Source organism: Toxorhynchites rutilus, chromosome 2 (assembly GCF_029784135.1).
Source record: "Toxorhynchites rutilus septentrionalis strain SRP chromosome 2, ASM2978413v1, whole genome shotgun sequence".
NCBI lineage: Eukaryota > Metazoa > Arthropoda > Insecta > Diptera > Culicidae > Toxorhynchites > Toxorhynchites rutilus.
The window spans coordinates 163,331,934-163,395,711 of record NC_073745.1 but is presented as its reverse complement, the minus strand read 5'-3'; the positions used below and the strand labels follow the sequence as shown (position 1 = coordinate 163,395,711).

The 63,778-nt window shown below is 37.9% G+C and overlaps 1 protein-coding gene across 3 annotated transcripts; it reads left to right on the top strand.

Moving 5' to 3' along the window:
* Positions 1 to 8,903: 8,903 nt before the first annotated feature.
* On the top strand, positions 8,904 to 38,304 carry LOC129769455 (uncharacterized). Of its 3 annotated transcripts, none has more exons than XM_055771740.1 (2): positions 8,904 to 9,545; positions 36,700 to 38,304. In XM_055771740.1, the coding sequence occupies exon 2, from the start codon at positions 37,096 to 37,098 to the stop codon at positions 37,816 to 37,818; it is 723 nt and encodes a 240-aa protein (XP_055627715.1). In that variant the 5' UTR covers positions 8,904 to 9,545; positions 36,700 to 37,095; the 3' UTR covers positions 37,819 to 38,304. The 3 variants fall into 3 exon arrangements, with proteins under 3 accessions (XP_055627715.1, XP_055627714.1, XP_055627716.1); XM_055771739.1 differs by having other exon boundaries at positions 8,904 to 9,549; XM_055771741.1 differs by lacking the exon at positions 8,904 to 9,545 and adding an exon at positions 19,411 to 19,617.
* Positions 38,305 to 63,778: the final 25,474 nt, after the last annotated feature.

The following is a 63,778-nucleotide window of genomic DNA, read 5'->3' as shown; positions in this document are numbered from 1 at the left end:
GAATAAAACCAAAAAGTTTTTGAAGAGAAAAAGAGAAGTAGTTTTTCAATACCAAAATTTGTTAATTTCAACATCACTTGAGCTGTGTCGTTTTGATATTGGATGTGCTCATTTTAGTGATGGAATAATATTGTGGGACCTAATCAAAAATTATTCTAGTATTTCTTACACATAGATCACTGCATAAATCAGTACACGGAGGCTTTTCGTTTCAGCTCCCATTCGTTGCAATTTCGTTTGTCCTTATTCAAATGTTAACGGATGGGAGCTAAAACAAACCACGCAAAAACTTCAAACGAAAGGTAAGGTGAGACTCCGTGCATTGATATATTGATTTTTTTCAACGTTTTTCGTGAGTGCGAAAAGCTAGCAACGAAAATGGTCAAAAGAAACACAACAGAAATGTCAAAATGTCGCCTTAGAAGAAAAAGAACAGATGTATGGTTCGATGTAGTGATCTATATCCAGAAACCGTATCCCCATGCACTTCAATCAATCACATTATTGAGCAGTTTTGCGACGATTTTGTTTTATTTATAAGCATTTTTAGTGAGTCTAGATCAGAAGATCTTCAAATATTGTGTTACAGTAATGTTCGAGTTGATGAAAACGTTATTTTGATCTGTTCGAATTTTCCAGTTTTTTAAAAATATTATTGGCGACCCTGCTCGTAACGTTTATCCCGCATATCAGGATAGGAATCGACCATTTGTAGATCGATGAGTTTGTTCTGAGATTGATCCGAAACTTTCGTGGCTGCTAGCCGGAAGGCATTTCAAACCATGTCCATATTTGATCTTTGATATGAGGAAAATATGTTTCAAGTTTAACTTTTTGTATAAGTCTTGACAAATGATGTACAATTTACTTTTTATGATCTATTGTACTGTTTCGTCGTCTGTTTCATCATAATTCACTGACGAAAGTCTTTCAACAATTGAGAAGTTTGAATATTACATTTCAGATTTGGAAATGTTTGCCGAGGATCGCAAATTTTACCGTATCCAATAATGTTTTTGTGGCAATTTTCGCGAATCATTGTCATCTTCAAAGCGAAGTAAATGTGCAATATTTCCTTGCATAATTTCAAATTTGATCAAATTCCCCACTAGGGGGAATTCCCCTCTGATTGAAAATCACCTATTCCGACCAATGGAAATTTTAAAAGAGATAAAAAAAAGATAGATAGATAAAAATATTCTATATCGAATAAGTACTATCTCGAGAATGTGTTTTGGGTCCTTTAAAATATCATTTTTTTTCAATTTTGTTCAAAATAATTAATTTCTTCCATACAACTTCGCCTATAACTTTTCTAATGCCCTTCGATTATTAAAATTATGGCTGGAAGATAGGTAAAAGATTTCTCTATCAAATAACTTCGATAGCTCTATTCGAACAACTTTTTTTGGTTTTCAAAATTTTGTATATTTTCTTATATTGACCCACGCTCACATTTCAGTCTATAACTTTTCTCTGTCACGTTCAAGAAACAAATGAATTATGTGGAGAGATGAATGATTCATTTCTTTATCTAATGCCCATGATTTTGAAAGTTGTTACTTGATAAACAATCAATTTATTTCAACTGAAATAATTCATTAAATCCAGCAAGACATTGAACAGAAACTTACACGCAACAAAAACTTGTATCCGTCAATTTCACACAAGGACGTAAAGAAGGAACGCGAAAACGAGAAATCTCGCGGTCCGCAAAGTGTTAAGCTATACTGGGGTTCTCTATTTATTCAATTGTAAATAAGTTTTTCTCCTATATTCCATATATTGTTATTGAACATATATAAATTTAAGAAATTCTGATCCAATGATTAAAAAAAAAAAAAACAAAAAGGTATCTTCAAAAAACAGCTCGATGAAAGTCTACGTCTGCAGGAAATAAGATTCTTATTGTACCAAGTATTTTTTTTTTGGCATTTTTCGTTACGTGAGTGTTTTATCATCATTTTCCTTTCATTTCATCGAATCTGTGGTAAGTTTTCTAATTTTTACTCTAGAAATGTTGATGTTAACAAAATACCAATCAAGTCGGGTAGGACGGACACTCCACCAAAGAGAAAGACGAACATTTTGAACACAATTTGATTATCTCCTCCTTCTTATTGTTTTCTAACTGGTAGCCATGGACGACCCAGCGGACGGAAGTATATGTAAAATCTGCGAGGAAAGGTTCCCCCGTAAACACAGCATCATTTAATTGCAACATTCCAAGGACAACACCCATACGGCTCCTCTAAAATCCCAATATTTCACCACAGCTAGGACGACTTCCGACAGTTTCCAATCAGTAGCAAGAGCAAAAGCTAATGCGACATTTCCTCGATCTAGAAATGAGATTGTATAGGATTAACATGGTGGAAGTCAGATCATTTGCCTGCGAATTGGCGAAAAACACGACAATTCAACCTAGATGGCTGGAAAAGCCTGGCTTAGCGATTTATAAAACGTAATCCCAATCTATCATTCCGTATGGCGGAAGCTATCTATGCGGCACGTACTTGAGAGTTCAATAAAATCTCTGTCGCAGCCTTTCATGACTTATTGGAAGATGCACAGAAAAATCCTAAAATCATGGCAGATCGGATTTTCAACGTCAATCATATTTAAGGCCTATTTGAAGACCTCCAAAGTTTACTGAGTACATCTACTTTAATTTCAAAATTGTCCATCTTTCCCCCAAGTGTCCGTCATTCCCGACTCTTTTGTATTTTTTTAAGGATACCGAGCACATTAATTTTGCAAAATTTACGCTTCGAATACAATTTTTATTATAAAAAGAGACTTGGACAATCGATCCGTGATGAAATAGCTACATTTTTTGTGAAATTCGTGAAAAAAATCACTTTTACTTAAGATGTCCGTCTTTACCGCCCTTCCCCTACATGTAACACTCCTCCTCGACGAAAACAACTATCGCTCTCTATATTAGCACGGATGCCAATTGCGTTTCTTTGTCTTTCCAGCCTAACTCGCTTTCATCATCAGGTCGGCTTTCGTTTCAGTTATTGGTAGATATTGCTGATCGATTATTCTTTGTTCACGAAGATTTTTGGTAGAAGCATGTCTCTTAGTATGCATGTGTTTAGATCTCCTTTCCAAACGATCGGACTCCACCATGTTGATATGCGATTCGTTGTCCTCCCACACGACGATTGGGTGTGCTGGTCGACATAAGTTCCCGCACCCGCAAAGGTTTCTGACATGTAGGCAGCTGAAGCCATAAACTCGGCCGCCCAATTAGGGATATGAGATATATATTGAACATATATTGAACATGTGTTGGTTTTTTGTCCTTGGGTACGAAAGTGACCCCGTTGGCTTCGTAGCACTCCAGGACATTTTTTAAATAGTGGAACGAAGCTATAGATGACCAGAAGATCGTAGGGCTCTGCCAAATCAAGTATTTCTTGGCAAACTTTGTAAGTTTCTGCTTCCTCCGGAACATCAAACTAGGTGATGCAATTCGACGTGAAAAAGGGTGTTCACGTACTAGAGTACCTCATTAATTTTCTGGTTCTAGACCCGTGTCGATTGTTTCATCCCTTAAATACTACGTTTGTTTCAATCTGTTTTGTATCCAGGGGTGACATACAATGACATTGGCATACAAAAAAGTAAATTTTATGTTCATATGTTGCATTACCATGTTGTCTCGATCAACAATGGTCAGAATGACACAAAGTGTAGATTGAAAATTTCTTCCTGTTTCTTTATTCCCTTCGTAGCTCTTTCGGGTCGTCGCAATTCATCTCGTTTGATGGCTTTCATCCATTTCGATTTAGCCTCTACTGCGTATGCAGCACCGACTCCAGGAACTCCGGTAAATCCTGTAAAAAGATGTAAGTTACTTCCTGTTATATTCTTTCCCTTGATCAGGCTGCACGATTTTTGGTTTACGGTGAAATGGAGTTTTGATTGCTTCGACATTTTCTTCCATCTGTTCCGCTATCTCGTACACGATATCTCAAGTTCTACTGAACCGATTCATGTCGAATTTATAAGGATACAATCTGCAGTCATCTCTCTATCGCATGAACCTCTAAAAAATATATTTTTTGATTTTTACTGTTTTTGAAAAATCGGGGAACGTAAAAAAAAGTGTCAAACTGCATTTTGTTTTTCAAACGATCGCCATGTTTGTTTTGATGTTGTCCGACATCTTTACCGATTCAGAATCTGTTCGATTTTTTTGTTTCAGCTAACTAGAAGGGCTGGATTCGTGTACACCATGACACTAGTTTTTTTAACCCTCTCACTTCATCAGCTCTGAACTATTCTAATTATGAATATTTTTTCTCCGTTCAATTTTTGTTTTATTGTTAATGGATAGATGAACAAATAATGATATAGTTTCGAAAACGAAAGCGTTACGCCGGAGACCGAGATTTTGAGTGTTAATATCTCCTAAACAACTGAACGAAATGGTATGATAAACACTTCATTCGAAAGATAAAATGTCTACGCGTTCTATACTTGTTACTTTCTGATCCAAAAACTTGTTTCAATAGTCTTAAATTTGCTTTCAAAATAGGCTATTGAAATCACCAATCGGTATATAAGCGAGCGCCGCTCGGAAATCCACTCAGTTATAATTGAACAGCGATTGGAGCATGTTGTCGCTGTTGTGGTGAAGCTCTTCATTTATCATGAAAGCGCGGATGAACGGTGTCACCAAGAGCCTGTTTGTGCACCTTAGGCCAGAAGGGAATCCATCAGGAGGAGAGTGATGCTACAAACGGTTCCCCGGGAAGATCTCGAAGCAGCCGCTACACACACACACATACACCCACGGAATTCTTTCCGTTTGGATCGAGAAAGATCCGGAAAATAATCTGCCAGTTCCTCTAGAAATTTAAAAATACATTCATGTGAAAGAGTTTATTTGAATGTTTTCTATCCATGTAACACTGTGACCAAATATGTTTCAATCAAGTGCTATTAACAGATGGTTATCGAGTTAGCATTAACTACTGGTGGGCTTCCAGTATCGAGGAAAATGTGGAAATATCTAATCGTTACTGAAAATAATCTGCCAGTTCCTCTGGGAATTTAAAATTACATTCATATGAAAGAGTTTATTTTAATGTTTTCTATCCATGTAACACTGTGACCAAATACATTAGGTTTTGTGATTTTTCAATCAATCGCAATCAACAGGATAGCTTCTGAAGATTATTCTTCCCCATCAGTAGGATATTTCCGTATCCAATATTGGATGCATAAAACCTTGTGCCTCCAACGTAACGCTCTCGTTTTCGAAGTTCTCCAAATATTCATTCATTCAGAATGAATTCAGATTCAACTTCATACAAATGATCTCTAAATCAACGATAGTCCTACGTTACCCTTGCGGTTGTACCATAGATATAACCCACTTCCTGTTTTTTTAATTTTTTTTAATCCAAAATATATATTTTATTAAGGCTCATATGGCGTCAGCCTAACGGGGCCGGGAGTTCAATATTTTGACAATGTTTGCTTAGACTATGTTAGTAATATGTAACCGATTACTCGCGGTTGACTCGAGGTTAGTATTACAAGTGTTCTCATAATTGGTATGTCGCAGTCTTCGATGCTCTGTACGTGTGCCCGACACGGGATACTTCCTATTGGGATGCAGCTGACCATTAATCAGCAACGCCCCCTAGTCTGTACCCCATATCTAGCGTGGTGCGTCTTTCTCGACTCGAGGAATCCAGGATAGAATGGTCAATAGCCGGCGCAATCATCAGTTCGTGTAGAGTTGTCATGAGCGGTACAACCTTTGGCTCTTGTTGAATAATCAGTGGACTGCACAACCTTCGGCCCGTGCATCTGTAAAGAGTGTGTGTATGTATTGTCGCGACTAAGTAAAAGTTTATCGATCGGATAGGAGGGATATGAAACGGGGACACAACGAAGGAAACATCATTAAACGTTGACATCGGCGTTTCTGAGGAACAGGTATAGATGAAGCAGAAGATCAGGATCCCGGCTACCTAAGATATCCCGGACGGGGATATCCGATTGTCTGCCTTGTGCTCTCAGCAAATAATGATATAATGGATAGTAAAAATATTGTTTACTTTATTTTTTCGGAGCTCGATAAAACGTTCGAAATCCGTGTCTCTACAATAGAATACCCCCTTAATGTCTATTCTAGAAAAAAAGTAGTCAAACGGCTATTCGACAAAACACAATTAATCAGATGTCACTGTACCATTCAACCTCTCTTTTTTTTTTTTTTATCCCATTTATTTATTTATTAGGCTCATTAGCATTTTAGCTGTAACAGAGCCGGGTTTTAATTGTGTACATGTACATATGTTTATGTTTCTATAAACTGTAAATTACACAGTAGTTAGTAGTAGCCATTTAGGCGTTAAGTTTTCTGTTCCATTACATTATGGTAAATTACACAGTAGTAGCCATTTCGGCGTAAGGGTATTCTTTCTGTTCCTCCATTGTTCAGCAGACCGGACAGCGGAGACAGTTGATATTGATCATTGTTGGGTTATTTATAGAACAGCAGCCCGATGTTTCTTGCAGAGCAGAGCAGTTGTATGGATGAATCGATCTAATTTCGACCGTGGATCGATCTCCATCGCTGATGATGTTTGCGTGGACGTAGTTATTCTATAACAACACAAAGATGGTCAATTGAGGGTCCTGAGTTTGAACTCACGACCGATCGCTTAGTAAGCGAACGCGTAACCAAGTGGGTACGAAGACCTCCTACCTCTATTTGGTTGGCTTAAAAAGTCCCGATTTTTCGGTTGCTGCCTGGGCCGAAACTTCAAATCTTTTCAAATTTAGCCTTTTTGTTTTCCTCTTTCTTAGAAGGACACGAACAGAGCGCAACCTTCGGCTGAGTCACCTTCACAATACATTCGTTGTGAGAAAATGAAAAAAATGGTCGCAAGAGAAAATGATGTACCGTCATCCGGGGGCAAATTGATCACCGGGGTGAAATTGATCAAACGTATTACTGAAAACAAATATAAATTTTCAGAGATATTATGCAATTTAATTTTAAACCTTTTTAAACTGAAATGTTCAATAACCATCTGAAGGTTCTTTTTGGTTATGGTTCTCAACGAATCATTTATTAAATTGCATGAAAATAATATTTTTCTGAATACCATTTTCGTTTCCATTTTAACTATGGTAAAGAAACATATTTTCAACACTTAAAAGCAATAAAGCAAAAGCAATTGATTCACTTCTAGCGGATACTTGATGAGTTGAATAAGTAATCGAGTACTTGTAATTACTATTCAAACAATTGAGAAAAAACTATTTTACAAAAAAGCACCATCGAATCCCATCATGCGACATATCGAACGTCTTGGTTTGTCAAAACTAGCTCATTGGTGAGCATTTCATGGGTTGTAGGCCACACTAGGATAACCCGAATGGTCTCCGTATGACCTGCTGATCATTGTTCAAAACGAGTTATAGAAAGGCATGACCACACCTTTAGATGGATTCAATCAAGTTTTTGTATCCTGAAACCATTGAATTATCATTTAAATGAAGAAATGATAGGTGAAGAAATAATTGATTTTTTATACATTTTTGTGCATATGAGACTAGAAAAACCTGTAAAACATTGATTGATCAATTTCACCCCAAAGCTACATTTTGAAATTTTCCGCTAAAAATTTTCCAAATTAACGCTTAAGATTTTTTTTGAACAAAAATTTTCATAACGTTTTGGGGCCTTAGCACCAGTACTGATTTTAAAAATAATTGGGCATAAATCTAACAAAAACAATCGGAAATATTCACATTTTTCTGAAAATAGTGATCAATTTGCCCCCGGTTTACGGTACGGAAAAAATCATAGAGCCCAGGTTATGGGTGAACATTGAAGTACGGCAGATGTGAACATCAAATCATCCAGATAAATCAGAAACAAATCACACACCCCTTATTCATGATGGTAAAAAATATTGGTCTTGATTTGTAGATAATTAAAAAAAGGAAAAAGATAAAGTAACTATAATACTAATGCTCGTATTATAGTCTTTCTTTAGCTATTTATCATTTCTTTATCTATTTATCTATTTGTTTCATTTATTTTAACTCCAACTCAAGGGAGAAGAAGGAGAAACAATCTTAAACAATAATTAGAAAAAGGTTGGGTTATAATTGCGCTAAAGATGTCCAAAGATGGGTTGGATTTGGAACATCAGTATTTATCAACAAATGTTTACCATGGTTTTACATTTATTTCTCACTATGTTTTTCTCCACTTTTTTTAAGTAAAAAATTTAGAAATTATGCTAGCATTCGAAATAGATAAATATGACCGATTGAAAATTTCAGATTTCAGTGAACTGCATAATTTCAGATGGACATGTGAAAAGGTTTGCGCTGGGTACATCTAGTTTAAATATAGAACAATGTTTATGTTTTTTTCTATACTCTTCACTTGGAACTAATATGTGTATAACATAAAACATGTTTCATTGACACATACAGTCTTTAATGGTGGAACCATCAGTTCCGATTTTGTTGAGTGTGAACCAATAAAAATAATTGATACTTCCTTTGTCAGCTGCACGCTTGCTCCCATCCCTGTCCGAGAGTATCATGCTTTACGCCCAGAGTTTGGTTCTGTAACATTAGATGAATTAATAGATTCACAGCTAGGGAACGTATATTTTCACATCCCTCGCTGGCGAGAACACAGATTATTTGTATACACACACAAGATGGGATTGCAATCGCAACACGATGATGCACCCTCTGATTTCAACGCTCAATTAAGTTAATTCTCGACGCAATGGGATATGTGGAGTGAACCTGTAATGCTCGTTTATATTGTCAAAATGACGGGTCTTTACCTATACGCGTTGAGAATTGACTGAGCTTAGGTTATAAAACGACCGCGCTTACACACAGAACAATCAGTTTGTGTTTGGTTGTTCTCGAGATCGTTAGCCACGGTTTTATCAGTTTTATCCCTTTGTTCAGATTTTTGAATTTTTTGAGCGCGAAGTTTCGCGCCGTGTTTCATCTGTTAGAAATCAGGTATGATTCCAATGCAAAACGATTTCGTTCTTTTGTGTTTCGTTTCAGATTGGCTGCGAGTGTGAAATTTGAGGATTACATCAATACCCATTCTCTCTCCCGTCATTTATCCTAATTCCTATCCCGGATTTTATATGCAAATATAGAATCCTTAAATGATTGTGTAAAGAGTTTATCGTGAAGTTTTCTAAGAAACCAAACGAAGATTCGAACAATCCGAAAAAGTTGTTGGTCTACGATTGGAGCGCGAATAATTAAAAAAAACGGATGACAATGTGCGGATAAAAGATTATATCGGACAAAAGCGCTTAAATCACGGTCACCACTTGAAAGATGATGAATGTATCGTGCATACAGTGATCATCGTTATATGACTGCTAAAAGGTTGGCTGGCATTCAATATCAGTGATCGATTGAGTTATCTCAACGTGGAAGAAGTTAGCTGTGGATGGATTAAACTGGATGGAACTCTTGGATAGTGGCAATCGTTCAGCAACATTCGTGCGCAGGTGGGTAAGTTTCACTGTTTTTAATTTTTCTCTGGTTGGCGTAAATGTTGGTCTCACATATGATTTCAAATTTGAACAAAATATCAACATATGTTATTGAGTAACTGTAGCTGTAGATAGCAAGAATATACAATGTTGTTTTCGTTGAGCTAGGTGTAACAAATTCTTTTTGAATAAATTTGTTGTTTAATTGATCTTGAATACATCTACAGAAAAATATTTAATGAAAATGCAGCATATAGAAGGCATATCTTCATTACTTCTTTTCTGTGTTTATAGCTAGTAGGGTATGATTTTGACAGCCTAACTCCAATATTGAAACCCCACTTTTGGAGAACAATGTGATCGGTGAGTGTCGTGTTTTAGCGAGGACAACTATATTAAATTTATGACTAGAAAATTACCCATCAACTTTAAATTTCAATTTTAGCATTCATTCAGTTTTGAAACCCATTCTCTCTGACTTGTGTTTATGTCCCTCATAAAAGTGTCCACTCTATTGCTGCTGGTTCAAGCAAATCAAACAGTAACGGGAAACGCAGATGAACACATTTGAGACGAGAGACGAAAGGTTATTTCATTGAAGAAGACATTTGTGCATTAAACCAGTTTGTTTTTATGTCAATACAATTAGTTTACTGTACTTGATTGATTCATCCGGTGCTTTAAATCTAACGCAAGGAGCACGGTCTATACAGATCGAGATGAAGAATATAATTGTATATCGTGGTACTGTATTCTTGAGCAATAAATAAAGGAGGTGTTTATAATGGTAGACTTTTTTTTGTTTGAATGGAAAGTAGCAAAGTTAAATTTTCTAGATGGAAATTGGAAGATTTTTGTTCGCCATCTTTTCACACATTTTGCTTCAAAAAATGTATCTCTGCATCTCTGGGTCTAGGCCAGGTCCAACGAAAGGCCACATCCTCCTTGGTGTGATACTTCTTGATGTAGGCTGCAACTTCCGGCAGACACTTCGTACTGCATATCTCCCCGTTCACCGCAAGCCTTCCCTACAGCTTATGCTTCACTTTCTCTTCAGCTTTTTATGCTGCAAAGAAAGTTTGGTCCATTGATCTTTTGTAGTTTCTTCTATCGCTATCCGGAATCAGTGCATTTCTAATGCATACGTTATTATGAGTGCAACAATGCATCCTGATTTGCTCGACCAGACAGAGATATGTAGTTATTGTCGTATGAGCTTGAAACAGTGCATTGAGCACTAACATTTCCTCCATATCACGTAAGAAGCACTTCCCAATACGAATTTCTAAAACGTACGTGAGATTTTCACTGAGATAAGTGAGATATGAACTAACTAAAAAACGATCCAACATACAACACGATTGTAACAGCTTGGAAAATATGCACATATGAAACAAACCAAATATAAAAAAATCAATTGTCCACAGATATCTCGCACGTTCGACCATCTGTGAAAGATGATACTTCAATGAGGGAAACAAGAAAAAAGCATAACATAACCTGAGCTACCGGCGAAAAAAGGTCCATTCGTTGTCATCAGGCTATCGTACGCATTCAGTCGAGAACGAACGATGAGAACAAATTTTCACAATAGGCAGTATTTTTTGCCACGGCTATCGTTGGATTCAATTGGGAATCAAAGTATAGCGCACTGGTGAGAGAAAAGTCAGTGAATACATTTTATTTCGATGGTTCAGTATAGAGTTTCCTGATTGATGCAGCGTTTGGTTTAAATACTCCCTCGCGTGCAAGCTGTTCATTTTCGCACATTATTGCAATTTGTTCGTGTTTTTGCATCTGTAATGTGGTGGGACATATGTTGGTTGTACCGGAAAAATGAAAAAAAAAGTTCAGTACTGGAATGGAAAGGATGGTTATCGATAAGGCACAATGGATTGAGATGCATTTGTAGCATGATTTGGATAATAAATCCACGTGTTTTTATTTATGTAATAACAGTCTATGGCATCATTTTTTTCACAATGCCACGACATCGACCGTTAATCTCATTAACCGGACACTCAGCACAATTTAAGATCAACTATAGGATTCCTCCGATCTAGCTGATCGACATGTTCTACCAGTTAAGCAGAACATGCTGTTTTTTATCCCATTTATTTATTTATCAAGCTCATTAGCATTTTATCTGTAACAGAGGTTTTTATCGTGTACATGTACATATGTTTATGTTTCTATAAATTGTAAATTACACAGTAGTAGTAGTAGCCATTTAGGCTTTAGGTTTTCTGTTGCCTAACCGACCATAGCAGATATTTAGAAACCCTTTGAATTGTTTTTCAAATTTTATCATTTTGTTCCACCATACTTCTTGTATTCCATCTTTGAACGCTATCGATAGGAGGTTTTGTTGGAGGAGTTCAGGTTTTGTTGAGAGAGCAAAACGAAAAAGCCGTATCCATAGGGTTTGTAGATAACTCTTCGGGCTTATGAAGACAACATGATTTTGCTAAGAATCTACAGTGTGTGACATTTTTAGAACTGTTTAACCTGTTTACTAGTTTTTCGCAGTTTCAAATACTGGATCAAGTGCACGATCCCTTCTACCAGTTGTACTAAATGAAGTAGATCTAGCGCAGTATAATGAGTAGACTCAATATACTGGTAGTTTTTCTCGCTGTTGAAAGGAACAGTCTAGTCGAAATGTCGGATGTCTGTTTTCTACACTTGAAGGTTGAATCCTTGGTTTGCCAAGAATCTAACAAGGCCTACCGATGACTTGCCTTCGTCTCATCCACATCGAAGGAAACGATCTCATTCGTGGAATCCGAACAAAGGAAGCGTTCAAGTTTGCCCCTAAACGTGCGGTCCTTAATATGTTAAGGTTTTATAAAAATCCAACGATTAAAAATTTGCTGCTGGAGAATTCCTCATAAGATGAGCAAACCAGGCGAAATACCTACCGGACACGGTCCAACGATGGAAGAGGGAGTGTTGGAGTACATTGGTCATGTTCATCGGGAATTACAAGAACGGTCAACATCGTCTATAGAAGCAGCCGAATTTTTTGTAACAATTCAAGCTCGACACACGTTGTGAGTACCTGACATTGAACTGAAAAAGTCGATTTGACAAACTGGCAACTGAAAAATTTCGGAAAGCCAGCTTTTGTTAGAGACACCAAGACTCCGTAGACATTTGAAGGCCGCTGAAATTAATTCTAATGATGTCATTAAGGAGATTGCATTGAATGTGTTACAGTTCATCATGAAGTGGGACTTCCAAGAATCGGTTCCAACTTTTACTGTGAATGTGAAGCTGTTTCAAACCGTGTAAATTTCTGTGGCATCTTATGGAGAGGCTTATCAGCTTTGAAATTAATTAAAAATTTGCGGTCAACAACATGTTCAATAAGTTGAGCACCGTACTGTTATTGCTGCGCATTCCATTGAGCCTGCAACCAGACAGCGAAAGCGCACTTATCGGGAAGCACTTGCTCAGTCTCAGCTCTCAAAGATATTGATAAGATTTATTGGAGTCACATTTCGACATCCAAAAATAAGCCATATTTTATTTATTTTTTAATTGTGATTCTTGTTTGTCCTATCTAATATTATTATTATTATTATTATTTATTTCTTTGTTCATCTGACAAATGTCTTAATGAATATAAACATAAAAAACAAATTTTAAAATACAAACATTAAAAACAAAACAAAACATTTAAAAACACGAATGCGTCCAATCCTTTGACGAAATCTGGTAGATGACTCTCCAAACTCGAACAGATCTTCTACTATCGGGACAGCACGAATCATTCCCGTTACGGGTTCATTATGACCAAAACTAGAACGGTGTGTCGCGGGCTGTAAAAGGCTTGTTGAGCGAAGAACTCTAGATGGCGCACGCATAATGATGCGGGAAAGCAGCACGGGTGAGTCAATTTCATCGTTGAGTATCTTGGCGACGAGCGTACATTGTTGATGTTTCCGTCTTCGCTCAAGAGTATCCAACCCTAGCAAGAGACATCTGTCAGGATAAGGCGGAAGATTCTGAGGACAGCGCCATGGCAGGGAGCTGAGAGCACGACGAATAAACATTTTCTGTACTCGTTCAATACGTAGGATCCACGATAGTTGATAGGGCATCCACACTACAGAAGCATTTTCCAAAATAGGGCGCACTAATGAACAATATAGCGCCTTCAAACAATAAGGATCCGTGAATTCTCGGGAGATCCTCAAGATGAATTCAAGTTGACAGTAGGCCTTGGAAGCTAACGTCGAGCGATGTATGCTGAAACTAAGCTTCGGATCCAGTATCACACCGAGGTCGTTCACCTGATTGACACGGGCCAGCACATGGTTTTCCAGAGAGTAGTCAAAGGATATTGGTTCCTTCTTGCGATGAAATGTCATGATAACACATTTGGCAATGCATACTGTAATTTTGTTCAATTGATACCACACCCAGAAACTGTTGAGCAAGCTTTGTAACTGACGGCAATCCTCAATGCATTTAACGGTGAGAAAAAATTTCAAGTCATCTGCGTAGATGAGAACACAACCTGGTTTCAAAAATGTGGTGACGTCATTGTAAAAAATGGCAAACAATAGAGGTCCCAAGTTACTGCCTTGAGGAACTCCGGAAGCGGCGGTGAACGGTATTGAAAGATGGCTTCCAAGCTTCACTCGAAGTGATCTCCCGGAAAGATACGACGACAACCACGAAACAAAACGGTCGGAAGCACCCAGGCGACGCATTTTTCCAAGTAGAATCTGATGGTCGATGCAATCAAACGCGGCTTTTATGTCAATATACACTGCATCAACCTGAACCTTGTTCTCCAACTGATTGATGCACGTAGAGGTAAATTCCAACAAGTTTGTTGTCACAGAGCGCCCGGGCATAAAACCGTGCTGTGCTGGCGATATATAATGTTTAACGTGGAAGAATACCGCTTCCTTTACGATCATCTCAAAAATTTTCGAAGCTGCAGATAGGCTAGTTATTCCACGATAGTTAGTTACATTGCGGTTGTCTCCTTTCTTGTATACGGGAAACATGAATAAATGTTTCCAGATCACTGGAAAGGCACCGTTTCCAGCGAAGCGGTAAATATTCGCGATAGCGGTACTGTAAAACTAGCCGCACAACGGCGAAACACTAGCGCCGGAATTCCATCAGGGCCAGGAGAAGTGGAACATTTTAAATTGTTAATTGCTTTTTCGACCATCAGCGGACTGACAACAAAGGTGTGCAGATCAATCAAATCCTGAGGAACGTGTGCTGCAGCAGCGTCAACTTCAGAAGCAGTAGCCACATTGGAGGCGAAAACAGATGCAAAGTGTTTAGAAAACAATTCACATGCGTCAGGTACGGTAGTCGATTCACTCTCACCAAGAAAAACCGTTGAAGGGATGCTGGTCGATTTTCTTTTGGAGTTGACGAAATTCCAAAAACATTTGGGGTTACGCTTTAGGTTAGTTTGGACACGCAGCACGTATGACCGATAGAGACCAGCATTCAACTGACGATATGCGTTGCTGGCACGATGGAAGTTTTGCTTCGATTCATTAGTGCAGTGTTGACGCAGCTTACGTTGGCATGCATTCTTAGCACGTCTTAATATTTTTAGAAGTGGCGAACTCCAGGCTGGCGTTACAGATGGTATTCGTCTAGGCGTGTTCTCAACAATCCAATCCCGTACAATACTGCAGAATCTAGACGCCATTTCGTCAACATCATCTAACGCCAAAGTGCTGTTCCAATCAATGTTGCTCAAGAAGTCAATGAGGGCGATACAGTCAATTTTCACATAATTGATAGAAAGTTCGGCGACACTTAAGCTTCCAGCTGGATCAACTACAGTCGGTAAGACTGGTAACTCAATCACCAAAGGAGGATGATGTGCGTCAACCGTCAGCATTGGCGATGCCGAGGCACGAATAATCGCGTCAACATTCGGACTGCAGAGAACAAGATCCAAAATACGACCCCGGTTATTTGAAATGAAGTTCGACTGCTTAAGATTGAGGAGGTTTAAACCATCGACCAGAGCCGAGCTAGCGATGGAGGTCATCAAGCTGAATAATCTCGTCATTTTGCGTTTTTCACGGGATGTGTGGCTGGTTGTAGTCACCACAAACTAACACTACATCATCATCTGATGCCATGTCGCATAATTCTCGCAAAGAATCTAGATGGGAATCATAAACGCTAATGTCCCTACTACGGTCAGGTGGGATATACACTGCACATGAAAACATCCGCTTGCCATGAATTGATGCAGACACGCAAACCTGCTCAATATTCCCTCCATGGTTTGAACTACCACAGAGCTATTATAATAAATAACGTTTCTTGTTTAGAAAATTTTGATTCTTCATTCGGTGGGGTGACACCCTAGTAACCTGCCCCGAGTGTCACTCGGTCAAGCTACGCCACTGAGTACATCAATTAGTTTTAAACCACTTTCAAGCCTCTTGATGGTTGAACGATAAAAATTTGGTCAACTAAAAATGATAATTTTTGTTATACGTTTGAAAAATAGGCAGACGTTATAACGAAGCAGACGGGAACCTTATTAACTCCTCTAACGCCTCTAACGCTAACGGGTGTTCAATAAACAATGAGAATTTCTTCAGTGATATAATAAAAAAAATATTTCAAGCAATCCAATATTTTTTTATTTACAAAACATAACGGTTGTTTTTCAAAAAAAGTCAGTGAATGTTGGCGAAGGGGCCGTGCTCAACCGTACGGCGCAACTTGGTGGAGTGGAGTCTCACAAGAGTTCGTTGGGCTGCTTGGTGTCCGTGGCACGCTAATTATTCCTGTATACCAGGGCACTGAGGGAGCCGAAAAATCCTCGATCGGATGGTGCTGAGGCAAGTTGGTCGGGTTTCGTTCCTTGGGTACGTACGTTATCTGTTTCTGGTATCTGAAGACGCCTTGTCCGGCCAGAAGACGTAATTCCCATCAAAATGATGTTCTTCTAAGAACGGAACCAGAATCTTCTCCAGGTACTCCTCCTGGTACACCTTCTAATTGATGGCAAGTCTGGTCGGCTTGTGAAACTAGGGCTTCGAAATCCCTTTGTCGGAGATTGCAATATACAACATAACTTTCTTCCCAAACTTATGCTTGTATTTGTACTTCACCCCGGAGGGTTTGGACGTCTTGTCACTGGTATAGCATCGGTCATTGCAGGAAATGTGGGACTTTGACAGCGAAAAATAACTTTCGTCGTCCAGTACGAACGACGTCCCGCGATAATTGTTCGTCATCCACCGGTACTGTGATTTCACGGTCGCTATCTGCTCGTTCGTGTACTCTGGGACCTAGTCTTCTTCCGACAGACGATGCCCTCCTGCTTAAGAGTTCTGTGGATGTAGGAATGGGAGCAGTGAAATTTTCGGCTGTCGTCACGCAAATTGCTACCGTCCTTGTTGTCGAACAACTTTTTTAGAGATTCCTTCTTCTTTTTCGTCATGATCTTCGCCGGGAGGCCACTATCGGTCTTCCGCAACGGCACATTTTTGTTCCGAAAGCGATCAACTGTAAACTTTTTCCTTGAATTCCACGCGTTTCGTAGAACCGTACAACGCGCTCGCGGAGTGTTTGTTGTTTCTTTGATCTTCGATCTTTTGACAGCATCCGAGCGAGAAGAAACGAGCAACTTGTTTCTAGACCAGAATCTCTCATGCCGCAGAAAAGGCAGTAATCTTTTCAGGCAATCCAGTGGCGTCGAGTGAAGCTTTAGCACCCGGGCGGAAGAGTTGATTTGCACCCCTTATTTCCGTCAGAAAAGTAGAAACATTTGCACCCAGGGAAGATTCTGTGTCGCACCGGGGCGAAAGAATCGATTTGCGATTTGAATCGTTTGATATTTCAAGTCATTTTAACACAATCGTTACCATATACAATTTTACACTTACACTTCTGCTAAAAGTTTTACAATGCATGATCGGTCATTAATATGAAATTTCATGAAGCAACCAACATTAAAGTTCCAAATTAAAAATTTATTTATATTCTATCAAATATAAGTTCTATTCAATTCAATAAAACATTATTCTTCAACCAATCCATTGAAAGATTCTTATTGGAACGAGAATGAATAAAAACCAATTACTTTGGTCTGTACTCATTCATCGCTCCCAAATTGTTCGCCAGCGCGTATGCAACCAGCAATACCCACGCTAGTTACAAAGAGCACAATCCATTTGTGCGCGGAACTTGTCAAACCATCGACCACGAGGGTATTTACATGCTGATTTCCCCCAGACACCTTGAATTTGAAGTTTCTGTTAGGGAATACATGTCAGTGAAAACAAGAGCTCCCCCTACTTTCATGTATTTGCAATGGCGTTTTCCCCCAGGCAGCTTGATTTGATGTCTCTGTTAGGGACATTTCGGTGGGAACCAAAATTCCCTCTACTTTGATGTATATGCAACGCCGTTCCCCTTCAATTCCGACCAATCATAACGAGATATTTCCGTTTGGGGATTTTTCGATCGTTTGATAGTTAGTTTCGTATAATATATTATTTTATTCATTGTGATGAATTGTTATGGAGTGCTTAGATCGATTGATGTAAATATCTCGCAAATCCAACAGGAAATAACTGACCAATAATTGTAATTACATGAGCCGCCGCATGAGTCGTCAATTTCGACCAATCAGAAGGGGGTATTTCCGTTAGGATAGGGATTGAGATTTTTCAATTGTTCGATAATTAGTTTCATGACTTACATTGTTTTATTCAATGTGAAAAATTGTTATGGAGTACCGAAATCGATTGACGTAAAAATCTTATCAATCCATCACGAAATGACTGAGCAATAAGCGTTTGAAATTGGATAATTTTCACGATGTGGAGGATTTTCGATTTTCAATTTGTACCTCAATATGTTCCTGAAAGTCGTAATCCTACGTCAAAAAAGATTCTCAGTGGCATCGAGCTGCAGCGAGTAGAAATACTAAAACTTCATGTTCTCATAAACTGCCGTAGTATTAGGTGCATATTGCGCTTTTCGTGATTCCCACTTAGACTAAGCTGCTCAATCGAGAACCTATGAGAGAATAATCGTTTCCAAACTTCGAATAAGGGTTAGAAACCTTAAACGCCAGTCGATGCTGTCGCATAACACCTGATTAGGTTCTGATAACCCAGAGTGAGCATGGCAGGTTGTTTGTAGAATTTTGTAGCAGTACCAATATGGCAATAGATGGATCGCTTTGCCTCATCGACCAGTGTATTAATCAAGCTGTGAAGAGATCTTTTTTTTGAAGAACTTAAGACGGCTATCTTAGGAACAGTATTACCAAGAACATTTTGGATAAGCTGCACATTCAGCGAAAAGCGTTGATCACGTTTAAAGTCGGCGTAAGCTCAAGGAGCAGAAGCCGTAAATCGAAGAAGCCAGACATGAAATCTATCAACGGTGTTCGACCAACTGCGACAATTGACGATATACGCACCCTTTGCGACACCTTGCGACACCTCGTCGGAACGCAGTTCCAGATTTAAAGAACTTCCAATGACATCTGGGAAGCACTTTTTTGAGCGAAAACATTATGTGAAATAGTTGATTAACAGCGGAAGATCGAGAGAAACAATGAAATCAAATCCTATTTCATTAAGATCGACGTGCAACTGTCCAATCTAATACTTGCCTTGATCATTCGGGTCACCATGTAGTGCATTTCTAGCTGCACGATGAACGCATGATGTTGGATCTCTGTAGCATTTTCACACACCGAGCAATATAAATGCTTTTTCCCCAGAATTGAGCTGTGGTGCATCTCGAATACATCGAGAGAGAAACCACGTGGTTCGCCAAGGACTGCGCAAGTGCGGAACGAAACGAGCAAGAGGAGAATTGTTTACGAAGCCTTGTCGCTTGTGTCAGTAGTTAGCATACCGTAGACGAGTGGGGATCAGTTGCTCTTGAAATTGTTCGTAAGAATGTGTCTTCAGAAGCAGAATTTAGTCGATTCATTAGATTCATTTCGTGACATTATTACCCTTTTTCTTCAAAGAAAAAAAAAGAAAAATTTCCTTGATATCGAGTTTTTCATAGATCAATTCTTATAAGGTTGGAATGGATCATCGATATAGAGGTAATTTTTGGAAACACAAGTGAATTGCAATAAACCGGTTTTTATGTGTCTATAATTGGTGAACAATATATAGTGATTTTTGTGCTGTTCGAAACAATAGCTATAATAGAATTGTCATATGTGCAGTGCTGACTTCTATGAGAGTGAGGATATTTATTTGATTTTGAATAATTTTGTAGGTAATTCAAATTAGGCGTGAGCTGTGAAATTCGAGGACAATGTGCTTAGTAAAGAAAATGTATTGCTTCACTGAATAATAACATCATTGTTCGGAAAGTGAAGTAAAAACTATAAATAATTCTGATTTCGATTTCTTTTTCGTAGAAATATAAAAATTTTTACAAGCATTACAGTTTTATCGGTTGTCCGTATTGTGATGACGAAGAGTACTCAATTGTGACCACATTACAATGACATTTGGTTATAAATATGATATATTCATTTCATTATTGTATTGAGAAGAATGAATTAGTCCATTTGTACTCGAGTATTGTTATTAACAGTTTAAAAAATATCAATAAAAGAGATTCATTTCAAACTATGGGACGGAATAATTTATGATTCTAATCGTTAACTTCAAAACCTTTTTTTTTTTTTCAAAAAAGTCATTACAACGTAAAGATGAAGTGTGATTTTGATAATTTGAGGCGAAAAACTGAGGTATGTCTCAAAAAGAACCATCGATGGTGACACTTAGTGTCTATACATTACTTGTACAGATTGCAATTTGAACAAGTGTTATTTTGTTCAAGAGACCGTATCCATGTCAGTGGATAGAATACCGCTCCTGTGAAATTTTTTTGTTATGCAGAAAGTTGTTTTTCGGTCGGTTAATGATAATGGAAATCCTCCGAAAGGAAATTGTTTCCGGTCATAGAGAATTTATCAAAAGGAGGATTCTTTTTTACTGAGTAATAGTGTAGAGATTTTCGAAATTCAAAACAAGGAGAATAATTGTGAAAAGAATTCAGTTATTAGTGATGTTGCAACTTCCACTGTCATGAGATTAGCGAAGTTAGAGTTATCCTCGCAGCTTCAGTGCTACTAAGATCAGAAGAATAACCAAATTCATACTGATGATCTGGTTACTGTTCGTGTTACTAACCAACATGTCACATGTTACAGTTAACCAATTTTCATGTATATCACAATTTTAGATGAGCTGTATATGTATATGTGCTTTATAAAATTATTAAATCGTGTATAACGCGAAAAAATCATACTGATTGAAGTGAAGAAGAAAATCAGATTTGGAAGCTTGTGAGGAAAACACATAACTTTCAGGAGAACTTCAAACATTTTTATTTGTTTCAAATAAATTTTTTTTCGTTCCGCAGAAAACCTTTTACCGACCTTTTGGCGACATCTATATATTCGGTGAAGCGCTTCTTTGTAGAAGTGCATATCCAATTGAAGCAAAATGGTAATAATTCGACTGGGCCAAGTGCATTTTTTTGCATTTTTCGCAGTTTTAGCTGTGTGCGCCTGTGCTTTTTCATGCTGTGGCATTACTTTACCGCTTTACCTTCTGGACCATTCCGGTCTTTTTTCCATCAATGTAAAGTTTAAAGGGCCTGGCCGGGTAAGGGAGTAAAAAGTGCCCCCAAACCAAATCACCAACTGTATGGCAAATATTGTATAGGATATTAAATAAGAATTTTTGACTATGTGGTTTAACATAGGATCTATATTGAAAAACGTACTTTTTCGTTTATTTCACGCCATCCTCAAAAGCGAGGTAAAAAATTGAGAAAAATACTGAATGTGCATCTTACTATGGTGTCGAGATATCCGGATTTTCATTGCGACCGTACACCATTGCTCTTCGCACCAGCTATTCTTTCGACGCCATTTTACACTCAGCGCTTGCAATATAACACCCGGGTGACGTCTTTAGAGAACCCTTATTGAACTGACAGAAGCCAACATATCGAGTATCCCACTGACATTTTCTCTTTGTTTTCACATGCATTGGGTATTCCACTGTATCAAAAAAGTTATCAAGAAAAAAATTTCATCAAAAATTTTAGTACTAAAAAAATCTTGAAATTTCGAAAAAATTTTTTTTTGGGATTTAGAGATTCAGTACTATTCTAATTCATATTTAAATGTGTTTCTACGGCTTTTCTAGATATGTGTGATGTTTTTTTCAGATTTTTTTCAGTGTTGTGCGGTACAAAAAATTTTTCTTCAATATTTCCTAAGGATCTGGCTGGGTAAGGGAGTGAAAAGTCCCCCAAACCAAATCACCAGCTGTATGGAAAATATTTTATATGGTACTAAATAAAACATTTTGGCAGTAGTACCATATATTTCAGTCCTTATATGGTACACCATAGGATCTATGGTGAAGAATGCACCTTTTGGTTTTTTTCACGCCATTTTCAATAGCTTTGAGACAAAAGTATGAAAAAATACTGAAAGTACATTTTACTAAGGTGTATCGATAAATATCTCCAAACTATTTTTAGACCGTAGTAAGATGCACATTCAGTATTTTTTTAAAATTTTTATCTCGAAGCTTTTGAAGAAGGCGTGAAATAAACGACAAAGAACGTTTTTTACTATAGATCCTATGTTAAACCACATAGGGGTTCAAATAAACCGTTAAAATTTCTTATTTAATATCCTATATATTCTATTTGCCATACAGCTGGTGATTTGGTTTGGGGGCCCTTTTTACTCCCTTACCCGGCCAGGCCCTTTATCGTTTATTGTCAGTAGCGTCTGAATACATCTTTTCATCCAGTTTTGTTAACGTTATAACGAGCAAACGTGCAGGCATTCTTCACGGTAGATTTCATTGTTAACCGTTACCGTAGAGATGAAACATATTAAATATTTTTCGGGTAACTTGGCTTTCTTCTTTGCCCTGAAATGCTCTGCAATGCCGTTTCATGGCAGTGTAAAAAGACATACCAGGGAGCTGTCTGAAGTTTTCTAGGACATACGTTTCGTCGTCCATTCGATCCGTTTTCGTTCCACTTCCCTTCTTGCTAGCTATTGTGAAATGAGTTTTCTTAGTTTTCTTCTCGAGATATCCGAGATATTGCTCCTCGCACCAGCTATTCTTTCGACGCCATTTTACACTCAGCGCTTGCAATATAACACCCGGGTGACGTCTTTAGAGAACCCTTATTGAACTGACAGAAGCCAACATATCGAGTATCCCACTGACATTTTCCCTTTGTTTTCACATGAATTGGGTATCCCATTGAGAGTTTTGCTTGAGATTTTGCTAACGATCCTAGCATCAATCATAGCACCCGGCTGCAATAGAAACAAATGTTATATTTTCAGAAAAAAACAGACATACGTCCAACAATTTGCAAACTATGTCACTCATTGTTGGTGTATTTCCGAAGACGCGTGTGTTTAGGGGTGTCCAGATTTTGTCGCGAACAAGCCTTAGTAGGCGAAACATAGCATGTATTGGCCAGCAAAATATGATGTCGCATTTTTTTGCATTCGATATGAAGTGTATATGGGAGAAGCAAAACAATGTTCGAAATACTCACGGTTTCACGATGATTTCTGCCACAATTCTCATGAAATCTTACAACTACTTTTTTTTAACGGATGATAATTGTATCGTAGCTTATTTCCATTATTTAGGTGGTAAAAAAGCTCCAGAGAGCAGTCGTATTGTTAGTCCTCGTAAATCGTACCATCTCGAAAGTGATCGAAAGACTGCGAAGAGTGTTTCGCAAGCCGGGACTGACATCAGTGCGAACCATTGCGGCCACTACTTCCTCGTCTGGCTTGTCGTGATTAATGAGAAGACGTGATGGAACATTTGCATATCCGAAATTTTGCGTTGACACGAACTCGATTAGAAATGAAATTTCTAAATAAAAATTCTTTAAATTTCTAAAGTATAGCGAACCTTTTGTTTCGATTGTGAACAATATTTATCTACTTGCACAATTCTGCATATTTGGTTTTTCAATAGACCTTTTTGGAATAGTAAATTATTTGATGCAGATTATATTCATCTATATCGTATCATACAGTATTTACATTAGTTAACTAGAATTAACTTAATTCTTAACAGTAAGTAACAATGTATTACATTATCCGAATCTTTTTCTATGTAATACTTTGGTTCTTTTTTTCACAACGATTCAATATTAATTCGTTCCATATCGTATGGTTTTTGATTTAGTTCTTCAATAAAAAAGGAATATACGGCTTTCTCGGTTTTTCTTTGTCAGACCTTGCGTACTAGTTTATATTTCTCTGTATCACTGTTTCACTCAGACACATTGTTTTTGGTCTGAAATGAAAATCAATCGGGAAGTATGAAAAACATTAAATTAAAAATATTATTTTGCGATTTTTTCTCATTTCGATATATATATAATAAAAAAAATGATTTGGTGTCCGTGCATCAAGATTTAACGATTTATTTTGATGTGGAATCACGTCTAACTGGAATATTTGGGGGGTAAAATGAAAACCTAAACACAGAACATGCAGGAAAAAATGAAAGATTTCGAATGATAATAACTCGAACTTTTCTCAATAGATCGGAAAGAAGTTTGTATTAATTGATTCTACGCAACTATCACAATCAATAAAATGTAAACAATTGAACAACTGTGAAATGTTTTTGTTCTCATCGAAGTATGTTCCCTAACACAGCCATTAAAATCAATGTGCCTGAGGGAATCCGCTTTGCAGATACATGCATGTTGGGATAATTTTTGTTCCCATAGAAATATGTTCCCTAACACAGCCATCAAAACCAAGGTGCCTGGGGAAATTGGCATTGCAAATACATGCAAGTTGGGGGAATTTTTGTTCATTTTGTTTCGATATCTCTATAGGGTCATGAATTTATTGTTCATGATTTCGTACATTGCGGTCAGCTAACTGAGCTTCTTCTTCTTCTTGAATGGCGTTAACGTTCCCTGTGGAACTTTTGCCGTCTCAACGTATGCATTAACTAGCGTCATTTATTAATACTTAATTGAGATTTCTTAAGCCAAATAACACGCCTTGAATGTATCCCGAGGGGCAAGTTCTTGAATACGTGTGACCACAGTGCAAGTCGAAGGAAATTTATTTGACGAAAACTCCTCCTGCCAGAACGGGAATCGAACCCGAACACCCGGCATGATAATGTGAGACGCTAACCACTCGGCCACGGGTGCACGGGTGCTAACTGAGCTAAGCTAACTGAATAAACCAGGATGTTGATAACCATTTACTTACATGGCCTATATGTGATTCGTTCAACCTGTTTACTTGCAAAGTAAATGAAACATATTGAATCCAATCGAATTCGGAGAGTGGTTCTATAAGAGCACTCATATATATTATTGATTTGATGTTTTATGTTGATATAAAATGTATTATATCAATATATAATCGATTGCGAATGTAGGTTTGGAAAAACGAAGGAAGGAAACATAATCAAAATTATTTAAATCTTGTTAGCGAACGAGCTTCGCCGGTCTGCTAGTTAGAAAAAAAAATTAGAGATTGTCATTGTTTCTACGCTTCCGACGAGAAGCGTCGGAACTTCATTGAAGTTGTGTAGCGCCCTCATGAATTCAGTTCTGGAACGGCTTCGATCAACATGGAATTAAAAAATAAAAAAAAACTAGAATTAAACTCCATTGGAAAAACCGACAAAAATCGGAAAACATGACATGTTAGAAGAAAATGTATGTATAAGGACATCAACTACATGAAGTTCAGACGTAATACCAGAGGCTGTGCCACACTGAGCATTATACGCAGACTTACCAGTCCTCGTATAATGATCAATATTCACGAACAGCAGCTGCACAATAGATCAAAAAACCCGTACAATGATTCAGATGACTCTATGCCGAATCTCTCTCGTAAGGTAATTTCTTCCTGCTGAGATTTAGACACATCTTCAAGAGTCGATAGATCTTCGTCAAATCTTACAGGCAGGCGAATTTTGCTGCTAGAACAAATATTCGGCTTTACAGATGTTTGGATATCAACGGTTTTATTCTCTAAAGTATTTTTCATCGCAATGACATATCTGTTCATGATATACAATTTTTTGTTTGTAATAAAATTGTATAGTTACTTCTAGTGAATCTATTGACATACATAATATAAAAAAACGAAAGAATAATAAAGAAGATATCCATAATTGCTACAGACATCAGGTTTTTTAATAGTTTCTTTCGAATTTTTTTCACATATAATTCAATGTATATACATAGTTTGTACATATTTACCAATGATAATCAAAGATTTTTTAATTCCCTCTGATTTAGAATGTACATATTTAGAATTTTCAGTATAATCATCTGCAATTAAATAACTTTGGATGATTCGCCAATTACTAGTGTTTTTTTTTATTTACAGACCTTCTAAACTAATAGTTGTTTTTTTTCTACATACCATCGTACAGTAGTTGTGTTGTGGAATTATCAAGGTTCTCAGATGGTATCTTTGTTTTTTTGATTGTTGTATACTTGGGAAAATTGATGTTGAGGACATTTTCTATATATATAAAGTATTGTTATATACATCTGCGAACATCTTCGATTATATAAAACTATGTATGATGGCGATTACCCAAATTCACTTTTCATCTTTAATTCATCAATTACTTTGATTGTTTTTTCATGGGGGTTCCACCGAGCATTGACTCTTTTTTCAAAAAATTATCACTTGAACATCAATTTTGTCATTGAAATATAATGTTCTACAAAATTGTACAGAAGTTTTTTTTTTCTCTATTATACTGACTTTCAACACATTTCGACTGGCTCGTCAATTTTATTTCCATTTTTGGAAGAATGTCGGGAGTGGTTCCATGAAAATGAAGATATTATTGACCCAATATCAATACTTCTACAAACTTTTGAACAACTTTGTAAAACATAATATTTAAATGAGAAAATCGGGTTACGAGCAATGATTTTGCGAAGAAAGTTCATTGATCGTTGATTCCCCCACATCTAAATGAGTCACAACTTTAATTGATAAATTAATCCTATACTCGCGCACACGAGTTCAAAGACCGAAAAATCCAAAATTCAGTTGTGGAGATATAATATAATGTGGAGATATATATAATTGAACGAGAAATCTCCAGAAACTATGTTTTCCTCAACTTCATTAGTCATAGTCATTTAATAATGACTATGACTAATGAAGTTGAGGAAAATATATTTTCTGGAGATTTCTCGTTCAATTATATCCTTTTCTTTAAATGAATACCAATAACGCATAAAAAGTACACAATGGCAATATTACAGAGACACGTGTGGTCTGTGACACCGTGTGTGAGTACACGAGTTATGATTTTACGCACGAATACAAGAATAAATACGCTTATAATACGAAGCACCTGATTTTGATGATAATCTCAACATGGTCATTAAGAAACGTTCTAATAAACTGTATAAACTCCTAGCCAAAACATTTCCATCAAATGTATGGAGCCTAATTACTATCTTTAAAAAATAATGGCAAAAATAATTTGGTCAAACCTAGAAAAGAGCTCACCTGTCTTGCTAATCTCTCAAGGCTTGTTTTATGAAGATTCCCAGAAATAAAATTATATTATTAAGAATAAAATAAGAAATTAATAGAAAGCAAAAACAATTTTCCGTACTCAACAGTTGTATGATCAGTTGTTTTGTATGAAATGACAGTTCATCGTTGAACAAAAAGCAACTATTACCGATTACCGATGCCGATTCGTTTCGTTAAGACGCGTCCACATTACGCCAATCGGCCTTGGCCGCCCGGTGAAGCCGACTAAATGTGGACGTACCGCCCGGGCTTGCCGACGTGCCGAAAACCGACTCGAATCGAACCGAACCCGAAACAAGTGGGTCCGGTTCGAGAAAAACGAACCAAAACAAAACGAAGTAAATTAGCGTTGGCGACATAGTGCTTCGTGTGCAGGGTTGCCAGTAATATTTTTCAAAAAACTGGAAGATTGCTCTTAAAAAAACTGGAAGAAAACTGGATCCCGTGAAAAAGTTTTACTTTGAGAAGTTCGGCCTTGGTTTATCTAAAATCATTTTTTATACTTATTCCAATGTCCGAGAAATAGTATTCCCTTCAAAGCGTATAGTAGATCATAAAATAGCGAAATAAACCATAAATGAACCATTCGAGTAGATCAAAATAACGTTTCCCACAACTCGAATATTACTGTGAAACGACATTTGAGGATCTTTTCTTCTAAAACCTCTAAAAAATATGATTTTATTTGGATAAAACTTAAAAAATCTCATTTTTTTTGCTCGACAATGAAAATTATTGACGTACACGGTTTCTGGTTATAGATTACAACATAAAACCTAACCTGAATTGTCTGTTCTTTTCCTTCTCGAATTTTGACATTTTTGTAGTGTTTTTTGACCATCTTCGTAGCTATCTTTTTCGCACAAAGAATATGAAATAAAAAACTTCACCTGCGAATGACGGATCTCGTAGTAGCAAGTCCGAAAAAATAACCCAAATCCCATAAGGAGAACGATTGTAAGTTGCTATTCTTGGCTACCACCCAGAGAAAGATAACTCTCCACCGTTGCGACTGAAGTTCGATGCAGAGTACGCGCGATGGATAACGGAACATATCGCCGGGATTATTGGATTTAGAGGAGTACTCTCGGTTACCTTCTCAGGTTATTAAAAAAAAAAGACGGGTGGGTAATGTCGGGGACATAACCGGAGTGACGTAGGACTATACAAAGGGGACAGCTTTTGTTAAATATATATTTTAAAAATATTGTTTTATTTTCTTCTTCTACCTATCTACCTGAAAAATGGATTAGTTTACTGTTTACTCTTTATGAACATGTTGGTGGTTCTGAAAAGAACCTTTGGCGTTGTGTTTTTGCGTTTTTTATGAAGGCTCACCACCTAGCCCCGTACATGGAACACATCTTTACTTTGTCTTTGATCCCCATGTACGTCCATCACGACCATTTGTTTTAGAAAGCATTGAACTGTATTTCCTAAACTCTTTTTTGGAAGGTTTAATGGCCCTGAAAAGCGCCTTGTTTTATGGAATGGTTCCAATTTAGAATACTTAGTACTCGTGGTTTTGAAAAAAAAAAACATTTTCGAACGCCCTCGATGCCGCCTTGTTCTGGATTTGCCACCAAAGCAGTTTGTATAAAGAACAAACTTTTTTCTTCTGCTACCTGATGCCGTTTTGCGATTGCGTTTGCCACTCGCCACTCGCTGCAACTGCCTGTTGTTGTCTTGATGTGTTGTGTTCTGAATGCGGGTTTTATTATCGTCGCGAGCAGCTTTGCCAGATAACTCGATCACTTCGGCGGCCGAAACTATATAACGCCGGCTAGATGGACTGGTGCACTGGTACTAACGCGCTCGGCCTAGCTACCCTTGCTGAGCAACTGACGGACACACCTACGAGGAACTGCACACCTGCACGGCTCGAGTGGGACTTTGCCTTTCCCTTAACTTGTCCTCCTTTGTTACGTCCACGATGCCGATGCCGTTCAACCACACGGGTTTACGGTTTGAAAGAAAATAAGATATTTTTTGGGGTCCGCGTGTTTTATACTCTAGCGGTACACACTCACAGGATAGAGACAAATCGACAGACTCAGCCAGAGGGGCGAGTCCAACGAGACGAACGAATGAGCGTTAAAAGGCAGCGATGGCAAAAAAATAAATTCATTACGATTTGTTCGCTCGTTGGATTCACATGCAGGCTAAAAAGAGTCCTTTTCGGGATCACGAAATTATCTTCAATCTAAAGAGTTTATTGTTTTGTTATCTCTCGATATCCCCATCTTGTTCGGCTAAACCTTTCTGTTTAGCGATTGCGTTTGCCACTCGCCACAGCTTTCACAGTTGGAAAATTTCTTCCCATCCAGTTTTGTGACATGTTGTACAGTAAATTACATTCAATGCGACGTGCCGAAGCGCCACTCAGTGTCGCATTGGAGGCGATTTTAACCTGTAATTGAACATTTGCGATGACAGTTGTACAGTGTCGACTTTCAATGTGGGGTCATAATTTGGATCTCTATGTTTACAAAAATGTCCAACTAAATAAGTCGCATTACATGTCCGTCCAATTAGCTAAATGTCGAACTAATTGTAAATTAATGTACTTTCAATCTGGAAACAATTTAAGAATTGGTGAAAATTGAATAATCAGAAAAGTCCCCAACTATCAATAAGCTCAGAACAACTGGCAAATTCACATACTCATCAGATCCTGGCAAACAAATTATGAAAACATCAATTTGTGTTTTATTATTATTTTGGATATTGTTTTAGAAAGCATCGAACTGTATTTCCTAAACTCTTTTTTGGAAGGTTTAATGGCCCTGAAAAGCGCCTTGTTTTATGGAATGGTTCCAATTTAGAAAAGTACTCGTGGTTTGAAAAAAACCTTTTCGAACGCCCTCGATGCCGCCTTGTTCTGGATTTGCCACCAAAGCGGTTTGTATAAAGAACAAACTTTTTTCTTCTGCTACCTGATGCCGTTTTGCGATTGCGTTTGCCACTCGCCACTCACTGCAACTGCCTGTTGTCTTGATGTCCACCGAACCGAATGTGTTCTGTTCCGAATGCAGGTTTTCTTATCGTCGCGAGCAGCTTTGCCAGCTAACTCGATCACTTCGGCGGCCGAAACTATATAACGCCGGCTAGATGGACTGGTGCACTGGTACTAACGCGCTCGGCCTAGCTACCCTTGCGGGGAACTCCAGATCAACACGGTTCGAGCGGGATTTTGCCTTTCCCTTCACTTTTCCTCCTTTGCCATGTCCAGACATGGCTGCTTGGGTTGATTTGTTGATGTGTTGTGATGCGAACTGATGTGGTGTACGGTTTGAATGAGAATGATCGTTACGGCAGCGGAGCGGGGATTTTTAAGCTGACTGGCTGGCTCGAGAATTACGCATGTGTGAGACTGCGACCAATGTTTCGTTCATATTTTTTCTTTTTCCTTTCCAATCGTGCTTCATTCTATTTCGCTGCTGCTCTGGTTGCCCGTTTTGGTCGGTACGATTTGAGGAGCACAAAATGGACCAATCAAAAATGGGCACATAGTGCATTTGGACAATGCTTGATATTTCACAATTATTCAATCATTTATCTCAAGAAAAATGAAATGATATTCGTTATGATAGATGCGTAGATATATTTCCTATCAATTGATGCAAAAACCTTTGCGATCTATTGAGAAATGCTCGAGTTATAAGCGTTCCAAATCTTGCATTTTTTCCTACTTGTTCAGTGCCTAGATTTCCATTTCACCCCCTATATCTTCCGGTTAGACGTAGTCCTACGTCAAAATATCTCTCCTCTGTCCTGATGAGATTCATATACGTACGCGCGATGCATAATATCTTCAAGGTTCTAGAGGAGTTCTCTCGGATTCTCAGGTTTCCAAAAGATAAGTCTCCCCTTCCATATTAGAGTTCGATATATTGCCGGTCTGATTAGTTTTAGAGTTCTTCTGCTTTCTAGATTTCCTAATAACAACTCTCCGCCGTCGCAAATGGAGTTCTATAAAGTGTATACGCTATGAATAACACCGGGATAATTGATTTTCGAGAAGTTCTCTCAGTTACCGTCTTAGGTATCCCACAGTTAATTTTCCATCGTTGCGATTGGATTTCGATGGGAAATGATGCGATAAATAATGGAATGTATAGCCGATCCAAATAATTGTACAGGTTTTACTTTTTAGGTTACCTAAAAATAATCTTTCCCGCATGTTGTAACACATGGGATTTTCGGATTTTCATTTCGTGTTCGATTTCGATGTTCGATTGATGTAAACGGATGTAAACGGATGGAAGATTACTTGGTTTTCATATTCATATCAATTAAAAAGATGGAGCACATTGACACTATGATCTTCTCAGCTTTAGAATGATTTGGAGAACCTATCACGTCTGATACTAAAACGTTATATAAACTCAAAGCCAGCATAGCACGCGTGCTCTATGAATTTTTGGGTATTTTTTTTTGTTATGGACATTGTAGATCAATTGGTCTGAACTTCAGAATGTTTTGGAGGACCTAGAATATATAATATTTATATAAACTCAAAGACATTGTAGCACGTTGCTGCTTGGTAAGGTACCACACGCACTGCGCGCTAACCGTATTGATTTTCGGATGTGTAAGCAGGAGAAAAATAACACTGCGTAAGAAAAGAAAAGATACACTTTGGATCGATCGAACGAAAAATGTCAAAAAACAAAATTGGCCAAGTAATAGGAAGGGTGAGGGAGGGATAATGTTTATGCATAATGAATATATTTTACAAAAACCTGGTAAAATGAAACAACCATATAAAAAAACTGTATAAAACTGGACAATATTTTAAAAAACTGGAAGATTTCAGGGTTTAACTTTATAACTGGATCGAGGAAAAAAAAACTGGAAGAATCCAGTTTAAACTGGAACATTGGCAACGCTGTTCGTGTGTTCGTGATGGCTTCGTGCATCCGATGGGACTTCGGTTTCGTGCACCCGATGGGGCGTCCACAGCGTTGCCAATGTTCCAGTTTAAACTGGTTTCTTCCAGTTTTTTCCCTCGATCCAGTTAAACAGTCAAACCCTAAAGTCTTCCAGTTTTTTAAAATATTGTCCAGTTGAATCCAGTTTTTTTTATATATATGTGCTTAAGTTTTACCAATTTCATGTAAAATAAATTCACAATAAGTAAATATTATTCTTCCTTCACCCTTCCTATTCCTTGACAAATTTGGAATTTTGTTCGATCGATCCAAGGTCTATCTATCTATCTTTTTTTACACACTCTCAGTGTCATTTTTTTCTGCTTACACTTCCAAATTTAATAAGGTTAGCGCGCAGTGCTAACCCAAGCGGCAACGTGCTACACTATCTTTGAGTTCATATAAATATTATTTGCTCTAGGTCCTCCAAATCATTCTAAAGTTCAGTAGATCATAGGGTCAATGTGCTCCATTGACTTTTAGTTGATATGATGTAAAACCTACGTAATCTTGCTTCCGTTTACATTAATCGATCATTCGACGAAATTAAAATCCAAAAATCTCATGTGACACAACATGCGGCAAATATTGTCTTTGGGTAACTTGAAACGGCGGAAAGTTGACTGTGGGGTCCCTGAGAAGGTAACCAAGTAAACATCTCTAAAACCAATATTCCCTGCGATATGTCGCGCGTGCTCTGCATCGAACTTCAATCGCGACAGCGAAGGCTTATCTTTTTTTTCGTAATAGCCATAGATAACAGCTATTGAAGCATCCTCCCTAGGGGCAGAGGGTCCAAGCTCTGTTTCTCAATAGTTTCAAGATATTTTTCGGACATGCTTCTATAGAGATCCGTCATTCGCAGGTGGAGTTTCTTTTTATTTCACAATCTTCGTGAGTGCAAAAAAGTGTTCTATAACCAGGAACCGTGTCCCCATACACCTCAATTAATCACTTATAGCAATAAATACGATATTTTCAAAATTTTATCCAAATAAAGCTATATTTTCTAACGGTTATAGAAAAAAAGATCCTCAAATATTGTTTCAAAGTAGTGATTTGCGTGAGATTTGCGTTATTTTGATTTGCTCGAACGGTTAATTAATGGTTTATATCGCCATTTTATGAACCACATATAAATACTACACGAAGCTTCAAAGGAAAACCTTTTTTTCTTCAAGCATTGGAATAGGAAAGAAAATTATTCTAGATAAATCGAAGTCGAAACCGATTTTACAGAATCCAGGTTTCTTCCAGTTTTTTTAAGAGCAATATTCCAGTTTTTTGGAAAATATTGTTGGCAACCCTGGGCGTCCACATTACATAACGAACCGAATATGCCGCCTGGTATAGGCCGATCGGTATCATTCGGCATAATGAGGAGGCGCCTTTAATCATTTTGTGTTTTCGATTAACGAACTATTGTCTTCCAGACGGGGTGTATGGTCCATGTTAGGTTGATATATCGATTCATCGATTTTATTTCAGATAGTTACTAACAGTAGAGAATGTCGATGAAGAGAATCGATCAAAACATATAAGTCCTATTGAAAGGTTAAGTCTGATATAGAGATATCGAATACAAATAATGGGCCAATCGGTCACGCTGCCACGAGCATCTGATGCTTCCGAATGGGAATATCAGCTGGACGACATCATGGCTTACCCCATACTTCACAGCAATGTTTCGTTGTGACTCCTTACGCTGTCACGTAAAATCAAATTTCGGAGATTGGTTCTCCACCCCTTTTCCGGAAGCTTCCTCAGCTTCAAAACACTGTAACTCTGAGGATTTGGGATAGGGCTCTCAGGGTCGCTTATTCCTTAGCCGGTTACTGGTGAATACCTTCACCTCTCGCAAACAGGAGCTCTCCTATATCTTCTCGCACTGCCAGGAAACCTCACGTACCAAAGAAGCCACCTGCTAAGCCCACAAGCCGCTCTAGCTCAAAGGCTATGCAATGTCAGCACCAGGACCCCAAATCTTCGAAGGTGGAAAATGCAGAACGACTACTCTCAGTAGCTTCACTTCGACTAGAACTGCTTCGGCAGTCGCCGTCAACAAAAAATGAATTGACTAGAAAATGAATTGACTAGCGTTGACAAGCGAGGATGACTGATGAACTAGTTCAGTCAGTGGTTATTCTAACTGACGCGACTAATGAATAGAAATCTGCCTCTTCATTCAACTGACTTCAATCCACATTTTTACCCCCCTAGGAACGAAATTGTTACCCGCGTACGCAATCTTATTTTCACGTCCATATAAAGAGGAACGAAAATTTAATTTCTGATGCAAAAAAAAAACTAGTTATCCCATTAATGGACACTTTAATGTCTACCCATCGTGAACTCAAACCAACGAACCTAGACAGTTATCAGGTATGCTATAAAGGTCCTCGCGTTAGCATATTAGTTAATAGAGTACAAAATAGCGCACACACACCGCACGTGTGAGTAATTTTCGTGTACGATACAAAAAAAATCAAGCTCACCTGTTTTGTAAGCAGATGCGAAGGTACATCATGTATTATGCATTCTTTCTTCCAACTTCCTTCCCATGAATGTTGTATGTAACACAAAATTGCGTGCAATAATTCGCTTTATCTAACAAATTAGCAAGCTGTTAAAGTAATCAGATACAAGATTTCATGCATCACTCAAACTTCAAGCAAGATTTCATCATAGTAACGAGGAAAGTATCATCCATACAGTGATCGTTCATTAATTAGGAGGAGGCTGCGATTATCATGCGAAGACTTATTAAGATCGGCATATCATCGCATCACAAAAATGAAACGAAATGAAATATTAATATTCTCAAAGACTCAATTCCTTCTATGATAAATTGAGCAGTGGAACCAATACGACTTGATTGTGATAGTCTGCAAACGAACATTATTTCACCGAAGAAGCTAAGATGCCTAATAATAAGAATAAGACAATGGAAAGAAATCACAATACCATTAAATACCAATACCATTAAAAAATAAAGCAAATTCATGATTTCATGTGAGGAGGCGATCTGGCGTAGTGGTAACATCCATGCCTCTCACGCTAAAGGTCACGAGTTCAATTCTTACTCCCGACATTCTTCCAAAAATGGAAGTAAAAGTAACGAACCAGCCAAATGAGTTGAAAATCACTATAATACAGATAAAAAAAATGATTTCATGTGTATTTTACCTCAAAATATCACGAAACCGTGAGTATTTTCAACTTGTTTTTTCGTTTCTTCCCCATAAATTCCAAATTCAATGTAATCAATGACGATATATTTTTTTTTGTTTACCGTTTCACATATACTTCATCTACCTTTCCATCCTGTTATGTGTCCCACTGATATTCATTAATCATTTTCAGTTAGACAGTTAAACTTCCAACCAAAGAACAAAGAAAGACAATAAGCCGTCTTTCTTTGTTCTTTACAAACCGTTTGAAGGGCTACTATTTAGAGTTTCAAAAGAGTTAAACTAACAGATTTCTGAACAATGAAAACAATTACATTTAAAATAACCAAGTGTTCTGAACAATCAAAGTCCTACGTCAAACTTCCGTCCGTGCTCGTTGGCTCAGACCCTTCTATTTTTGTTGTTTTTGTTGTGTTTTTCTAAAAAATAAATCAACTATACTGAAATGGTAAAAATGGTCTTTTACGTAGTATTGAATGGAATACCGAAAAGTTTGAAAAAACTTTTAATATTGCAACACTTTGATTTCAAATGGGCGTGAGCTTATTTTAGTGCCCATCACCGTAGTGCTCAATATAAGATTTTAAACAACGAAAACAATTCGCGATGACAGAGGAATAGTGTCTGGTGGCCACTTCCAATTAGGGGCCACAATTTGGGTCCCAAACTCGTTAGTCTAATCCCTATCAGATTAGAAAACACGAAGCTAGTTTTCATATGTTAAAATTTGAATGATAAGTATAACATCATGGTATTTAATCACTTAAAAAAACATTTCTGATTATTGTTTAACCATTTGTCTATACATTTCCAACATTGTTACTGAAGCTTTTCATTATAATATGAAGTTGTCTTCAGAACAATTTTCGTACAAGATTTTTGCACCACATGAAAAAAATGGTTTTTCATTTAAATAGAATACTAATTTGGTACGAAAAAGTTAATTTTCATTCATAATTGCAATTTTAAAAACGTGCCTGAAAATCAATTATTTTTTCACGCTCCTCTAAACTAGTTAACGATGCTCAATGCCGTCAACACGGATTACCTAGTGATTGGCAAACGTATAATTGAATGGTAGAATGGCATTCAATAATATTTGTATTTGTGTTCCCTGTCGTCGTCCTGCTTGATATTCTCGTGGAATTTATGGATTAGTCGCCATGGGCAAACGTGTAGTCCACTGCATAATCTATTTGGTTGTCGCTGATCATTAAAAATGAATTGCGGTTTGTAACAATTACCAAATTCGATAACAGCAAGGCTATCTTTATTCAAAGCTATCATTATTCCTTTCTTCAAATTTGTCACATAACGCCGACCAAATGAGCTCCAAAAAATCATATAACTGAAAAAAAAATTGTACTTACTAGTATGATCAAAAATATAACGGTTTTATATTTTGTTTTCTTTTTTTTTTCTAGAATCGAGCATCAAAATTCCACCTGAATTAGGATACGTCACCAAGGGGTTGGTAACAGACATATCTCCTTGAAAAATGGTATGTATCACAGCAATTTGCACAGACGAGGAAGTGGACATCCTTTGTAGGTGACATATTATCTATAGTGTTGTATGGAATATTTATAAAAAGCACCAATCGACCTCCCGAAATATAACCATTGTAAATTTATTAGATAACTGAAAACAACAATGATACAAAATAATAAATATATTAACATATTAATCTTTCTCGTATAAACTATGAATTGATTTATTTTAAATATATTTCATTCAATTTATATTGTATACACAATGTCAGAATTTATCATTGTACCACATGCTTTCGCGATACAAATATATTCCAATGAAAGTTTCGAATGGAACAATCGTTCTATTTTATCAATTGTCTGCATGATATGCATGCCGCATGTTATCGAGACGAATATTTCCGTATAGTATTTGACATTTTGTTATCATGTTACAGTCCTGATGAAAATGACATTGATTTGGCGGATATCCATAGTTCGATTGCCGATGGCGAGGAACCCGAAACTCTAGATCTACGCCAACAGCCGGCAGCTTCTTTGGAAAGCCAGCCACTGGAATATAAGGTGGAGCCATCCTGTCGAAAACGTCCGAGAAATCCAGTTGATAATAGTCAATACTACCATCAAGATGAGCTGGAAAACTATCGGAAACGTCACAAACTTAACATGCAGCATTACTACGATGAAGCGTATTATGCGGCAGAAAAAAAGATGCGGAATCCTTTCTTGGATGAATCCTTGATGAAGCCCTTGGATACGTTCGAGAACTATGCCAGGGGGTCGATGAATCCAATAAACTATACTCTCACTGCAGAGGCCATAAACAGACGCATTCGCAGCACATTGGGTCTGGAGGATGACTCATCGGCGAACTTTGACCGGCAAAGATCACCTTCGAACGAGGAGTGCTGTACGGCAAATCAAGACTGGCTAATGAGAAGAGGTCCTTACGTCGGAAATCAGTTCACCATAGCGTCATCCCAGATTGACATCAGTCCATCATCATTCGCTCACGACGATAACAATAACGTCGATAAAAAACTTTTTCAATAAACTGTATTGCTAACACATGTTAAAAATGGTTTGCCATTGTCGTTGACCGCAAAATAATCGTTTTGATAAACTCTGACAACGTGGATCATATTTTGCATGAGGTTATACACGATATAATCTGCAAACAAAATTCGAAATTTACTGAGAAATATTCAAGCCTGATGCAAACGTGAATCAAACAAAATTGTAGTAAGACTTAGGATGTCAATCAGTGCCAACATAAAATGTTAGAACACACTATCAGATTTCGAAAATTGGAACCACTGAATTATAAAAGAAAGTGAGGTGGTATGAGGAGGATATAAAATAATTAGACTGATTAGATAATGTGTGCGAGTACTCAATCAAATTCATGTAGAAAATAGAAGGGATCGATAATACTTTCTAAAAATTACACTGATATGAGCTAGCGTATAAACTTTTCCCAAGGAATGAAAATGAAACGAAATGAAAGTATCTTTGAAAATATATTCCAACTGAACCCAACCTGCGTTTACTTGTACGGAAATATGAGAAAAAACATATCTTGTGTTTTAGTTTTCAATCGTGCAAATGGATACATATCTGACATTTTAGAGGATACTCAGAAGAACTCAAAGAATTCGAATTATTTTGTTAGTTTGTGACACTTTACATTCTTGACATTCCTCCAAAGTTTTGGAATATGTGCTTGCCTACATGGAAAACTTTGTGCTTGTCTGTATGGAAAACTTTAGAAGGGGTTGGGGATATTAGAATGTCTACACTGGGTAAATGTAATGTTTGATTGGCAAGCAAGCAAGTGCGTGGCTCATCGATGCAAAAAGATGGTAGTTGGAAGGAGCCAAGTCTGGTAAGTAAGCCACATGCGAAAGAACCTCCCAACCTGATGACTCAATCGTTTCCTCAACCGGTTTTGCAGTGTGTTATGAAGCCTTATCATGCAACAGAATCACTTTGTGTTACCTTTTTTGGTACTTTGGTGGTTTTTATACAAAGCTAGCCTCAAAAGGATCATTTGTTGTCGGTATTGTTTAGAACTAACGGTTTGGCCAGGTTTGACTAGATTCTAGTAGATCAAATCGTTCTGATTCCATTAAACACAGAGCATTGTCCTTCGTCCAGAGCGGTTCGACCGTGCCACCGATGTTGATCCCCTGAACTTACTCAAGATCTTCGACGCGTAGGATTCTCGAAATAAATCCACTTTTCGTCACCAGTCACACTATCGGAATGGAAAAATGACCGTCCTTTGTACATGGCGAGCATCATTTCAGGAGAATGTGAGAGCGTTTTTCAAGTCTCCTCTCGGAAGATATCTCTATAGGCTAGGTGAAGCAGTATCGTTTTGGCTTGAGTAAGATGTTCTACGGAAATTAATTACGTAGTGGGAATTGAATTGGTGCTGACTTTAGCAAGTGCATTGTTGATACAAGTACAAGCAAATGGCAGTGCAGCTCAGTAGGCGTCTGCACGAGCTCCAGCGGAGGAACAAAAAGCTGCACGAGGATGGCATTTGAACGATTGCGACTAATTGTATGATCTCCAACACATCGTCATCAACTCCTAATGGCTTCAAAATAGGTCAGTTATTAGATGAACTCGACAACCATGTAGGTCCACGCTTCCACATGCTACAAAGGAAATCTTCGACCGAGAGGCCCCGGGACAACGGGCATACGTACACGCTCCATAAGCATCTTGAGAAGCATTCGCGAAATTGTGCAGCTCCACGCGCGAATCTGGCAGTTGTTGTGTTCAACTCGGTATAACGAGATTATTTGAAGATCACTGCTGAAATCATCCCACTTTCTGCGCATGGCGTCGTTCCAGTCGCAGAAAAGCAGCCACAATTCCTGCATGGAGATTTTAGCACGTACAACTACAGGGGCCATCAATCCCAGAGGAACGAGAAACTTAGCGATGTCAGCATGTATCGTACGAATTGTTCTACAGAGCTGTCTCTACCGATGACATCGTTGATGTGGAAAATTTTCCGTAATGCTGGACTATCGAGAGGGTAAGCATCGTATTCATCCGCGGCCAGTTGCTGAAGAGCACGAGTCGCAAGGAATGGCGTGTGAGTCTGTATGTCACGACCAGTAGCTCGTAGGTTTGGACTGATGTTTTCGATGAAAAACGACACAGGATGCGTCGACCCATTTTTGAAGAAGATGGTGACAGGTGATGAAAAGTGGATCACGTACGACAACCTAAAGCGAAAAAAGTCGTGGTCGAAGCGCGGTGAGCCGGCCCAAACCATCGCCAACCCCGGATTGACGGTCAGGAAGGTTTTGCTGTGTGTTTGGTGGGATTGGAAGGGAATCATCCACTATGAGCTGCTCAACTATGGTCAGACCCTCAACTCGGTTCTCTACTGTGAGCAGCTTGACCGTTTGAAGCAGGCGATTGACCAGAAGCGGTTAGAAATGATCATTAGGAATGGTGTTGTTTTCCACTAGGACAACGCTCGCCTCACACATCTTTGATGACCCGCCAGAAGCTACGGGAGCTCGGATGGGATGTCCTATTGAACCCATCGTATAGTCCGGGCCTGGCTCCAAATGATTATCATCTCTTCCGGTCCATGTAAAACGCTCTTGGCGATACTAAGTTGGCCTCAAAAGAGGCTTGCGAAAACTGGCTGTCTGAGTTTTTTCGCAAATAAGGAGGGGGGTTTTATAAGGGGGGATAATGAAGTTGCCTTCTAAATCGCAACAAGTTTGCGAACAAAACGGCGCATATTTGTCTTAAATTGGGTAAGTATGTTAAATAAAGCGTCAAATTTCGATCAGAAATACGACATTTCTTCTTCCCCAACCCTATATACAAGTTTTCCTTAAATCTATTACCTCTTCGGAATAGACTTAGAAAGCGAACTCGTGATAAGTTTGTTACTATCATGAAACTAGATCATATCCCTTTCTTGAATGAACAAACCGAACTATGAATCAAACGACCCGCAAATAAGGATCGTACAAGAGAGATGTATTTATTTATTCGGGATCTACCCGAACTTATCATAAAGCCTCGGAAGGAAAACAAAAACGTACTTATTTATTCGGACACGATCATAAAATTGGAATCTATGACTCACAAACTCTCGCTCGGGCCCTGTCATAAACTTGGGTAAAAATCCGTCTATTATCATGGGGTCGCTGCACCCGTTTTGACAGCATTGAAGGCACGAAAACTAATTCACTGCGAGAACCGAAGGCAATTTCTGAATACAGCTATAAAAAGTGTTTCGATGATTGGGGTTTAACAATGGAGGTCAACAAATTCGGTACATTTCAAACTTTTTCTTTTATTAATGCGAAAATGCAAGTCAGGCCGCTGAAATTGTGAATGGTGTTTATGGTGCCAATGCTGCAACACTAAAATAGGTGCAATTTAATTTATTTTTGAAATTTACTTATTTTTTTCTTAAAGTTTTCTTTTCATTTTTTTTAAATTCTATTATTTTAGTGCAATACACTAAATTAAGAATCTTAATCTTAATTTAAGATCAATACTGTCAACAAATAAAACGTCTGAAGCTAGCGATTGAGTGTTGTGTTCCATCAGGACAACGTATGGCCACGCAATTCCGAGAGATTGATTTGGATTTTTTAATGCATCCACCTGACACCTGACACCAAGCGATTATCACCTATTTCTAGCATTTTATAATTTCCAGAGTGACAAGACATTAGGTTCAAGAGAACATTGTAAAAATTTATTACTAGAGATTTTCGCCAATAAGGATCAAGCCGTCTATGATAGATACACTATGAAGCTACCTTATCCGAAGCATATTAAAAATAGTTTTGAATTTCACCCAAAAATAATGGATTACTTTTTCCCCAACCAATATTTGATAGAATGTATGCCGCTACGGCATGAATATTACAATGATACAAGAATACCCAAAGAGATAGAATTACCACCTATTTATCAAAAATACTTCGCAGTGCAAGGTTTAATAAGGAATACATTGAAAATATACAAATATAAAATGATATGAATAGATATGTGTGGAAAGCAAATTAGTTCAATAATCAAAATTTAAGGAAACTCACAACTAAGATAAAAATATATATTAATTACACCGCGTCCTCAAACCCATTCCCAGCACCCATTGTTTGTAATCTAGTGTACCATACATAACGTGTTGTTTCACACATTCATCCGATTCTATTTGAACAACCTAGCCAAACGATGAACGAGTGAAATTAATTAAGATAATTAAACGAAACGGGTTGGCATTTGCATAACTGGTTTCAGTGTCACCGATCGCTTCCCCAGCATCCTTCCTTCTGCAGGACATTCGGCGTCCGCAGTATTGCTAACAACTGTAAGAATCTTACTATCCGCTCATAACTCACTTACTGTGGCAATGATCCAGCCTCGCAGTGAAGGTGAGGGGTGAAAACAAGGAAAACAATTTGAAAGAGTGTTGTTTCTGTTTGTTTTAACATATTTTTAAATTGATTTCCCCGGCTATCCGTACAGACAGCGAAAACACAACCGTTTTCAGGGATGAGAGCCATCCTCTGATGCTTCATTGCTAGCCAGCAGCAAATGAGAGCAAACGGCAACAACACCAGCGCGATGAAAAGTTTCAAAACTAACCTCTTCCTTTCCGGCTGCTTCCGTTTAAAAAAGCGAACAAAAAATTTATGATCTCCATTAGATTTGTAAACAATGCTTCCGAATTTTGTTTGTGTATCTTGTTCTTCAATAACCCGAGCCTCGGTGCTGCCGAATTGGAAACGATTTTCCGTCTTGCAGCTCAGCATCATTGTCCGACAGTATTTGCTAGCTTTTAGCTAGTTTCATTTATGTAAACGTACGATATGATATTAATGAAATTAGTTTTCACATCCGTATTAGAACTGTGCTACTCATAATGGCTTACGCCAGCAGTTCGCGGCGGATGCTGGGAATGCATATCGAGCCCCATCATCATCGCTTTTGCGCGATTGATTCATCAATCCAGTGAGATCGATTATTTACTTATATTGTTATCGAATCACCATATAATCAATAACAATTCCATTTGGAACACTAACACATGATTTCATGATAGTAATTTCGTAGTCTTGCGTAATTTTTGAAGCTTTTGAACTAGGAAAATAGTTTCGGAACCGATCCAGATATATTTTTTAAGCGTCTGGTTTCTTAATTTACAGATAAAAAACGAAAATTGTAGAACATTTGAATTTATTATTGGGGTTAAAAATCAATCCTTGTCACTAGATTTTAGAGATAATTTCATGTAAATGTTGGCCACGATTATGTTCTAAAAGATCCATACGTGAAGTCCAACTAAGAGTTTCTTTTTCGAGCATATCTTTTCTGCAGGGCTACCATATCTACAGAATGATTGAATGATAGATTTTTCAGGCTTTTAAAACCCAAGAATCTTTTTTCCAATACTTAGGTTGTCAAAGTAGCGCTGAAATGCGAGTTTCTAATTTGTCACACATTTGTCTACATTTGTCAAGTTGTCACAAAGTATTTCACTAATATAGACTAGAAATGCGCTCTAGTCTGTGCTGAGAAAAAGCTTTGCTACACAAATGAAGCAATCGACCAGGATGGGGTTTTTTAACATTCAGCATATTGAAGACTGTTGTGAGCAGAGATGCCAACCAAATTTTTGAAAAAGCTGGAAAAAGTTGAAAAAAAAACTGCAAAATACTGGAAAAAATTTAAAAAAAACTGGAAAAAAGCTGGAAGAATTGATTTTAATTTTTTCCCAAGTTTATTTACATTACAAACAAAAATTAGGATATACTGTGACAGTGTCAGTATGTAGCATCCTTGCGTCCGTTTACAACAGGGATTCTCGCACTATTTTAGGCGAGAGACCTATTTTCCAGGATGAAGTGATACCATAGACCCCTATATCCAGATGTCTTTCAAAATTCAATTTCTAGTTGTTTTTCTTATTCATACAAAATACTACCAATTTAAAAAGTTTGCAGTTGGTTCAGTAAGTAGACTTGACATAAGTTTCTCATAAAAATTCAACAAAATAAATATACTTATGTGTTCAGTAATAAATTCAGTAAACATTGTGGTTTATAATTATCAATATAAATTACTGAAGTAGGTAATTAATTTTTGAAAAAACAATAAAATCGTAAGCTAAAGATAAAAAAGGATAAAATTTAGTATGATGGATGAACGTCACCAGGTTCTACCAATTCAATGTAATCTTTTGAATTAAATTAGTAGATAAGTGTGTTATCATTCAAGCTTCAACGAATTAGAAAATACAAATGAACCGGCAATCTAAGCTCAAGCAGTAAACTATCAGGAGCATGTTTGGACTTGAATTCGATCATGTCTTGTTGTGTTAAATATGTGTTAAACAAAGAGCAAGTCAAAACTAGTGATACCATCTGATCGGAGTTATAAATCAGGACACCTGTCAATGCTAGGATTATGAACAACCCTTTGTCATTCATGGAGATATCGTCTTGTGTGGTACTAACGTTACCAGTGGAACTTTTGCCTTCTCAGCGTAGGTATTACATAAAAAAAATGAAAATTCCGAAGAAATAAAGAAGCTGGATAAACTGTGAAAATTAAAAAAAAAAACTGGAGATATTTCGTCTTTGGCTGTTTCGCTGGGATGCTTGAAAAATACTGGCAATATATAGGAAAAACTGGAAGGTTGGCAAATCTGGTTGTGAGTAGCAACGCGGCATGCAACTTCAAGTCGAAGCAACCATTGCTTTTGACGTAGGATTACGTCTTTCAGAAACATATTGGGGTACAAATTGAAAATCGAAAATCGAGCGCACCGTGAAAATTGTCCAACTTCAAATTCTTATTGCTCAGTCATTTCATGATGGATTGATGAGATTTTTGCGTCAATCAATTTCGGCACTCCATAACAATTTTTTACATTGAATAAAATAATATATATCATGAAACTAACTATCGAACAATTGAAAAATCTCAACCCCTATCCTAACGGAAATACCCACTTCTGATTGGTCGAAATTGACGACACATGCGGCGGGTCCCTAACAGAGACATCAAAACCAAGCTGCCTGGGGAAATCGGCATTGCAAGCACATGAAAGTAGGGGGAACTTTTGTTCCTACCGAAATGTGTTCCCTAACAGAGATATCAAAACCAAGCTGCCTGGGGGAAATCGGCATTGCAAACACATTGGCAACCCTGCCAATAATATTTTTCAAAAAACTGGAAGATTGCTCTTAAAAAAACTGGAAGAAAACTGGATCCCGTGAAATCGTTTTACTTTAAGAAGTTCGGCTTTGATTTATCTAAAATCATTTTTTCTACTCATTTCAATGTCCGAGAAATAGTATTCCATTCAAAGCGTATAGTAGATTATAATATAGCGAAATAAACCATGAATTAACCATTCGAGTAGATCAAAATAACGTTTTCCACCACTCGAACATTACTGTGAAACTACATTTGAGGATCTTTTCTTCTAAAACCTCTGATAAATATGGTTTTATTTGGATAAAACTTAAAAAATCTCGTATTTTTTTGCTCGATAATGAGATTTGTTGACGTACACGGTTTCTGGTTCAAAGACATTGTAGTACGTTGCTGCTTGGCACGCACTGTGCGCTAACCGTATTGATTTTCTACACATCCGAAAAGCAGGAGAAAAATAACACTGAGAGTGCGTAAGAAAAGAAAAGATACACCTTGGATCGATCGAAAAATGTCAAAAAAAACAAAATTGTCCAAGGAATAGGAAGGATGAGGGAGAATGTTTATGCATAATGAATATATTTTACAAAAACTTGGTAAAATGAAGCAACCATATAAAAAAAACTAGATAAAACTGGACAATATTTTAAAAAACTGGAAGATTTCAGGGTTTAACTGTTTAACTGGATCGAGGAAAAAAGACTGGGAGAATCCAGTTTAAACTGGAACATTGGCAACGCTGGTAGGAGGAGCTTCTTTCCCACCGACATGTATTCCCTAACAGAGATTTCAAATCCAAGGTGTCTGGGGGAAATCAGCATGTAAATACCCTCGTGGTCGATAGTTTAACTAACGACGCGCACAAATGGATAGTGCTCATTGTAACTAGAGTGGGCATTGCTGATTGCATACGTGCTGCCGAATAAGTTGGGAGCGATGAAAAAGTGTTTTTTCGTTCCAATAAGAATCTTTCGATGGGTTGATTGAAGAGTGATCTTTCAATGAACTGAATAGAACTTATGCTTGATAGAATATAAATAATATTTAAATTTGGAACTTTTATGTTGGTTGCTTTGTGAAATTTAATATCAATGACCGATCATGTATTGTAAAACTATTAGCACAACTGTAAGTGTAAAATTGTATATGGTAGATATTGTGATAAAATGACTTGAAATATGAAACGATTTTTTTTCTCAAGGAAAGTTCATGCGACGAGCAAAATTGGAAAAATGGAGGAATATTCGAAAAAGTGATTTCACATATGCTCTACATATCGTATTGGGTGCTGTTAGCCCAATTGAAATTCGCATTGAGGCATGTAGCATCGTGTTCCGTTGGGTTTAAAGCGAAAAGGAAATGGGTTGAATAAACACTCAGAAAATAAAACATTATGAATGAAATTACCTTTTCCATTTCAAATATATTTTCTCTATACTAAAGTAATACTTTTTTCTGGTGAGAAAACTTGTGTTCGATAATGATAATTATCTTATATTACTTTGATGAGCTTTTTTTCTTTATTTCATCCATACATAACACAGGAGCCATCTCGTCCAGGAGGGGAGGCGATCTGGCGTAGTGGTAACATCCATGCCTCTCACGCTAATGGTCATGAGTTCAATTCGCACTCCCGACATTCTTCCAAAAATGGAAGTAAAAGTGACGAACCATCCAAATGAATTGAAAGTCACTATAATACAGATAAAAGAAAAATCTCGTCCAGGACCACAGAGGGCGGCTTTGGTACGTGATACGCACCATCTAATGACTAATCACCATCTTTCTATCATTATCACTCGGTTATGGACACTGGTGGAGTGAACAAACAGTACTTAACAACCAGACAAAACGGACCTAAATCATTATCGAAGAGTTTAACAATGTAATTCTTCAAACATATCCAAAATTAGCATGTAGCAGATAGACTAACGAAATCCTACGTCAACTATGCGGTCGTGTCTTGGACACAACCCTTCTGTGACTTTTTAAGTAATTTGAAATTGAATCACTGAATCACTTTGAAATCTTCAACCGTTATATACAGAAGTTTCATTATTAACTCCAGCCCTATTGTTCCATCTTATCGGCCAATAGGTTCTGGGCCCCTTGCCCGCGGAGTCGAAACACTGGTAAAGAAAAGTAAGTTGAAGTTAATCTATCAAGATGGGAGAAGGGTTGGTATCGTTCGCGAAGCTCAATGGCTCCAACTACGATAATTGGAGCTTCCGGATGAAGCTGTTGCTGACAAATCAGGGCAACTGGACGGCTTTAGCGAACGCGAAACTGGAACCGGTCAAGGAAGCGTGGAAAACCAAGCATTGGCATCGATAGGATCGGCCGTGGAGGACAAACAATTGCTCCACATAAGGAAGGCCAAAAAAAATGTTCCACGTGAAGAAAACGTTTTCGGCGAAGGTTTAGGGGAAGTGGGGGCATAGTGGTCACCCTAAGGAATATGCCCATTACCTGCGTCCACAAACCGCTTCAATTTCTGTTTTTGGAAGAATATTATAGTTCAACTCATTGTTGTTCAAGATAGCAAACGGCTTTTACTATTAAAATTCAAAATAGTACATTTTTCATCATTACAAAAAAGTTGAAAAATCGAACTTTTTTTTTGCTTGGAGGTAATGTGGTCACCTAGTGGGGGCAAAGTGGTCACTCGCTAATATCGAGCTAAATGAGATAGATTATGCGTTTTTTCGTCCAAATTTGTTCACATCATATTTTACATAGTAGGTACAAGTATGAAATAAGCTTGGCCTATTCACCTTAAGTCTCGATTTATATTTTCTCATGCATACAAAAACGTAGTAAGAAACACATAACGTTCCGCATGATGAAGCTTGGTTTATTTGGAGTGGCATATTTTTTCAGGGTCAAAGCCAGAAAAGGAACCTCTTTTCAAGAGCAGAATGTGATGAGGTATATCAGCTTTGGTAAACAGAACATTGTAAGTCGTTATTCACCTATGACAGCTTTGCCCCCAAACATCGAAGTAATTTCTATGCTAATTAATCGCTGAGATTAAACAAAATATCTGTCCACCTCTCCTAGAATATGTAAATAGTTGTCCAAACTGATGATTTGTCCAACATATCAGATTGAATAAACTAAATTTCACGAGAAATTCCTTAGATACCATGCGCACAGAACTAAGGCCGGATGGCTATCGAGAGATCAATTTCTGTTTTTATTTATATTTTGACATGCGACAGGTCTACTGAAGTACAGGGTGGCTCAAAAGTCATTACATTCTTCAAACATAAGGTGACTATCAATACGGCATCTATAGTCAATAGTTATACTGCCAAACAATCAGGTGACCGCTTTGCCCCGCATGTCCAATTTGCCCCCACTACCCCTATGTAATGATGAAAATCCCCACATCACGCCTCGAGAAGAATGAAGATATGGAAGCGCACGTATCAAAGATGACGGATTTGTTTAACACTCCTATACTCGCGCATCGGTCTGTGAGAAATTCGTTCATTTCTCAGAAAATATCAACTTTGCGATTCTCTCTAGCTTCATCATTCGTTGTTCGTCATCGTTTAGCATATCGTATGAGTTGGTACGAAGGGGACGTCTATCACTTTTGACGTAGGATTACGTCTTTCAGAAACATATTGGGGTACAAATTGAAAATCGAAAATCGAGCGCACCGTGAAAATTGTCCAACTTCAAATTCTTATTGCTCAGTCATTTCATGATGGATTGATGAGATTTTTGCGTCAATTAATTTCGGCACTCCATAACAATTTTTTACATTGAATAAAATAATATATATCATGAAACTAACTATCGAATAATTGAAAAATCTCAACCCCTATCCTAACGGAAATACCCACTTCTGATTGGTCGAAATTGACGACACATGCGGCGGGTCCCTAACAGAGACATGAAAACCAAGCTGCCTGGGGAAATCGGCATTGCAAGCACATGAAAGTAGGAGGCAGGGTTGCCAATAATATTTTTCAAAAAACTGGAAGATTGCTCTTAAAAAAACTGGATCCCGTGAAATCGTTTTACTTTAAAAAGTTCGGCTTTGATTTATCTAAAATCATTTTTTCTACTCATTTCAATGTCCGAGAAATAGTATTCCATTCAAAGCGTATAGTAGATTATAATATAGCGAAATAAACCATGAATTAACCATTCGAGTAGATCAAAATAACGTTTTCCACCACTCGAACATTACTGTGAAACAACATTTGAGGATCTTTTCTTCTAAAACCTCTGATAAATATGGTTTTATTTGGATAAAACTTAAAAAATCTCGTATTTTTTTGCTCGATAATGAGATTTGTTGACGTACACGGTTTCTGGTTCAAAGACATTGTAGTACGTTGCTGTTTGGCACGCACTGTGTGCTAACCGTATTGATTTTCTACACATCCGAAAAGCAGGAGAAAAATAACACTGAGAGTGCGTAAGAAAAGAAAAGATACACTTTGGATCGATCGAAAAATGTCAAAAAAAACAAAATTGGCCAAGGAATAGGAAGGATGAGGGAGAATGTTTATGCATAATGAATATATTTTACAAAAACTTGGTAAAATGAAGCAACCATATAAAAAAAAACTAGATAAAACTGGACAATATTTTAAAAAACTGGAAGATTTCAGGGTTTAACTGTTTAACTGGATCGAGGAAAAAAGACTGGGAGAATCCAGTTTAAACTGGAACATTGGCAACGCTGGTAGGAGGAGCTTCTTTCCCACCGACATGTATTCCCTAACAGAGATTTCAAATCCAAGGTGTCTGGGGGAAATCAGCATGTAAATACCCTCGTGGTCGATAGTTTAACTAACGACGCGCACAAATTGATAGTGCTCATTGTAACTAGAGTGGGCATTGCTGATTGCATACGTGCTGCCGAATAAGTTGGGAGCGATGAATAAGTGTTTTTTCGTTCCAATAAGCATCTTTCGATGGGTTGATTGAAGAGTGATCTTTCAATGAACTGAATAGAACTTATGCTTGATAGAATATAAATAATATTTAAATTTGGAACTTTTATGTTGGTTGCTTTGTGAAATTTAATATCAATGACCGATCATGTATTGTAAAACTATTAGCACAACTGTAAGTGTAAAATTGTATATGGTAGATATTGTGATAAAATGACTTGAAATATGAAACGATTTTTTTTCTCAAGGAAAGTTCATGCGACGAGTAAAATTGGAAAAATGGAGGAATATTCGAAAAAGTGATTTCACATATGCTCTACATATCGTATTGGGTGCTTTTAGGCCAATTGAAAAATTGAGGCATGTAGCATCGTGTTCCGTTGGGTTTAAAGCGAAAAGGAAATGGGTTGAATAAACACTCAGAAAATAAAACATTATGAATGAAATTACCTTTTCCATTTCAAATATATTTTCTCTATACTAAAGTAATACTTTTTTCTGGTGAGAAAACTTATGTTCGATAATGATAATTATCTTATATTACTTTGATGAGCTTTTTTTCTTTATTTCACCCATACATAACACAGGAGCCATCTCGTCCAGGAGGGGAGGCGATCTGGCGTAGTGGTAACATCCATGCCTCTCACGCTAATGGTCGCGAGTTCAATTCGCACTCCCGACATTCTTCCAAAAATGGAAGTAAAAGTGACGAACCAGCCAAATGAATTGAAAGTCACTATAATACAGATAAAAGAAAAATCTCGTCCAGGACCACAGAGGGCGGCTTTGGTACGTGATACGCACCATCTAATGACTAATCACCATCTTTCTATCATTATCACTCGGTTATGGACACTGGTGGAGTGAACAAACAGTACTTAACAACCAGACAAAACGGACCTAAATCATTATCGAAGAGTTTAACAATGTAATTCTTCAAACATATCCAAAATTAGCATGTAGCAGATAGACTAACGAAATCCTACGTCAACTATGCGGTCGTGTCTTGGACACAACCCTTCTGTGACTTTTTTTTGCCACTTTCGGTCTGAGACACCGACGCGAGTATAGGAGAATTTTTTTTGGACGAGTGACTTTTTCCAGTTTTAGAATATTGTTGAATGAAATGTATGCCATGATGTTAGTGGTATGGAATATTTATTAAATATAATGCATAACATCTTTATCGGGCTATTTTTATTTTATTTAAGTCCTTTTTGTCACCGGATTGTACGGATTCATATATTATTCATCGTTAGATTCATACGTGCAAAAGTAAAATACAAATGTTTGACTTAGTTGTTCACTAAATACAATGTTCACACATATACACATTTGTGAAAGAATTGCACTTGCGGAAGAATTGTACACTGTAAACCATAAACTAATGGTTTATGGTTATTTTTTACAGATACGGGTTCGAGGATATTTTAATTATAAAATATATATTTTACATGAACAATATCGACGAGAAAACAAGTCGCAGGAAGTTCCTAGAAATCCTTTTATATCATCTTTTATGCCCCATCAAAAAACAGGCATTAAGTTTTTGTTAACCACAGAAACATAGAATATTAGAAATATGAAAACTTGGATGCCCAGAACCTTTACCATCTGGTAACTAACTAGAAGGTCGTTATACATTCTTCTCTTCGAAAAAACACCCAACAAACACGCTACAACTGTATGAAATTAAAAAAAATATATTTGTCTCGATCATGCAGTTATGGCATGTTCCGATTCTTACCAATGAAATCTAAATCGATGAACACGTTTTTATATTATTTCATAGCTCTTTATACTTTCATGGATTATATTCAGTTGCTTACTTTCAATTAACTACAGGAAAAAATTCGAATTTCGTTATTTGTGTTGGAGTATCAAAAATTACTCTGTTTTGAGGAGGCTGACTGAGATGACTATTAAAACTGAATGAAGATAAAGAAAACATATTTTCTGGAGTTTTTTCATTCAATTATACCCTCTTCTTCAAATAAATAACGATAATGCCTAAAAATATACAATAGCAATATTACAGAAAAGTTCAACTTTCGGTCTGTGACACCGTGCGCGAGTATAGAGGGAATGGGGATAAGACAGACATGTTAAGGAGAAGTTCAATTATATCTTTGGAAACTCATGTTTTCCAAATCTAAAAAGCAGTTTCTTACGGTTCAATATACTGGTTTTCGAAATAATTGGCCAAATGTTTTATAAAAATGTGTTTTTTCACGTTTTTTACTGAAATTAAAACAAGCCGAAAAGTAGAACATTTTTATCGATGCGGGTATAATGGACATGTAGGGTAACACGGGATGATTTGGACCACCCCTTTATCAAAAAAATTCCTTCTATTGTTGAACCGTATGTACCTGAAGTAAAAAAACTTTGGTAAAACTTCACAAGTAGAGGGAAACGGTAGCATGAACACAACTAGCACTTTGATCGTCAAAAAATGTGAGTTTTCCGATTGTGGTTTTAAGGTTTTTCCCGCTAATTAAACAAACTTTTCGTGTATTGTGCAGTACAGTTCTGTTCGCTTGCAGAAGAGGAACAATTTGATGTAGCGAAACTGTAAGTTTGATATCAATAAATTAAATTAATTGCATTTTAATTTTTGCTTGTTGTGTGGGGTGACATGGACACGTTTCTGTGGGGTGAATTGGTCCTACAGGTTTGATACTTTTCTTTGGTCTAATTGATTCCAGATGCCACTGAATTTCAAACAGAGGATGGACAGACAACGTTGGAAGAAGGAGGAGCTTGAAAGAGCAACGTAGGCCATCGAGAACGGATTTTCTTTGACCAAGCATCAAAAGTGTTTGAAAATGCTCGACCAACAGTGAAAAGATTCATGCAGAATTCGAGATGGTGTCAATTCAACTTTTCTGGTCTGGAATCTGGCCAAGACACCTAGTATCGATCCCAAAACATTGTTATTAATTGTAACATTATCCCAAAATACTTTACATAAACATAAGTATGTTTTTTTCGATGAAACACACACTGGACTAAATCACCCCACAGATGGTCCAAATCACCCCGCATCAAATTTTAATGTCCAAAAACCATCTCTTTTATTTTATGATATATTTGGTAGATTGAAGCTTTATATAATGATTAAACATTATTTATTGAGAGAAAACTAGTGTAGCTCAGTATACAATGTGACATTTTTTATTTAGACCGTATTGGTTTGGAAATATTAGGCGATTTGCTTAGGTGGTCCAAATTCCCCTAGTGGGGGATTCCCCAATTCCCCATTTCCCCTAGTGGGGGGAATATGGACGGGTCAATGATATACGAAGCGTAGAAGTTAATCGCTTGCGAGAGGAATAATTTCACTCTCTCTCAGTGTTTGTGCGTTCAGTTACTGAAATAGAACAAAAAGAGAAAGCAATATAAAAAAGGGTTCAATATTCTTCCATTCACTTTTCATCATGCATTGGATGTGATTATGGATGTGACTGTCCATTTCAACCCCACCAGTGCAATTATTTCAATAATTGAAATTTATCACTTACGAATGAATTTACTTTTCCGTATATACCCAATATCGCTTCTCTGTTAACTCACAAACCGAAATATAACCATCAGCGAATTAAATTTTGCAATTAAATCACTCAAAATGCTCAATTTCGAAATCACGAAAATTACATCCACATGCGGAATCATGTTTGATTTTCGGTTTTTGTTTCCCTATTTCTCTTTTGATCAGTATTCATTGTCATATGATGGTCATAGGACGGATGGAAGGTGTCAGGAAGTGTATCTCCTGCAGTAATGGATTTGGTTCACACCAATATTTTTGGATCAATCCGTACGCAGACTGTGGGCGGAAGGCGATACTTCATCACGTTCATCGACGATCATAGCAAGTACACGGTCATCTATTTGTTACGTGAGAAATCCGAAGTGTTCCGGAAGCTGCAGGAGTACGAAGAGCACCTTCGTCATCACGCAGTTTGGAAGGAAACCGAAAATGCTTTGATCGGATCGGGGTGGTGAGTACGCCGGTGAGAAGTTCAAGGCGTTCCTGAAGCATAATGTGATCATCGGGCAGCTGAAGGCACCGTATACCCCAAGCCAGAACGAAAGGAAGAACCGATATCTCGTTGAAATGGCCAGGTGCATGCCCACCGATGAAAATCTGAATAAAAGCTTCTGGGGAGGGGCGGTGGTAATGACAAACTACATGCAGAACCGGTTGCCGTCAAGGTCGATCAACGACACACCATATGAGCGGTGGTTTGACACATTCAGTGGTTTGGCGTAGACGCATTATGTCCAATACGAAAATGGGAAGAAGTCGACGACGATGATGGTCCAGATGAAGAAGCAGTTGAAACTGAGCCACTTTCCGATACTATGATGGGCAGCTCGCAGCATGTGGATGTCGATATGCCCCGTAGGTCAACACGATCCATACTTGATGTAACACCTAAGTGGTATGCATGTGCAGCAGAAACGTCGGTCCAGGAGGAGCCAAAATCATTAAAGCAAGCGTTGTCTTGTTCGGACAGTACCAAGTGGCGTCACGCGATGATGGAAGAGCTAGAATCAATTGAAGCAATCGAAACTTGGGATTTGGTTGACCTTCCGGCTAAGAGACGCGCAATCGGAAGCAAGTGGGTGTTCAAACGGAAGCAGGATGAAAGTTCAGCGATTCAGCCAACATTGTGGAATGGTCATGGCTAGTGAGGATGAACGTATCATCGATGCATTGGAGCAAGCACTAATAAGGAATTCCCAAATTGGCAGCCTTGGCGACGTTGGGTTCAGTCGTTACTGGAACGAGTTAAAGCGAATAATTCGTTACCTAAAGAGGACAGCTGATTTAAAACTTCGACTAAGCAGTAGTGGCGATTTTTCCGGTCTGGTTGGTTGCGGAGATGCCGATTGGGTCGAATGTCACAGCGATCGGAATCCAACAGCGGGTATGTGTTCCAGTTCAGCTGAGGCACTGTTTCGTTTCGCAAAGCAAGCTGCGTCTCACTGTCTACAGCAGAGGCGAAGTTTGTGGCACTTTCCGACACATCATGATAAGTGATCTTGTTGCAGAAATTATTAGAGGACCTAGGGAAAAAAACCGGAGTGATGTTCGAGGACAACCAAAGCTGCTTGAAGATGTTGGATTTCGAAAAGTTCAGTGATCGTACGAATCACATTTCCACCAAATTCCATTACGCGAAGGACTTGAAGATGAAAGGTGATGTCCAATACGAGTACTGTCCCACGGAAACTATGGCAGCGGACCTTCTGACAAAACCACCTTCACGGGTACGTCTGGAGAAACTTCGAAAAAAGTGTGGTCTTCAGCAGCCGCGTTGAGTAGGAGTGTTGTGAGTAGCAACGCTGCAAGAAACTTCAAGTCGAAGCAACTATTGCTTTTCTAGTAATTTTCCTCTATCACTTTGAAATCTGCAACCGTTAAATACAGACGTTCAAACTATTAGTTGTGTCTACTCAACTCCAGTCCGATTGTTTCACCTTATCCGTCAATAAAGACTCCCTTAGGGACAAACTGTATGAAGTAGAAATAAAAAATTCTTCTTATTGGGCGGAAGAACACAACCTCTCATTCGCGGCTATTGATAAGCTGGATTATGTTCTTCCAACGCTAGACCTCGATTCAAAAGTTTTGCCAATGATTAGACAAAGTCAAACGGAGGCTGCCTCTCCCATTTGTGGCGTAATCGCAGCGAATAATGGCGTTCCGTCGTTAAACGTAGAGAGGTTCAACGAACTGTTTTCCAATTTCTAAGTCCACTAAGACCGTAAGCAAATAGTTTATATTATTTAGTTTATAGTATTATTATTGACGTAGGATTACGTCTTTCGGAAACATATTGGGGTAAAAATTGAAAAGCGAAAATCGTGCACCTCGTGAAAAATGTCCAATTTTTAACGCTTATGGCTCAGTCATTTCATGATGGATTGATGAGATTTTTGCGTCAATTAATTTCGGCACTCCATAACAATTTTTTACATTGAATAAGATAATATATGCCATGAAACTAACTATCGAATAAATGGAATATCTCAACCCCTATCCTAACGGAAATATCCACTTCTGATTGGTCGAAATTGACGAAACATGCGGCGGCTCATGTACTTACAATTATTGGTCAGTTATTTTCTGATGGATTCACGAGATATTTGCATCAATCGATTTGAGCACTCCATAGCAATTCATCACAATTGATAAAATGATCAAAAAAGAATCAAAAAATCTCCAAACGGAAATATCTCGTACTGATTGGTCGAAATTGAAGATACAGAGAAATCGGCACATCAAAGTAGAGGGAACTTTTGTTCCCATCGAAGTGTATTCCCTAACAGAGACATCAAAACCAAGCTACCTGGGGGAAATCGGCATTGCTAATACATGAAAGTAGAGGGAGCTTTTGTACCCACCGACATGTATTTCCTAACAGATATCTCAAATTCAAGGTGTCTGGGGGAAATCAGCATATAAGTACTCTCGTGATCGATAGTTTAACAACCGACGCGCACAAATGGATAGTGCTCATTGTAACTAGCGTGGGCATTGATGATTGCATACGTGCTGGCGAATAAGTAGCGAGCGATGAATAAGTGTTTTTTTATTTTCGTTCCAAAAAGAATCTTTCGATGGATTTTTGGATTTGGATGGATTAATTGAAGAATGAGATTTCAATGAACTGAATAGAACTTATTTTCGATACAATATGAATGAAATTTAAATTTGGAACCTTTATGTTGGTTTCTTCATGAAATTTCATATCAATGAGCGATATTAATGTCCAATTGAAATTCACATTGAGGCATGTGGCATCGTGTTCCGTTGGTTTTAAAGCGAAAATGGAAATGGGTTGAGTAAACACTCAGAAAGTAAAAATTATAAATGAAATTACGTTTTCCATTTCAAATATATTTTCTCTATAATAAAATAACACTTTTTTTCTGGTGAGAAAACTTGATAATTGTGTTCGAGAATGATAATTATCTTATATTATATTGACGTGTGTTTTTTTTTCTTTATTTCATCCATACATAACACAGGAGTCAGCTCGTCCAGGGCCACAGAGGGCGGCTTTCATCATATCTCATTCTACTTAGGCATCTTCTATCGTTAACCATCAAATGACGTAAAAAACGAAAAAACGTATCCAAAATCAGCATGTAACAGACAGCCTAACGGAATCCTACGTCAACTATGCGGTCGTGTCTCGGACATAACCCTCCTGTGACTTTTTAGCGTCAATACAGGCTTTGAAGAAGCATTGTAGTAGATTCGTCGCACTTACCCCATGATCTTTTGCGAAGGATATTTATGCTTCGTCGATGGAAGTTCGGTTAGTTCAGTTTCTTCATTTATGTGGCTTGTCTGGCTGACCAGAGCGAGGTCAATCTTCGACTTCAAAATTTCCTGAGCGAAATTCATTCAAATCACTCCTGCGTTTATTCGTAATATCCGTGCCGTGAAATTCATATTTTTTTCTACTTTTTTCAGTCGCGCATTGTTTTTGTTTTGTGATTTAACATTTCAATGATTAAGATAGTATCCGTTTGTTAGCATCACTTTTTTCTTACAACATTGTATAGTAAATCGAAGATAAAACAAAGAGCAATTTATATACACATTGTCATTTAATGATATTAACTTATTGTAGTTAACTATGTACGTAGCGAATATTTTTCGATCCACCATTAATAGATTTTTCCGCCAATTCATCTATGCGCAAATTTAAAATCTATATTCCTTGTATGCAATTGTAAGGATGTCCATAAAGTGATGAATTGGGATGATATTTTGTTTGGACAACGAAATTGATTAGTAAATATTTGCCTGGACCTATGCGCTCCCCGTGGAGACCTTTTTCATACTTTGAATTCTCACCGGGTATGTTTGGGAATTGTCTAGTGGGTGGGCATGCTAATAAAGTCGTTGTGGTGCTTTACACCATCCCGATATAACTCTCGTTTCGTTGGCAAGTCGGCAAAAGATTGGGAAGGTGAGACAGTCTGTTATGGGATGCTCGTAAAATTACGCTCACGTTAAAAACTTGGGGCTATTCACGAAATCGCTTTCGACGTTCCATTTTTCTACGTTTAGAAGATTGGCTAAGAAAAGACAAAGACAGGTTCTGATAAAAACGTTTAACGGTTGGATAATATTTTTATTTCAAAACTTTTTAATTGAGCTCAATTAAGGTTGTATTTAACCGAGGACGAACCGCAGTGTCGGTTGCTATTGTTGTGGTGTTTTCATTTAGAATATTTAAGTTTGTCTTCGAGTTTCTATGGAAGTTAACGTCTTATCACTACCGAAGAAATCAGCGACAAACATTCATTATTCTTGGGTGGACGGAAAATGGAAAAATGTATACGTATACTATCACCGCTCATTGTCAATGAGAAAATAAATTAGTTGGTCAGCAATACACAATATGTTGTGAACATGGCTTTTATACATCTAATATTTTTGGTTTTATGACCACTGGCGACAGCAACAATCGAACATTCCGAATACTCATAAAAATCGACCGACAATAGACGAACCAGGACGTACTTTTTTCCTGCTGCTGATAGCAGGAAATTTGCTTATTGGTGAAAGTCGTCCTCTGCTTTGTTGTTATGTTTCATCAAGGATAGTGATCGAACCAAACCGAGCGCTGGAAGCAGCGGCGAGATATCGAAAACAAAAAGCAATAACGATAAAAGAAGAACAAAAATCAAAACAATACTTCGGTATATTAGAGCGCAATAAATTTTATTGATTCAAATCGAACTTTTTCCATTAGGGCCAGAAAAAGACATCATGAGATTCCTTTGGCGCCGGGACGGATTATAGTGGCTGCCAAAGATGCAAAATTTGCGTCACCAGGCTGCAATATCGAATACAAAGTCGAATGGATCGACACATGCTTCTTTTATGAATGCTAAGTTGTGTTATTAATATGCCACTAGTAAGTACATTCGAAATTCGTTGGAACTTTCATGTCCTAGTGTTTAGCGTCACACACGTTGAGGCAACGCTTTCTAATTTGTAACGCAATTTGTTACTAATCCTTGATTACCCCCTACCGCCTGATCCTCAGTTCAATTACCAGGATCATCGGAGTATTGCGGTGATTCGGAGATGAATGATTTGGTAGTAGTTTTTTATCCCTTCTGTTTATTGTTCATTTAGAAATTCAGCTGTAACAGATGTTGTATGTTCCACAGTAGCCATTTTAGACGTAAGAGTATTCCTATTCTATCGATACACATGTCGCCTTTTCCGGCGTATCAATATTCCTATTGTTCGAATGTTCACCAGTTGGACCGTACACAGCGTACTGTTGATATGAGGCTTCCATTGTTGTGTTATTAATAGTACCAATTACCGATGTAGCAGACCGTAATGAGCGGCGGTAAGGGACTGGGATTACCGTCACAAGATGATTTTTGCATAGACGTAGTAGCTAGAATAACACTCAAAGATGGTCAGTTGAGGCCCCTGAGTTATGAGCTCATGATCGTTCGCTCAGTAGCGTAGGACTTGACGGTACATCATCTCGATGTTAGCCGAGACGACGTAGTGGTGGAATCGGAAGCATAGATAGATCGTTACCAGAGTACTTTGGGTGGTTCGCCCGGAGAGAAGGCCATTGATGAGCGACACGGCCGTCTTGGAATGGCACGACGCATCGAAAACAACGGGCATCTTGTTCGTGGTATCCTCTCGCTTCATGACAGTGTGATGGGGGAGGAAATAATGCGGTTAGGGCATTTCTTTGTTCACTTCGTGGATATGACTTAAGTCGATATACTCACGAATGATCTGCCAATGTTTGCCTTTCTCACAGAATTGGTGGTAAATGAACGTTACAACCCATAGGAAGAAATTGTTGCGTTTGTTGTTGCCTGAGTAGCTATTCAAAGCTTGATGACGTAGATGTAGAGTTGATATAATTAATAAAAGTGCGACATCCTTGCGGTGGTATAAAGTGTGGTACCCCTGCGGTAGTAAAATACAGGGAGGAGAGAATTCGCGTTGACGGCGGAATAGTGTCTACATCTGAATACGACGTTAGTTTGTATGAGGCCAACTATTCTTAGTCGTCGCTAAGGCAGTTTTAAATTACTAAAATTCATATGATTTTTTTTTCTTTGCGTTATTAACCTACTAGAAGTACATTGTTCTGATCCTAATTTAAACTATTTTCTATGAATTTTCAGATATTCTCACAAAAACTTACCATTATAATATAAAATTATCTTTAGGCATAATTTTGGTATGATATTTTTTCACTACTTGCAGGCAAAAGTGATTTTCATTTACATAGAGTATAAATTTGATTTGGGAAAAATAATTTTCATCGTTCTGATGGTGACCATTCCTTGCTGCTGCTTGCTTCTATGCCAGCTGCCAGAAACTGTTGAAAAACTCATTAATGGTGCACAGTTTGCTCAACTGACAGTTTTGCGAATCACTGTTGTCGTAGTTGCTCGGACCTTTCCGGGAAACGACCCAACCAAACGCGGTACTTTGTAGTAGACACAAGTCATTTTCTAGCGAAACACTATCATAATGCAGCACACATAGTAAATTTGGGCAGTACCTCCCAGAACTGAGACGATGTTATCGGTGTTGAACTTGGTACACTGATTCTCCCACTTCTGCAAGGTAACCGGACCAAAACGGATAGAAAACATGGACACTATTAGAGAACTCCAACTCCAGCAGATGTTTCCAAACTCTTGAGGATAGAAATCTATTGTTTAAAACGGTCCACCAACACCGAAAGTTCTTCGGCAGACTCCCAAAGGGTCTATCGTAGTATTGTTCAACCGTAAAAATCCAAAAGTCCCAAGGAATCGACAATCTTATCATTGGTATTCTCCAGATCGCTTATTATATTCTCTCCTTTTTTCTGTGGATACCGCAAACCTTTTCTCGCACAATTTTTTCCGGCCATTTTCTTTTGTTTCTGCAGTGTTCTGGTTCGTTCGTTCAACTCAGACACCAACTCACACGGTGTAAACAAATTCTCAGGAAATGTATGAACAGTGCCTTTTACTGATCTGAGAGTTAAACCAATCCAAGCAATTGGTGAACAAAGAACGCACCCATTTACAGTTGGTTCACGATGCTATATATGACACATTTCGACCATCAATAGCGGAATTCCAGCATGGATTTGTGAATAAGTGATTCACAACGATTAACTTGATGCCCTATTGTTTTCGACAATCGTTAAATGACGCCAGGCTGATACTAGATACTTCGAGCAAGTTGGTCTAGCACAGTGGTACCCAACCTTTGTTCCATATGGGGCCACAAACACGTAACGCAAGGGCCGCAAAAAATATATAGAAGGGTGATGTCCAAAACATGGCCCCATTGTTAACGTAGGATTACGAAATTTCAAATTCAAAAATAAAACTCTATTGTGCAAACATTTGATAGCATTGACAAGTGCCGATGAATAAATGCTTTCACTGAGTGGGGGTCGCGAACGTTTCGCGAAGCAATAAAACGCAAATTTGAGTAGATTTTCATATTACTTTTCAGAGTTAACATGTACTGTTAATTGCTCGCTGTCTAGAGCGCCACTGAAACACTGAACTTATTGAATATCCAAGAAGTTTTTCAGTATCTTTACGCAGAATTAGATTTCCATGGCTCTCAAATACAACGTTCCAAAAAAAACACCCTTTCTTACATTCTTCATATAAAGTGCTATGTAATTTGATGGCACTTTTAACCCGGACACATTGGTCGAATTTACGTAAAATTCACCAGTGAGTCATTTTTTTTCCTAGTTGGGTAATTTATTTATTTTATTTATTTAATTGTTATCAACAGGTTGTATTTTGCCCTAATGATTTAATGGAAATTTCTAATTTGTCCAATAAAATGTTGCCGGACCACATTTCTCGAATAATGGAAGTCGAAACCAGATGCTACTCTGTTGAACAGACGTTGAAGGCGTAACATTGCTGAATTGTATCCATGGTTGGTACGACGGAAAGGCACTCGGAGAAATGCGTGGTCCTGTAGAGCTCGAGGTTGAATCGAAAGGTTGATGTTCTCTAATATCACTGGGCATTCTGTCCTAGCTAATAAAACATCATACATAAATAATGCGCGGTTCACATCCCTTCGCACGTGTAGCGTATCAAGACCCATTAGTTGGCACCGACTTTCATAGCTAGGTAACTGATGTGGATTACTCCAGGGCAATCGACTTAAGGCGAATTGAACGAATCGCTTTTGTACGGCTTCAATCCTGTTGACTTCGTTGAGATAGCGCGGATTCCAAATTGCTGCACAGTATTCCAGGCTTGAGCGAACTGAAGCACTAAACATAGATCTAAGGCAGTATACATCGGTGAAATCCCTCGCTGTGCGCATGATGAATCCAAGACTACGCGAAGCTCTCCCAACTATGTAGTTCACATGTATTTTGAAGTTGAGTTTGTAGTCTAAATACACTCCTAGATCCTTCACGCAGTCGAGTTTAGTTAGCGGAGCATCGTCAAGAGAATAATTGTAACGAAAAGGATCTTTTCTTCTTGTAAAAGTAATCGTGGAACATTTATTTATTTATTTTTATTTATTTATTATTTACCATCTTTGATCACAGACCACACAGACTATTTAGACATTCTTAATTCTATCTTTAAAAACTAGTCTACTTATGTTGAAATCAAAAATATCGTGCACATCGTTAAAAAGCCTACAGCATCTATCTAGCGGATTGTTATATCCGTATGTAGTACGGTGTCCTTGAACTCTGAGAAAGGAAGTGCTTCGGAGTTGGCGGTTCGGAACGTGAATATTAATATTTTGCAGTATGCTGCCGCAGTCGATGTTGTTGATTAGTACGTCGTAGATGAACAGCCTTTGCAGAAAACTACGCCGGCTCGACAGAGTTTGGAGTCCGATGAGCGCGCATCGATGTTCGTAAGGCGGTAGATTGTCGGGATTTGTCCATGGGAGTCGCCGTAATGCACTTCATATAAAACGTTTCTGGATTTTTTCGATACGTGTTACGTGCACACTGTGATACGGGGCCCAGATCTGCACTCCATACTCTAATACGCTGCGAACCAGAGAACAGTACAGTGACTTCATGGCATGTACGTCGTCAAATTGCGCTGTATTTCTTCTCAGGAAGCCAAGCATGGAGTTTGCTTTAGTGACTGTCATCAATATGTGCTCGTTGAATCCCAATTTCCTGTCTAAAAGTAGCCCAAGGTCCTTGATAGAGCATACTCTCAGAAGCGGTGACTCATTCATCGAATATTCGAACGTGACCGGTGTTCGACTTCGGCTGAAGGTGATGATTTTGCATTTGGCTGGGTTTGTCAACATTCCGTTCATCTTACACCACGATGACAAGCGTTCAATATCAGCTTGCAGAGCCAGGCAATCAACCGTCGTCTTGATAATGTGGTAGAGTTTTAGGTCATCTGCATACAAGAGCTTGCAGCAGCTTAGGTGGTCGCATACATCGTTTAAAAAAAGTATAAAGATGAGAGGACCAAGGTGACTACCCTGAGGAACCCCGGACGGTAGTTGAAACGCATTCGATGTGGCATCGTGAACCTTCACGAAAGCTTTCCTGGACGAAAGGTACGATTCTATCCAGCGAACAATCCACGAAGGAAGACCGAGGCGGCTCAGTTTTGTGATAGCGAGACCATGCGGAACTTTGTCGAACGCCTTGGAGAAATCGATATACACGGCATCAACTTGACGACGCTTCTCGATGGCACCAACCAGAGTGTTAGTGAAGGTCATCAGATTGGTAATGGTGGAGCGTTTCTTCATAAACCCGTGCCGAGATTAACGATCGGACTGCCGTGTACAGCTTATCGTGTAGCAGTTTTTCCAGGACTTT

Bases quoted from the DNA above. Each gene is read 5' to 3' on its own strand.
- LOC129769455 (XM_055771740.1), top strand. From the start codon at position 37,096: ATGGAACAATCGTTCTATTTTATCAATTGTCTGCATGATATGCATGCC.